This window comes from Ranitomeya imitator, chromosome 1 (genome assembly GCF_032444005.1).
Source record: "Ranitomeya imitator isolate aRanImi1 chromosome 1, aRanImi1.pri, whole genome shotgun sequence".
NCBI lineage: Eukaryota > Metazoa > Chordata > Amphibia > Anura > Dendrobatidae > Ranitomeya > Ranitomeya imitator.
Window position 1 is genome coordinate 1022566695 of NC_091282.1, and position 72089 is coordinate 1022638783.

The following is a 72089-nucleotide window of genomic DNA, read 5'->3' on the forward strand; positions in this document are numbered from 1 at the left end:
ATCGCATTTTAGATTTTCAAATACAATGAATATGGGCAGCCCCTTTAGGTGTGACTAGGTAGTGTATACTGCCAAGCTTTAGCACACACTTCTCACGCACTTGTACACGTACTGTATGCTGCGGAGATAGGGGTGCGCAAAATTCACAACATATGAATAGGCCCATATACGTTTTTTAGTAGATATATGTATTCCATTTTATTTTGCACTACTATGTCACGGAGAGATATTCATATTTTTTGTTTCGTCAGCAGATGTTTTAATAATAAAGACACAAATTTTAAAACAATTTTTATCCAATAAAAAAGTTTTTTATTAATATTTTTATTCATTTTTTGGTATTTTATACATTTTTCTGATCGTTTGTATTTTCAAATTTCTCTTAATATGCAGCTCACAGATGCCACTTATATTTGTGGGTCATGTGTCCTAATAATGAATAATATTTGACAGCTCAGGATAATGTGTTCAGTGGACCGAGGAATGGGCAGCATAATATACTAATGTGCTGCCATCACAGGTTACCGGTCATCCTATAGACTGGGGCGGGCAGTCTATTCCAGTGGGCGGGGTTATAGGGTCAGCAAATGTATATATCTAAGAGGAGTTCTCCTGCAGGGCCATAACCCTGATGAAGAAGGGTGTTTACCCTTTGAAACGCATCGGTTAGTCTTTTGGTCCTAAGGAGCCTCCGTAGGCCTGTGACGTCACACGCTGCTTGTCAGCGTCGGCCATCTTTGTTTCCCAATGCAACCAGGGACGCCTCCGGCCGGGACGTTCCCTGGCTCTGCACTTAGTAGCGGCGCCTTATACCGCCCTCGTCCGCTTATGCTCCTGTGTGTCCATCCTCCGGTTACCGCCAGCAGATCCGTTCTGCCCCCTGACCCACCTCGGCAATTGCGGATCATCACACATCCGTATTGACACCCACCAGGAGCAGCGGAGCGTACATACTATCACAGCACACGGTAAGAGATCCACTTTTCTCTTGTGGTTTCGGCCATTGTATTTGCTGCCACCTTTCCCACTTGGGCTCATAGTGTTAGCACATGTAGGGTGCATATTGGCAGTACTTAGAAGTAGTTCGCCTGAACAGCAGCGTGACTCCTAGCACATTGTTTGTACAGTGTCACACACACTTTTCTTACCAGCATACCCGGGGTGATTGCGCCCCTGTGGCCAGGCTCAGGTCACTTTAATAACCTAACCGCGGTGCCAGCTGTTAGTATATTGAGTTTATGTATTCTCCTTTTTCACTTTGATACAGGAAAGAAATATATCTTGGTACCGTGTTAGCCAGTAGATGGAAAAATATTTAGAATTGAGAGTCCTCAGTGGTTGATACCTTTTAATGGCTAACTGAAAAGATGGTAACAAATTGCAAGCTTTCGAGACTACACTTTTTCGCTTTAACACTTGTTCAACTGGTGACAAGGGAATTGCAGAGGTATGTTGGTTATAGTCTCTCTCTTGTTTTTGTCTTGCCTAAGACAAGCTTCTTTCTACACACTCTTGTACTTGGTGGTATTTCTCTTGTCGCTCGGTATCCGAATCTGTATCTGGTGAGGTTGTTTCTGGGGTTAGGGCTCCCATGTCTAGATCAACAGGTAATTTGTTTGATCTTCCTCTCATCAGGTATGCTGGAGTACAGTTGGTGGAATTCACTGGGATGTGATTGTACAAATCTACCAAATCAGGCAACTTCTCTGGCCACAAGTTTCTTTCATGTAAAGGCAAGGTCTTCAGTAAGTCAATCACTACTTGGTTCATCTTTTCACACATTCCGTTGGTTTGTGGGTGGTATGGTGTTGTTCTGATCTTTTTGCATCCGTACAGGTTGCAGAATTCTTGAAATACTTCCGCTTCAAAGGCTGGGCCTTGATCAGTGAGTACTTTCTCTGGGTATCCGTGTGGTCGGCAAAAGTGTTGCTGGAAGGCTTTGGCTGCTGTCCTCGCTGTCTGGTCCTTGACAGGTATGACTACCAGAAATCTGGAATAATGGTCCACAATGGTCAGGTACATAGTCAGAGACATAGACATAGCCTGACCGGCTTGAAGTTAGCTTCATGTGGTCTAAAGCTACCAGTTCAAGTGGCTGTTTGGTGACTATGGGCTGTAGGGGAGCCCTCTGACTGTCATGGTCCTTTCTGCGCAGGTTGCATGGGCCACACTCTCGGCACCACTTTTCAATGGCTTTCCTCATGCCAATCCAGTGAAACCTTCCACAAAGTAGGATCTCTAACTTCTTCCATCCAAAGTGTCCTGCTCCATCGTGGTACGCTTCCAGAACCATTGGTGCATCTTGTCTTGTGACCACTATCCGCCAGACCAGCTCGTGAGTGCGTGGGTCAATATTCCTGCTACACAGCTTACCGTCGTACATAAACAGTGTTAGGACTGGCGGAACGCACTGAGTAAAAAGTAAGATGTTATTAGGTGCGTTCGCAGTCCGGGGTCCACCGTGCAGGTGAGAACCTGCTGCTAGCAAATGGCAGCGCTATATAGCGGTAGAAGCGAACCCTGTTAAGTCACAGGGCCATGGTACTGCACAAAAGAGCGCAAGCAAGGAGTCACTGAACTCAGTCCCAAGACTCGGGATTTGAGTCCATCTAGACTACTTGTGCTCGGCACCGCTACTGGGTATAAGAGGTAAACTGAAGTAATAATTTTGAGCACGAGAGTGCGAGCTGTGCCGTACTGGCAGACACCACTAACCACCCAGACTTGGGCTAAAGAAGTGCTCTAATGGCGCGTGGTATCATACTGGTGGTCACATCAGTAGACGCTGTTTCGTGTCTTAACGCTGTGAGTTCAGCGGGGCGCTAGAAAGCAGCCATACACCTTACGTGAACAGTCATACACAAGGGATGGGTTTTTTAAGGAACGACTTGCACTCATCAACACACACACGATTACAAATGTACACTAGCGCATGGCCGTGCGGTCATGCGAACCTTTTATAGCTGCAGCATGTACAGGACCTTCCCAAAAGGACCAATGGGAGGCTGCCACAGAAGTTGAGCACCTTCAGGACCTTCCTGGAGGACCAATGGAATCTGCTGCAGTATCTGAGCATGTGACCCTCGATCACCAATGGGAGATCTTGCCCTGGGCATGCTCAGAAGAGGAAAAGCAGGACTTAGTCCTAAAGCATCTGCTTGCAGCTGCCCAGCATTGGCCTCTATGGCAGAAGCTGGAAAAGCAACAGTAACCCTTTGCACAGAGTGAGACTGAGCAAGATGCTGGGACCGTTGTCTCCGCTGAACAGGCTCCACTGTGGCAGAAGAAGAATGGAAGACCGCAGCGGAGATGGCCCGAGAATCCCCCTGTGCAGAGGCGGGAACTCGACCCCTAACATTACCCCCTTCCTTGGACCTCGCTACGCTCGAAGACAGTAATGAGCTGCCGAGCCCGAATGTGCTCAACAGGCTCCCAGGACCTGTCCTCAGGACCACAACCCTTCCAGTCCACCAAATAAAAATTTTTGCCACGTACCACCTTGCACCCCAAAATACCATTCACCTCGTAATCGTCCATAGATGAACCCAATGTCCCGGCAGATGACTTGGAAAACCGGGACATGTATACGGGCTTCAAGAGGGAAACATGAAAGGTGTCAGTGATACCCAGACATGACGGAAGGGCTAAACGGTAGACCACAGGGTTAACCTGTTTGAGGACCTTGAAAGGGCCCAAGTAGCGAGGTGCAAACTTAGAGGACTCAACTTGCAGCCTGATGTTATGGGTGGAGAGCCACACTAAATCGTCAGGAGCAAAGGTCGGAGCCGGGCACCGATGTGCATCGGCGGAGTACCTCATTCTCTCCTTGGAGGCCCGAAAGGCATCCTGAGTGCGGTCCCAAATGTCCCGTGCCTCCACAGCCCAGTCTGCCACCCTGGAATTGGCGGAAGACACGGGTATAGGCACAGGTACCCTCGGATGCTGACCATAGTTAAGGAGGAATGGAGTCTGTCCAGTGGAGTCAGCTACAGCGTTGTTCAGCGCACGATAGCAAAGATGCCCAGTCATCCTGCCTGACTGAGACGAAATGTCGCAGATATGTGACCAAGGTCTGGTTGGCCCTCTCTACCAATCCATTTGTCTCGGGAAGAGAGATTTAACTCAATGCTGAGAAGATGACAAAGCTCTCTCCAGAACCAAGGGGACCCCGGTCACTGACAATTTTTTCCGGCATACTGTGTAGTTGGAAGATGTGTTTAATAAACCACACTGCCAAGGCCCGTGCAGAAGGTAGCCATCTCACAGACTTGATACCATTCTAAAAGCTACATCCCTAAAGGTGCTCAAAACCACATTCAAGAAGTTTATTAACCCTTCACAGCAAATGAGACAATGTGGAAGGAAAAAATGAACATTTAACTTTTTTTTGCAAACATTTTACTTCAGAACCAATTTTTTTTATTTTCACAAGTGTAAAAAGAGAAAACGAACCACAAAATTTGTTGTGCAATTTCTCCTGAATATGCCGATACCCCATATGTGGAGATAAACTACTGTTTCGGCACACAGCAGGGCTTGGAAGAAAAGGAGCGCCGTTTGACTTTTTCAATGCAGAATTGGCTGGAATTGAGATCGGATGCCATGTCGGGTTTGGAGAGCATAAAATTTTATATAATTTTGAACAATTCCGGACTCTAGCCTCTGAGCTAGAATGGCCAGATAAAGTCCTTATTCCGGTGTTCTGGAGAGGACTGGCAGACCATGTGAAGGACGCCTTGGCCACCAGGGAGTTTCCCGCTACACTGGAGAAGCTCATTTCTATATCTTCCACCCAGTAGCGGTGCCGAGCACAATTAGTCTAGATGGACTCAAATCCCGAGTCTTGGGACTGAGTTCAGTGACTCCTTGCTTGCGCTCTTTTGTGCAGTACCATGGCCCTGTGACTTAACAGGGTTCGCTTCTACCGCTATATAGCGCTGCCATTTGCTAGCAGCAGGTTCTCACCTGCACGGTGGACCCCGGACTGCGAACGCACCTAATAACATCTTACTTTTTACTCAGTGCGTTCCGCCAGTCCTAACACTGTTTATGTACGACGGTAAGCTGTGTAGCAGGAATATTGACCCACGCACTCACGAGCTGGTCTGGCGGATAGTGGTCACAAGACAAGATGCACCAATGGTTCTGGAAGCGTACCACGATGGAGCAGGACACTTTGGATGGAAGAAGTTAGAGATCCTACTTTGTGGAAGGTTTCACTGGATTGGCATGAGGAAAGCCATTGAAAAGTGGTGCCGAGAGTGTGGCCCATGCAACCTGCGCAGAAAGGACCATGACAGTCAGAGGGCTCCCCTACAGCCAATAGTCACCAAACAGCCACTTGAACTGGTAGCTTTAGACCACATGAAGCTAACTTCAAGCCGGTCAGGCTATGTCTATGTCTCTGACTATGTACCTGACCATTGTGGACCATTATTCCAGATTTCTGGTAGTCATACCTGTCAAGGACCAGACAGCGAGGACAGCAGCCAAAGCCTTCCAGCAACACTTTTGCCGACCACACGGATACCCAGAGAAAGTACTCACTGATCAAGGCCCAGCCTTTGAAGCGGAAGTATTTCAAGAATTCTGCAACCTGTACGGATGCAAAAAGATCAGAACAACACCATACCACCCACAAACCAACGGAATGTGTGAAAAGATGAACCAAGTAGTGATTGACTTACTGAAGACCTTGCCTTTACATGAAAGAAACTTGTGGCCAGAGAAGTTGCCTGATTTGGTAGATTTGTACAATCACATCCCAGTGAATTCCACCAACTGTACTCCAGCATACCTGATGAGAGGAAGATCAAACAAATTACCTGTTGATCTAGACATGGGAGCCCTAACCCCAGAAACAACCTCACCAGATACAGATTCGGATACCGAGCGACAAGAGAAATACCACCAAGTACAAGAGTGTGTAGAAAGAAGCTTGTCTTAGGCAAGACAAAAACAAGAGAGAGACTATAACCAACATACCTCTGCAATTCCCTTGTCACCAGTTGAACAAGTGTTAAAGCGAAAAAGGAAGGTAAACTGAAGTAATAATTTTGAGCACGAGAGTGCGAGCTGTGCCGTACTGGCAGACACCACTAACCACCCAGACTTGGGCTAAAGAAGTGCTCTAATGGCGCGTGGTACCATACTGGTGGTCACATCAGTAGACGCTGTTTCGTGTCTTAACGCTGTGAGTTCAGCGGGGCGCTAGAAAGCAGCCATACACCTTACGTGAACAGTCATACACAAGGGATGGGTTTTTTAAGGAACAACTTGCACTCATCAACACACACACGATTACAAATGTACACTAGCGCATGGCCGTGCGGTCATGCGAACCTTTTATAGCTGCAGCATGTACAGGACCTTCCCAAAAGGACCAATGGGAGGCTGCCACAGAAGTTGAGCACCTTCAGGACCTTCCTGGAGGACCAATGGAATCTGCTGCAGTATCTGAGCATGTGACCCTCGATCACCAATGGGAGATCTTGCCCTGGGCATGCTCAGAAGAGGAAAAGCAGGACTTAGTCCTAAAGCATCTGCTTGCAGCTGCCCAGCATTGGTCTCTATGGCAGAAGCTGGAAAAGCAACAGTAACCCTTTGCACAGAGTGAGACTGAGCAAGATGCTGGGACCGATGTCTCCGCTGAACAGGCTCCACTGTGGCAGAAGAAGAATGGAAGACCGCAGCGGAGATGGCCCGAGAATACCCCTGTGCAGAGGCGGGAACTCGACCCCTAACATTACCCCCTTCCTTGGACCTCGCTACGCTCGAAGACAGCAATGAGCTGCCGAGCCCGAATGTGCTCAACAGGCTCCCAGGACCTGTCCTCAGGACCACAACCCTTCCAGTCCACCAAATAAAAATTTTTGCCACGTACCACCTTGCACCCCAAAATACCATTCACCTCGTAATCGTCCATAGATGAACCCAATGTCCCGGCAGATGACTTGGAAAACCGAGACATGTATACGGGCTTCAAGAGGGAAACATGAAAGGTGCCAGTGATACCCAGACATGACGGAAGGGCTAAACGGTAGACCAGAGGGTTAACCTGTTTGAGGACCTTGAAAGGGCCCAAGTAGCGAGGTGCAAACTTAGAGGACTCAACTTGCAGCCTGATGTTATGGGTGGAGAGCCACACTAAATCGTCAGGAGCAAAGGTCGGAGCCGGGCACCGATGTGCATCGGCGGAGTACCTCATTCTCTCCTTGGAGGCCCGAAAGGCATCCTGAGTGCGGTCCCAAATGTCCCGTGCCTCCACAGCCCAGTCTGCCACCCTGGAATTGGCGGAAGACTAAAAATTTGGAAAAAATTGGCCACAAAAATATTTGTTGAGCTCATTTCTTTTTTCGAGTAACAGCTAACTGGCAAAAAATGAGCAAGAAAGACCAGGGCAATGCAATGGAAGAAAAAACTTTTTTTTAATGCAGTTTGTGAAGCCACCCTTGCACTTGATTACTAGTGATGAGCGAATACATTCGGCACTATTCGTTACTCACATGAATAGTATCGTATTTAGGCTATTTGTTTATTGGCGAGTAATATGGTATTTGTCTCGGTATGTTCGAGTGACCAATCCAGCATGTTTGTCATTTTATTTGCAGCCAATTAACATGCTGGGCTGGTTTGCCAATCACAGTAATGCCGGTACCATTTTTTGTATGGCATTACTATGACAGGCTGGCCTTCCAGCATCATAAGGGATATTTAAGGGCTGCCGGTGCCATCTTGCACACATTGCAGACGGAAACAGCATAGGGAGAGCGTCGTTTGAGTGTAGGGAGAGTGAAAGGACTGAGAGAAAGTGATAGGAGATAATAGTGAGCATTATTCATTATAAAAAGGTCTTTTTGGAACTGAAGATTGTGAAGATTAGTTGTTTGTTAGGTGGGGATTTAGTAGGGAGAAATTTAATAGGAGGGAGAGTGAAAGACAGGCACCTGGGTGTTCTCATCCTTGTAAGTACATGCTGCAGATCTCTGCTATTTTCCACTGTGTTGTATAGTAGTTAGTATTAAGGACAGATTGTGGGATTAGGGTGAAGTAGGGAGGGTTTCATCTACCAAAATATAAAAATTAGATATTTGTAGAGAGAAATAATAATAATATGTTGTAACAGCATATACAAAACCATTTTTGGGGGAGTTACAAGATATTCCTGTGTAGCAGCCTATAAATTTTCTTTTTTTTCCGCAAAATAATATTCCTCAGCGCCAGCATATATAGTACAGACCAAAAGTTTGGACACACCTTCTCATTTAAAGATTTTTTGTATTTTCATTACCATGAAAATTGTAAATTCACACTGAATGCATCAAAACTATGAATTAACACATGGGGAATTATATACTTAACAAAAAAGTGTTAAACAACTGAAAATATGTCTTATAATCTAGGTTCTTCAAAGTAGCCACCTTTTGCTTTGATGGCTGCTTTGCACACTCTTGGCATTCTTTTGATGAGCTTCAAGAGGTAGTCACCGGAAATGGTTTTCCAACAGTCTTGAAGGAGTTCCCAGAGATGCTTACCACTTGTTGGCCCTTTTGCCTTCACTCTGCGGTCCAGCTCACCCCAAACCATCTCGATTGGGTTCAGGTCTGGTTAGTGTGGAGGTCAGGTCATCTGGCGCAGCACCCCACCACTCTCCTTCTTGGTCAAATAGCCCACACACAGCCTGGAGGTGTGTTTGGGGTCATTGTCCTGTTGAAAAATAAATGATGGTCCAACTAAACGCAAACCGGATGGAATAGCATGTCGCTGCTAGATGCTGTGGTAGCCATGCTGGTTCAGTATGCCTTCAATTTTGAATAAATCCCCAACAGTGTCACCAGCAAAGCACCCCCACACCATCACACCTCCTCCTCCATGCTTCACGGTGGGAACCGGGCATGTAGAGTCCATCCGTTCACCTTTTCTGCGTCGCACAAAGAAATGGTGGTTGGAACCAAATATCTCAAATTTGGACTCATCAGAACAAAAGCACAGATTTCCACTGGTCTAATGTCCATTCCTTGTGTTCTTTAGTCCAAACAAGTCTCTTCTGCTTATTTCCTGTCATTAGCACTGGTTTCCTAGCAGCTATTTTACCATGAAGGCCTGCTGCACAAAGTCTCCTCTTAACAGTTGTTGTAGAGATGTGTCTACTGCTAGAACTCTGTGTGGCATTGACCTGGGCTCTTATCTGAGCTGCTGTTAACCTGCGATTTCTGAGGCTGGTGACTCAGATAAATGTATCCTCAGAAACAGAGGTGACTCTTGGTCTTCCTTTCCTTGGGCAGTCCTCATGTGAGCCAGTTTCTTTCTAGCGCTTGTTTGTTTTTGCAACTGCACTTGGGGACACTTTCAAAGTTTTCCCAATTTTTCAGACTGACTGACCTTCATTTCTTAAAGTAATGATGGCCACTCGTTTTCTTTATTTAGCTGCTTTTTTCTTGCCATAATACAAATTCTAACAGTCTATTCAGTAGGACTATCAGCTGTGCATCCACCAGATGTCTGTTTAACACAACTGATGGTCCCAACCCCATTTATAAGGCAAGAAATCCCACTTATTAAATCTGACAGGGCACACCTGTGAAGTGAAAACCATTTCCGGTGACTACCTCTTAAAGCTCATCAAGAGAATGATCATAGTATACAAAGCAGTCATCAAAGCAAAAGGTGGCTGCTTTGAAGAACCTAGAATATAAGACATATTTTCAGTTGTTTCACACTTTTTTGTTAAGTATATAATTTCACATATGGTAATTCATAGTTTTGATGCCTTCAGTGTGAATTTACAATTTTTTGATAGTCATGAAAATACAGAAAAATCTTTTAATTAGGTGTGTCCAAACTTTTGGTCTGTACTGTAGTACCATCCATTTTAAAATCTAATTGCTAAATAATATTCCTCGCCTGTTGCTTAAATAACTAGTATTTGTGTAGCAGTTGGGCGACTGGCGCAAAACCTCTTGCATTATGGAAACGTCACTATTTACCATTCATTTCCCTGAGTCTGCTGTTGGCGTGTCTCATAAGGGCGTTTTAAAAAGTCCCCCCAAAATATATTTGCTTATAAAATAGTGTATCTTTATCTAGCAGATGTGCGACTGGCGCAATCCGGGTAGAGATATTATTACGTGACAATTCACTAGTTGCAATAATTTTCATGCTCACTGAGCCTTGCCAACATATGAACCACATGCTGCCTCAACACATTTATCTATTTATCCCTGTGTTGCCCATTCAACATTTTCTTAATTACTAGGATCATTGCATCATGTTTTCACATGATTAGTGTTGAGCATTCCGATACCGCAAGTATCGGGTATCGGCCGATATTTGCGGTATCGGAATTCCGATACCGAATTCCGATACTTCCCGCGTATCGGATACCGGAATCGGAAGTTCCCAGAATTCAAACTGAATGCAGCAGCCAATGAGGAATGAATGGAAGTGTGGGCACATCCTGTTTAGCATGGTGGGCATGTAAGTACTGGCAAGGCTGTGATTGCCTGCTGAAATGATGTCACTCTGCACTATAAAAAACGCTGCCGCCATTTTGCGCTCACTCTGCTGTGATTTTAGTTAGGGACAGGAGGCTGTGTTCTAACTGAGGGCCAGTTGAGATAGCTAATTGCTTTATTTTCCTTTCCCAAGGCTAATTTAGCAAAACGCTGTGTGTTCTTCACTGTTCACCTTGCTCTTGCCTTGCAGCGCTGTTTTAACAGCGTTCTGCAAGGTCTCTGTGTGTGTGTGTGTGTGCAGCTCACTCTGTAGTCTATGTGCAGCCATATACCCGGTTGTATTCAGCTCAGGGGGGGTTCACACTGCCTCACACAGTTGTCCTTTTTTGCTCATAGTGCAGCCTGCTGCACATTTTTTCTCAAATTTCCTATTAGTGTCTTTCCACCCGTCTCCAGCTAAATTGTGGAAAAACACTACATAGGATAACCTAGAGGGGGTTTTTGGGCCTTGCAGCGCCGTTTATGGCTGTCTGCACGGTCTCCGTGTGAGCCCAGCTCGCCCTGTAGTCTGTGTGCAGCCATAGCCGGTTGGATTCAGCTCAGGGTTCGTTACTGCCTCATACCTTGAAAAAAATTTCCCTTTTTTTCAAATAGTGCAGCCTGTTTAAAATTTAAAAAAAAAATTTCCTATTAGTGTTTTTCCACCCGTCTCCAGCTAAATTGTGGAAAAACACTACATAGGATAACCTAGAGGGGTTTTTTTGGGCCTTGCAGCGCCGTTTACGGCTGTCTGCATGGTCTCTGTGTGAGCGCAGCTCGCCCTGTAGTCTGTGTGCAGCCATAGCCGGTTGGATTCAGCTCAGGGTGCTTTACTGCTTCATACCTTGAAAAAAAATTTCCATTTTTTCAAATAGTGCAGCCTGTTTAAAATTTAAAAAAAAAAAAATTCCTATTAGTGTTTTTCCACCCGTCTCCAGCTAAATTGTGGAAAAACACTACATAGGATAACCTAGAGGGGTTTTTTTGGGCCTTGCAGCGCCGTTTACGGCTGTCTGCACGGTCTCTGTGTGAGCGCAGCTCGCCCTGTAGTCTGTGTGCAGCCATAGCCGGTTGGATTCAGCTCAGGGTGCGTTACTGCCTCATACCTTGAAAAACAATTTCCTTTTTTTCAAATAGTGCAGCCTGTTTAAAATTTTTTTAAAAAAATTCATATTAGTGTCTTTCCACCCGTCTCCAGCTAAATAGTGGAAAAACACTACATAGGATAACCTAGAGGAGGGTTTTTGGGCCTTGCAGCGCCGTTTACGGTTGTCTGCACGGTCCCCGTGTGAGTTAAACTTGCTCTGTAGTCCGATCTTCCGGAAAAAAAAAAAGGAAAGTTCACCAAACACAACTTAACACTTGTGTAGGCCACATTTGAAAAATAATAAAGTTTAGTCCACACTTTACAAAATTAGTGTTTCTTACACCTGTTAGGAGGAGCATTTCAGGAATAAGCACACTAAGGCCTTAGTACTTTTCTGCTTATCTTTATCTGTCAACCAAGATGAAGAGGGCAGGGAGTAAGGCACGTGGGCGTGGGCGCGGAGCAGGGAGAGGAGCAGGGAGAGGACGTGGTGATTCTGTGCCTGCTGCGGGCACCGGTGACTCGTCGTCACTCAGTTTCAGCAGGGAACAGTCCTTCATGCGCAGCTTTGTCGGAGAGCGCCGTGCATCGCTGCTGCGTGAAGACCAAATTGAAGCCGTTGTCGGGTGGATGGCAGCTAACGCCTCGGCATCGACTTCAGTTAGTGCCACATCCTCTCAGGCACAGAGCACTGGAGAGCAGCCATCTGTCTCTTCACCACCTGCCAAATTGGCCAGGCAGTCAGAGAGCCCAGGACAGGAGCCGTCTCTACTTCTGTTCTCTGAATCTCTTGGCTTGGAAACAGGGGGCCAGCCAAGCAGCATTGGAGAAATGGAAGAAGAGGCAGTGTGCAGTGATGCCCAACAGCTTTGTCTCTCTGACTCTGAAGAGGCGGGTGGGCCAGTGCCTCCGGTGACCACAGCGCAGTACGCATCTGATGATGAAACTCAGGTGCCGCTTTCTGGTGCGTACTGTGCTGCCGAGACTACCCAGGAGGAGCAGTTGGTGGCAGAGGGTAGTGGAGATGATGAGGTCGTTGACCCATCGTGGCGTGAGGAACAGGAAGGTGGTGGGAGCAGCTCTGAGGAAGAGATTCCCCTTACGGGCCAAAGAGGGAGAGGGAGGGGGAAGACTGCGGAGCCTGTAGCCTCCACTTTGGCACCCGTTAGGAGCCTGTCTCTTTCCAAAGCCAAAAAGGGCGCTCCCAAGACTTGCAGTGCCTGGTCCTTTTTTGACACAGTTGCAGATGACATTTGTTTTGTCAAATGCAAGCTGTGTCATCAGAAAGTAAAAAGAGGGAAAAATGTCAGCAACCTCAATACCACAAATATGTGGAAACGTGTGCGGACCAGGCACGCGGTGGAGTTACAGAAACAGACTGAAGATGTAGGCCAACCAACAGTGGCAGCTACCACCTCTTCAGCTCGTGTTGCCTCTTCCTCCAGCTCACGCACAGCTGGTTTGGCTTCCTCCCAGGATCGCCATGGAAGAACCTCTGGCACTGTTGTCCAGAGACCTTGTGTAATTCCACCCACAGCACCACCTTCCCAGTCATCCTCACACTCCCAGTCTACTCTACAGCCATCGGTAGTACAGGCATGGGAGAAAAGGCGGGCATTCTCGGCCAACCACCCCCGAGCACAGGCTCTGAATGCAGGCATTGCCAAACTGTTGTCCCTGGAAATGCTCTCATTCAAGCTGGTGGAGACTGACAGCTTCCGTGACTTGATGGCATTGGCAGTCCCACAGTACAAGGTGCCCAGCCGCTTTTACTTCAGCAGGCAAGCTGTCCCTGCCCTGCACAGGCATGTTGAGGGAAACATAAAACATGCGCTACTGAACGCCGTCATTAGCAAGGTCCACCTCACCACCGATGCGTGGACCAGTCAGCATGGACAGGGGCGATACGTTTCCCTCACTGCCCATTGGGTTAATGTTGTTGAGCCAGGTACAGATCGTGCGAGTGGCGCAGGACGTGTCCTGCCCACTCCAAGGATTGCAGGAATCCAGTCTGTACGCATTGACTCCTCCTCTTACACAAGTTCCTCAGAATCATCTCTGCAGGAGCCGTCACAGTCCACCTCCACATGGACCCGTGAACGTTTACCTATGACCGACATGAGCACAGCCGTGGCCAAACGTCAGCAGGCCGTCTTGAAACTAGTTTCATTGGGGAATCGAAGCCACACAGCGCAGGAGCTCTGGAATGCCATCAAGCAGGAGAGCGATGTGTGGTTACTGCCAGCGAATCTCCAGCCAGGCATGGTAGTGTGTGACAATGGCCGAAATCTGGTGGCAGCTTTGGCCCTTGGCAACCTCACTCACATCCCATGTCTGGCACATGTGCTCAATTTGGTTGTGCAGAGTTTTCTGAGGGACTATCCGGATCTTGATGCCCTGCTGCACAAGGTCCGCCTAGAGTGTGTTCACTTGCGGCGTTCCAGCTTGGCAAGATCCCGCATTGCTGCTCTGCAGCGCCGATTCCGCCTTCCGGAACACCGCATCATATGTGACCTACCTACCCGGTGGAATTCCACGCTACATATGTTGGAGCGGTTGTGTGAGCAGCAGCAAGCAGTTATGGAGTACCAGCTGCATCAGGCGCAACGAAGTCGCAGTCAGCGCCGATCAGACTTCACAACCACAGAGTGGGCCACTATGAAGGACGTCTGCCAGGTTTTGCGTCCTTTTGATTATTCCACGCGGATGGCAAGTGCAGATGATGCACTAGTCAGCATGACTGTCCCCCTTATCTGCCTGCTTCAGCAAACTTTGCAAGGGTTAAGGGATGATGTTGTGGAAGAGGTGGAGGATGAGGAGTCACCTTTTCCATCAGCTTCTGGAGAGTCAGCGCCACGTGGTTCCTCACAAAGGGGTACGCAGGGGCCACTTTGTGAGGAGGATGAGGAGGAGTCAATGGAGGAGGAAGAGCTCCGTCCAGAGGAGGGAGCGACACAATTGTCCAGTGGTCAGTGTGTACAGCGAGGGTGGGGTGATGACGAGTGGGCAGAGATCATGTCTCAAGCAGGGGACAGCGTTTCTGGGCCAGTTGGCAGTCTGCAGCACATGGTGGATTTCATGCTGCAGTGCCTGAGAAACGACCGCCGCATCGACCACATTCTCAACATGCCTGATTATTGGGTGTTCACCCTCCTCGATCCTCGCTACCGGGACAACGTCCAAAACCTCATCCCAGCGTTGACCCGGGAGCGTAAATTGCGGGAGTACCACGACACACTGGTGAATTCCATCATCTTCTCCAGTCCGACTGAGAGGAGTGCTGCTAGTGCTTTACAAAGCAGCTCAGTGCATCGAGGCAGTGGGGGAGGCTCTGCCCAAAGAGGGAGCAGAAGCAGTGCCTCTGCCCAAGGCAAGCCCAGTATGGCACAACTCTGGCACACTTTTGTGTGCCCGCCCCAAATGTCTACACCATCACCGGCGGCTCCAGTTAGCAGGAGGCAACGGTTCCGTCAGATGGTGACAGACTACATGGCTTGCCCTCTTACTGTACTCCCAGACGGCTCTTCCCCGTTCAAGTTTTGGGTCTCTAAGCTGGATACATGGCCAGAGCTAAGCCAGTATGCATTGGAGGTGCTGGCTTGCCCTGCGGCTAGTGTCTTATCGGAACGTGTCTTTAGTGCCGCAGGTGGTGTACTAACAGACCGTCGCATGCGACTATCCTCCGATAACGTTGACCGGCTTACTTTCCTGAAAATGAACCAGGCCTGGATCTCGCAGGAATTTGCCAATCCTCTGCCTGATTAAGTAATTGGGTGTCATCCAGGTCTCCTGATGTGTTCATCTTTCTACCACCTGAACTGCTATTCCTGGGCTCCAACACCGCCAGTTGCGGCTCAGAAGTGCAGGCTGCACAGTAAAAACATACGACCCAGTGTTATTGGGTTTCAGTAACGTTTGCTGATCCCCAGCTGTGTAGCCGGCAATGTGTCCTGCGACCGCCACGCTGGCACAACAACCTAAATGTAAGGGAACCTGTCCACCCCCCCCGGCGTTTGTTACTGAAAGAGCCATCTTGTGCAGCAGTAATGCTGCACAAGGAAAAGGTAGCTCTTTTATTTTAGCTCCTTGCACACGCAGAACTTAACACTTATAAAATGTGTTCACTGATACCGTTATACCGTCCCGGAGCTGGGACTTTCCTTCGTAATGTGACGCAGCACAGCCGTCATTCCTACCCCCTTGGTGCCATGTGCTGCCTCCTCAACGTTGTTTTAAGCTGTCACGGAGCCTGCGCTGTTCTGTTATCCCTTGGCCATGCCCTATTTGCGCTGCCTGTCTTCTGACATAATTTGGTGTCAGGCTGGCTGCGCCTGTGCGGCCGCGCTGCCCGAGATCCCGCCTCGCAGTGTCTTCTGATTGAATCACACTGCGGGCCTTGGATCCATGGGCATGCGCAGTGCATATCTTCCCCTCGGGCTCTCGCTCATCTCCCTCCGCCTTCTTTAGACTGTGCGCCATCAGCTGATCCCTAATAGCATGCCACGGCCGTGACACCGCACAGTCTGAAGAAGAGGAAAGGAGGGGAGTGAGAGTCGAGGATATGCACTGTGCATGCCCATGGTTCCAAGGCCCGCAGTGGGATTACGTTAGACGACACTGCGAGGTGGGATCTGGAGCAGCGTGGACGCACAGGCACTGACAGCCTGACACCAAATTATGTCAGAAGACAGGCAGCGCTAATTGGGCATGGCCAAGGGATAACAGAACAGCGCAGGCTCCGTGACAGCTTAAAACAACTCTGAGGAGGCAGCGCAGGGCACCAAGGGGATAGGAATGACAGCTGTGCTGTGTCCCATTACGAAGGAAATTCGCACCTCCGTGACGGTTTTACGGTATAAGGGGACACATTTTTAGTGTTTACTTCTGTGTTTGCAAGGAGCATAATTAAAAGAGCAACCTTTTCCTTTTGCATCCTTAGTGCTGCACAAGATGGCTCTTTCAGCTACAAACGTCTTGGGGGGGGGTTAAAGGTTCCCTTTCAACTTGCTCCAATCAGGCTTCGGCCTACACTCTGTTCCTCTGCTCCTCCTGCTGTCCCTGGGCTCTAACACCGCCAGTTGGTGCCTGGAAGTGCTGTCTGCACAGTCAACAGTCGCTCCTCTGTTATTGGGGTTCAGTAACGTCAGCTGATCCCCAGCTGTGTGTGCGGCAATACCTCCAATCTGCTCCTCCTGCTGTCCCTGGGCTCTAACACCGCCAGTTGGTGCCTGGAAGTGCTGTCTGCACAGTCAACAGTCGCTCCTCTGTTATTGGGGTTCAGTAACGTCAGCTGATCCCCAGCTGTGTGTGCGGCAATACCTCCAATCTGCTCCTCCTGCTGTCCCTGGGCTCTAACACCGCCAGTTCGTGCCTGGAAGTGCTGTCTGCACAGTCAACAGTCGCTCCTCTGTTATTGGGGTTCAGTAACATCAGCTGATCCCCAGCTGTGTGTGCGGCAAAACCTCCAATCTGCTCCTCCTGCTGTCCCTGGGCTCTAACACCGCCAGTTGGTGCCTGGAAGTGCTGTCTGCACAGTCAACAGTCGCTCCTCTGTTATTGGGGTTCAGTAACGTCAGCTGATCCCCAGCTGTGTGTGCAGCAATACCTCCAATCTGCTCCTCCTGCTGTCCCTGGGCTCTAACACCGCCAGTTGGTGCCTGGAAGTGCTGTCTGCACAGTCAACAGTCGCTCCTCTGTTATTGGGGTTCAGTAACGTCAGCTGATCCCCAGCTGTGTATCCGGCAACGTGTCATGCGACCGCCACGCTGGCACAACTAAAATGTAAGGGGACCTGTCCCCCCCCCCTCCTAGGCGTTTGTTACTGAAAGAGCCACCTTGTGCAGCACTAATACTGCACAAGGAAAAGGTCGCTCTTGAAATTATGCTCCTTGCAAACGCTGAACTACACACTCATGTAATGTGTCCCCTCACACCGTCAAACTGTCCCTGAGGTGGGACTTTCCTTTGTAATGTGACGCAGCACAGCCATCATTGCTACCCCCTTGGCACCGTGCGCTGCCTCCTTAGCGTTGTTTGATTCCATCCTAGACCCTGCGCTGTTATGTTATCCCTTGGCCATGCACAGTTTGCGCTGCCCATCCTCTGACATCATTTGTTGTCGTCCTGGCTGCGCCTGTGCGTCCACGCTGCCCGAAATCCCACCTCGCAGTGTCGTCTAATGTGATCCCACAGTGGGCCTGGTATCCATGGCCATGCGCAGTGCATATACTAGCCTCTCACTCCCCTTCTTCACGCTTCTTCAGACTAGGCGGCGTCAGCTGATCCCTAATAGCATGCCACGGCCGTGACGCCGCACAGTCTGAAGAAGCAGGAAGGAGGTGAGTGAGAGGCGATGATATGCACTGCGCATGCCCATGGATCCCTGGCCCGCAGTGGGATTACATTAGATGACACTGCGAGGTTGGATCTCGGGCAGCTTGGACGCACAGGCACTGCCAGCCTGACACCTAAATGATGTCAGAAGACGGGCACCGCTAACTGTGCATGGCCAAGGGATAACATTACAGCGCGGGCTCCATGACAGAACCAAACAACGTTGAGGAGGTGGCGCACGGCACCAAGGGGGTTGGAATGACGGCTGTGCTGTGTCACATTACAAAGGAAAGTCCCACTTCCGGGACGGTTTGACGGTGTGAGGGGACACATTATATGAGTGTGTACTTCAGCGTTTGCAAGGAGCATAATTTTCGGAGCCACCATTTTCCATGTGCAGTATTACTGCTGTACAAGATGACTCTTTCAGCAACAAATGCCTGGGGGGGGTGGGTTAAAGGTTCCCTTTCAACTTGCTCCACTGCAGGCTTCGGCCTACACTCTGCTCCTCTTTGATTCCCTGGGTTTCAACACTGTCAGTTGCCACCTGGAAGTGTTGTCTACACAGAAAAAACACTAGCTGATGTGTCAGTGGGGTTCAGCACCGCCAGCTGTTCCCCTGCTGTGTAGTCGGCAAAGTGTCCAGCACAAGCCACGCTGACACAACAGAACAAAAGCTGCCACCAGTGCAGGCTTCGGCCTACACTCTGCTCCTCTCCTCCTGCTGCCCCTGGGCTCAAACACCGCTAGTTTTTGCCCGGAAGTGCTAGCTGCACAGAGAAAAACACCAGCCAATGTGTTAGTGGGGTTCAGCACCGCCAGCTGTTCCCCTGCTGTGTAGCCGGCAACGTGACCTGCAAACGCCACGCAGGCACATGAACTGAAATTAAAGGGACCCTGCCACCCACCCCAAGGTGTTTCTATGTATAACAGCTACCTTGTACAGCAGTAATGCTGTATTTGTACAAGGTGGCTGACTTTTTCTCATTGCCAACGTGGAACTTAACACGTACAAAATGTGTCTCATTGAGACCATTCCACTGTCCCTGAGGTGTGACTTTCCTTTCTAATGGTACGCAGCACCACCCTTGGTAGCGCTGCCCATCTTCTGACATCATTGGTTGGCTGCCTGTGCCTGTGCGTCCGCCCTGCCCGACACAACCCCCCTCGTTGTCTCATATATTTTGGCTGCGAGGGTGTGATTGATGGGCATGTGCAATGCATATGTTCGCCTGTCTTAACTCATCTCCTTCCGCCTTCTTCAGACTGTGCGGCCTCATGGCCGTGGTAGGCGATAAGGGATCAGCTGAGGCCGCCCAGTCTGAAGCAGGTGTAAGGACATGTGTGAGTGGCAAACATATTTACTGCACAAGGGCACGAATCCCAGCCACGCAGTGTGGTTTTTTGAAAACACACTGCGGGTCTGGGATTCATGGCCATTGCTAACCGCACCGGCCAACATGAAATGAGGTGAGAAGACAGGCAGCGCTCACAGCGCATGGCCAAGGGATCACAATAGCGCAGACTCCTGTACAGCAAATAACAACACTCAGGAGGCTGCGCCCAGCACCAAGGCGTTATTTATGTGCACCTGTGCTGCGTCTCCTTAAAAAGACAAGTCACGCCTCCAATACAGTTCTACTGTTCAATGGGCTAAATTGTGTACGTCTTTCATTCTGCGTGTGCAATGAGCAAAACTTAAAGAGCAACCTTTAACTTGTGTAGTTTTACTGCTGCACAAGGTGTGGCTCTTCAACATTGTAACACCTGAGGGTGGGTTAAAGGTTACCTTTGAAATTGGTTCAATTAGGCTTCGGCCTACACTCTGCTCCTCCTGCAGATCCTGGGCTCTAACTACGCCAGTTGGGGCCCGGAAGTGCTGGCTGCACAGAGAAAAACACCCACCATTGTGTCAGTGGGGTTCAGCACCGCCAGCTGTTCCCCTGCTGTGTAGCCGGCATCGTGTCCAGCACAAGCCATGCTGGCACAACAGACCAAAAGCTGCCACCAGTGCAGGCTTCGGCCTACACTCTGCTCCTCTCCTCCTCCTGCTGACCCTGGGCTATAACACCGCCAGTTGTAGCCTGGAAGTGCTAGCTGCACAGAGAAAAACACCCGCCAATGTGTTAGTGGGGTTCAGCAACTCCAGCTGTTCCCCTGCTGTGTAGCCGGCATCGTGTCCAGCACAAGCCACGCTGGCACAACCGACCAAAAGCTGCCACCAGTGGAGGCTTCGGCCAACACTCTGCTCCTCTCCTCCTCCTGCTGACCCTGGGCTCAAACACCGCTATTTTTTGCCCGGAAGTGCTAGCTGCACAGAGAAAAACACCAGCCAATGTGTTAGTGGGGTTCAGCACCGCCAGCTGTTCCCCTGCTGTGTAGCCGGCAACGTGACCTGCAAACGCCACGCAGGCACATGAACTGAAATTAAAGGGAACCTGACCCCACCCCCCCAGGTGTTTCTATGTATAACAGCCACCTAGTACAGCAGTACTGCTGCATTTGTACAAGGTGGCTGATTTTTTCTCCTTGCCCACGTTGAATTAAACACGTAAAATATGTGTCTCATTACAGACCATTACAATGTCCCTGAGGTGTGACTTTCCTTTTTAATGACACGCACCACACCCCTTGGTAGCGCTGCCCGTCTTCTGACATCATTGGTTGGCTGCCTGTGCCTGTGCGTCCGCCCTGCCCGACACAACCCCCCTCGTTGTCTCATATATTTTGGCTGCGAGGGTGTGGTTTTTGGGCATGTGCAGTGCATATGTTCGCCTGTCTTAACTTATCTCCTTCTGCCTTCTTCAGACTTTGCGGCCTCATGGCCGTGGTAGGCGATAAGGGATCAGCTGAGGCCGCCCAGTCTGAAGCAGGTGTAAGGACATGTGTGAGCGGCAAACATATTTACTGCACAAGGCCACGAATCCCAGCCACGCAGTGTGATTTTTTGAAAACACACTGCGGGCCTGGGATTCATATCCATTGCTAACCGCACCGGCCAACATGAAATGAGGTGAGAAGACAGGCAGCGCTCACAGCGCATGGCCAAGGGATCACAATAGCGCAGACTCCTGTACAGCAAATAACAACGCTCAGGAATCTGCACCCAGCACCTAGTTGTAAATTTTGACACCTGTGCTGCGTCTCCTTAAAAAGACAAGTCATGCCTCCACTACTGTTTGACAGTATAATGGGCTAAATAGTGTATGTGTTTTATTCAGCGTGTGCAATGAGCAAAATTAAGAGAGCAACCTTTTACTTGTGCAGCATTAATGCTGCACAAGGTGTGGCTCTTGTACCTTGCAACACCTGAGGGGGGGGGGTTAAAGGTTACCTTTGAAATTGGTTCAACTAGGCTTCTGCCTACACTCTGCTCCTCTTCTCCTCCTACTGCTGACCCTGGGCTCTAACACCGCTAGTTTTTGCCCGGAAATGCGAGCTGCACAGAGAAAAACACCAGCCAATGTGTTAGTGGGGTTCAGCACCGCCAGCTGTTCCCCTGCTGTGTAGCCGGCATCGTGTCCAGCACAAGCCACGCTGGCACAAACGACCAAAAGCTGCCACCAGTGCAGGCTTCGGCCTACACTCTGCTCCTCTTCTCCTCCTACTGCTGCCCCTGGGCTCAAACACCGCTAGTTTTTGCCCGGAAGTGCTAGCTGCACAGAGAAAAACAACAGCCAATGTGTTAGTGGGGTTCAGCACCGCCAGCTGTTCCCCTGCTGTGTAGCCGGCATCGTGTCCAGCACAAGCCACGCTGGCACAACCGACCAAAAGCTGCCACCAGTGCAGGCTTCGGCCTACACTCTGCTCCTCTCCTCCTCCTGCTGACCCTGGGCTCTAACACCGCCAGTTTTTGCCCGGACATGCTAGCTGCACAGAGAAAAACACCAGTCAATGTGTCAGTGGGGTTCAGCACAGCCAGCTGTTCCCCTGCTGTGTAGCTGGCAATGTGTCCTGCAAACGCCATGCAGGCACCTGAACTGAAATTAAAGGGAACCAGCCCCCACCCCCCAGGTGTTTCTATGTATAACAGCCACCTTGTACAGCAGTACTGCTGCATTTGTACAAGGTGGCTGACTTTTTCTCCTTGCCCACGTTTAAATAAACACGTACTAAATGTGTCTCATTGAGACCATTCCACTGTCCCTGAGGTGTGACTTTCCTTTCTAATGATACGCAGCACCACCCTTGGTGTTGTGAGTTCTGTTTTTGGCTCCCTCTGGTGGTTACTGATGGTACTGGGTGACTTGTGTTCTCTGCGGTCTCTGGTGTCCACCTGTTCCATCAGGTTATGGGAGTTTCCTATTTAACCTGGCTTTTTTGTCATTTCCTCGCCGGCTATCAATGTAATCAGCGTGTCTTTTTACCTCTGCTCCCTGCGTCTGTTATCTTCAGGACAAGCTAAGTTTTGATTTTCCTGTTCCACGTTTTGCTTAATTTTTGTCTTAGTCCAGCTTGCAGAGATGTGATTCCTTGCTGCTGGTTGCTCTAGTGGGCTGAAATTACTCCTCATGTTCCATGAGTTGGCACATGAGTTCAAGTAATTTCAGGATGGTTTTTTGAAGGGTTTTTCGCTGACCGCGCAGTTCACTTTTGTATCCTCTGCTATCTAGCTTTAGCGGGCCTCATTTTTGCTGATTCTATTTTCATAACTACGTATGTGCTTTCCTCTCATTTCACCGTTATTACATGTGGGGGGCTGCTATTTCTGTGGGGTGTTTCTCTGGAGGCAAGTGAGGTCTGTGTTTCTTCTTATAGGGGAAGTTAATCCTTCGGCTGGCGCGAGACGTCTAGGAATCATCGTAGGCACGTTCCCCGGCTACTGCTAGTTGTGTGTTTAGGTTCAGGATCGCGGTCAGCTCAGGTTCCATCACCCTAGAGCTTGTTTTGTTTTTCTGCTTGTCCTTTTGTGATCCCCTGCCATTGGGATCATGACAGTATAGCCGGCCAGAAAAAATTGGTCATCGTTTTGGCTGAAGTAGGAGGAAAAGTAGTCTGAGGAAGTTTTGTTTTTTTTTTTTTTTCCTCAGTGTTTGCTGCCTAGCCTTAATTGGAGCTTGACTGCTTCTTTCCTCCTCTTAATCCTTGAATGGCTCTGACCTCAGCTGTTTATCATGGACGTCCAGAGTTTGGCTTCCAGCCTTAATAATCTTGCTGCTAAGGTTCAAAATATACAAGATTTTGTTGTACATACGCCTATGTCTGAACCTAGAATTCCTGTCCCAGAGTTTTTTTCTGGAGATAGATCTAGTTTTCTGAATTTTAGGAACAATTGCAAGTTGTTTCTTTCCTTGAAATCTCGCTCCTCTGGAGACCCTGCTCAGCAGGTCAAGATTGTTATATCTTTCCTGCGGGGTGACCCTCAGAATTGGGCATTTGCATTGGCACCAGGGGATCCTGCGTTGCTCAATGTGGATGCGTTTTTTCTGGCATTGGGTTTGCTCTATGAGGAACCTAACCTAGAGATTCAGGCTGAAAAAGCTTTATTGGCTCTCTCTCAGGGGCAAGATGAAGCAGAAATATATTGTCAGAAATTTCGGAAGTGGTCGGTGCTTACTCAGTGGAATGAGTGCGCTCTGGCTGCAAAATTCAGAGATGGCCTTTCTGAGGCCATTAAAGATGTTATGGTGGGGTTCCCGGCGCCTACAGGTCTGAATGAGTCCATGACTATGGCTATTCAGATTGATTGGCGTTTACGGGAGCGCAAACCTGTGCACCATTTGGCGGTGTCTTCTGAACAGGCACCTGAGATAATGCAATGTGATAGAATTCAGTCCAGAAGTGAACGGCAAAATTATAGGTGGAAAAATGGATTGTGTTTTTATTGTGGTGATTCAGCTCATGTTATATCAGCATGCTCTAAACGCACAAAAAAGGTTGATAAGTCTGTTGCCATTGATACTTTACAGTCTAAGTTCATTCTGTCTGTGACGCTGATTTGTTCATTATCATCCATTTCCGTCGATGCCTATGTAGATTCAGGCGCTGCCCTGAGTCTTATGGATTGGTCATTTGCCAATCGCTGTGGGTTTAGTCTGGAGCCTCTGGAAGTTCCTATTCCTTTGAAAGGAATTGACTCTACACCTTTGGCTATGAATAAACCTCAGTACTGGACACAAGTGACCATGCGTATGACTCCCGTTCATCAGGAGGTGATTCGCTTCCTGGTACTGTATAATTTACATGATGTCTTAGTGCTTGGTCTGCCATGGTTACAAACTCATAATCCAGTCCTGGACTGGAAAACAATGTCTGTGTTAAGCTGGGGATGTCAGGGGGTTCATGATGATGCATCTCCGATTTCTATCGCTTCATCTACTCCTTCTGAGGTTCCGGTATTTTTGTCTGATTATCGGGAGGTTTTTGAGGAGCCTAAGCTCAGTTCGCTTCCTCATCACAGGGATTGCGATTGTGCTATAGATTTGATTCCCGGCAGTAAATTCCCTAAAGGTCGTTTGTTCAATCTGTCAGTGCCAGAGCATACTGCTATGCGGAATTATGTTAAGGAGTCCTTGGAAAAGGGACACATCCGTCCATCTTCGTCCCCTTTGGGAGCAGGTTTTTTTTTTGTGGCCAAAAAAGATGGTTCCTTGAGGCCTTGCATAGATTATCGTCTTTTGAATAAGATTACAGTCAAATATCAGTATCCTTTGCCATTGTTGACTGATTTGTTCGCTCGCATTAAGGGGGCTAAATGGTTCACTAAGATTGATCTTCGGGGTGCGTATAATCTTGTGCGGATAAGGCAGGGTGATGAGTGGAAAACCGCATTTAATACGCCTGAGGGCCATTTCGAGTATTTGGTGATGCCTTTTGGACTTTCTAATGCTCCTTTAGTCTTTCAGTCTTTTATGCACGATATTTTCCGTGAATATCTGGATAAATTTATTATCGTGTATTTGGATGATGTTTTGGTTTTTTCTGATGACTGGGAGTCTCATGTTCAGCAGGTCAGGAAGGTGTTTCAGGTCCTGCGGGCCAATTCTTTGTTTGTAAAGGGTTCTAAATGTCTCTTTGGAGTCCAGAAGATTTCTTTTTTGGGGTATATTTTTTCCCCTTCTACTATTGAGATGGATCCCGTCAAGGTTCAGGCTATTTGTGACTGGACGCAGCCTACATCTCTTAAGAGTCTACAGAAGTTCTTGGGCTTTGCTAATTTTTATCGTCGCTTCATAACTAATTTTTCTAGTGTTGTTAAGCCTTTGACGGATTTGACTAAAAAGGGTGCTGATGTTACTGATTGGTCTCCTGCGGCTGTGGAGGCCTTTCAGGAACTTAAGCGCCGGTTTTCTTCTGCTCCTGTGTTGCGTCAGCCAGATACGTCGCTTCCTTTTCAGGTTGAGGTCGATGCTTCCAAGATCGGAGCGGGGGCGGTTTTGTCACAGAGAAGCTCCGATGGCTCAGTGATGAAGCCATGTGCGTTCTTTTCTAGAAAATTTTCGCCCGCTGAACGGAATTATGATGTTGGTAATCGGGAGCTTTTGGCCATGAAGTGGGCATTTGAGGAGTGGCGTCATTGGCTTGAGGGTGCTAGACATCGTGTGGTGGTCTTGACTGATCACAAAAATCTGATGTACCTTGAGTCTGCCAAGCGTCTGAATCCTAGACAGGCTCGTTGGTCACTGTTTTTCTCCCGTTTCAATTTTGTGGTTTCATACCTGCCGGGTTCAAAGAATGTGAAGGCGGATGCTCTTTCTAGGAGTTTTGTGCCTGACTCCCCTGGAAATTCTGAGCCCACTGGTATCCTTAGGGATGGGGTGATTTTGTCGGCTGTCTCCCCAGACTTGCGACGTGCTTTGCAGGAGTTTCAGGTGGATAGACCTGATCGTTGTCCGCCGGAAAGACTGTTTGTTCCGGATAATTGGACCAGTAGAGTCATCTCCGAGGTCCATTCTTCTGTGTTGGCAGGTCATCCTGGAATATTTGGTACTAGAGACTTGGTGGCCAGGTCTTTTTGGTGGCCTTCCTTGTCGAGGGATGTGCGTTCTTTTGTGCAGTCTTGTGGAGTTTGCGCTCGGGCTAAGCCTTGCTGTTCTCGGGCCAGTGGATTGTTGTTACCTTTGCCTATCCCGAAGAGGCCTTGGACGCACATTTCCATGGACTTTATTTCGGATCTCCCTGTCTCTCAAAAAATGTCCGTCATATGGGTTGTGTGTGACCGCTTTTCTAAGATGGTTCATCTGGTACCCTTGCCTAAGTTACCTTCCTCCTCTGAGTTGGTCCCTCTGTTTTTTCAAAACGTGGTCCGTCTGCATGGCATTCCGGAAAACATCGTTTCTGACAGGGGATCCCAGTTTGTGTCTAGATTTTGGCGGACGTTCTGTGCTAAGATGGGCATTGATTTGTCCTTTTCGTCTGCATTCCATCCTCAGACGAATGGCCAGACGGAACGAACTAATCAGACTTTAGAAACTTATTTAAGGTGTTTTGTTTCTGCTGATCAAGATGACTGGGTTTCCTTTTTGCCGCTTGCCGAGTTTGCCCTTAATAATCGGGCTAGTTCTGCTACCTTGGTGTCTCCTTTCTTTTGTAATTCGGGGTTTCATCCTCGTTTTTCCTCTGGTCAGGTGGAGCCTTCTGATTGTCCTGGAGTGGACATGGTGGTGGATAGGTTGCATCGGATTTGGAGTCATGTGGTGGACAATTTGAAGTTGTCCCAGGAGAGGGCTCAGCAGTTTGCTAATCGCCGTCGCCGCGTGGGTCCTCGACTTCTTGTTGGGGACTTGGTGTGGTTGTCTTCTCGTTTTGTTCCTATGAAGGTCTCTTCTCCTAAGTTCAAGCCTCGGTTCATCGGTCCCTATAGGATCTTGGAAATTCTTAACCCTGTGTCGTTTCGTTTGGATCTCCCGGCATCGTTTGCTATTCATAATGTGTTCCATCGGTCGTTGTTGCGGAAGTATGAGGTACCTGTCGTTCCTTCGCTTGAGCCTCCTGCTCCGGTGCTGGTGGAGGGTGAATTGGAGTATGTTGTGGAGAAGATCTTGGATTCTCGTGTTTCCAGACGGAAACTCCAGTATTTGGTCAAGTGGAAGGGTTATGGTCAGGAGGATAATTCTTGGGTGATTGCCTCTGATGTTCATGCTGCCGATTTGGTCCGTGCTTTTCATAGGGCTCATCCTGGTCGCCCTGGTGGTTCTCGTGAGGGTTCGGTGACCCCTCCTCAAGGGGGGGGTACTGTTGTGAGTTCTGTTTTTGGGCTCCCTCTGGTGGTTACTGATGGTACTGGGTGACTTGTGTTCTCTGCGGTCTCTGGTGTCCACCTGTTCCATCAGGTTATGGGAGTTTCCTATTTAACCTGGCTTTTTTGTCATTTCCTCGCCGGCTATCAATGTAATCAGCGTGTCTTTTTACCTCTGCTCCCTGCGTCTGTTATCTTCAGGACAAGCTAAGTTTTGATTTTCCTGTTCCACGTTTTGCTTAATTTTTGTCTTAGTCCAGCTTGCAGAGATGTGATTCCTTGCTGCTGGTTGCTCTAGTGGGCTGAAATTACTCCTCATGTTCCATGAGTTGGCACATGAGTTCAAGTAATTTCAGGATGGTTTTTTGAAGGGTTTTTCGCTGACCGCGCAGTTCACTTTTGTATCCTCTGCTATCTAGCTTTAGCGGGCCTCATTTTTGCTGATTCTATTTTCATAACTACGTATGTGCTTTCCTCTCATTTCACCGTTATTACATGTGGGGGGCTGCTATTTCTGTGAGGTGTTTCTCTGGAGGCAAGTGAGGTCTGTGTTTCTTCTTATAGGGGAAGTTAATCCTTCGGCTGGCGCGAGACGTCTAGGAATCATCGTAGGCACGTTCCCCGGCTACTGCTAGTTGTGTGTTTAGGTTCAGGATCGCGGTCAGCTCAGGTTCCATCACCCTAGAGCTTGTTTTGTTTTTCTGCTTGTCCTTTTGTGATCCCCTGCCATTGGGATCATGACACCTTGGTAGCGCTGCCCGTCTTTTGACATCATTGGTTAGCTGGCTGCGCCTGTGCATCTGCCCTGCTCGAAACAGCGCCCCTCGGTGTCTTATTTTTTAGGACAGCGAGGGTGTGATTGATGGGCATGTGCAGTGCATATGTTTGCCTGTGTTCACTCATCTCCTTCCGCCTTCTTCAGACTGGGTGGCCTCATGGCCGCGGCATGCGATAAGGGATCAGATGAGGCCGCCCAGTCTGAAGCAGGTGTAAGGACATGTGTGAGCGGCAAACATATTTACTGCACAAGGCCACGAATCCCAGCCACACAGTGTGATTTTTTGAAAACACACTGTGGGTCTGGGATTCATGTCCATCGCTAACCGCAACGGCCGACATGAAATGAGGTCAGAAGACAGGAAGCGCTCACAGCGCATAGCCAAGGGATAACAAGAGCGCAGACTCCTGTACAGCACTACTGTGTCTCATTGCGACCATTCCACTGTCCCTGAGGTGTGACTTTCCTTTCTAATGATACGCAGCACCCCCCTTGGTAGCGCTTCCCGTCTTCTGACATCATTGGTTGGCTTGTTGCGCCTGTGCGTCCGCCCTGCCTGAAACAATGCTCCTCGTTGTCTTACTTATTTTGACTGCGAGGGTGTGATTGATGGGCACGAGCAGTGCATATCTTCGCCTGTCTTAACTCATCTCCTTCCGCCTTCTTCAGACTGTCCGGCCTCATGACCGCGGCAAGCGATAAGGGATCAGCTGAGGCCGCCCAGTCTGATGCAGGTGTAAGGACATGAGTGACAGGCGAAAAAATTTACTGCGCAAGGTCACGAATCCCAGCCCCGTAGTGTGACTTAAAGAAAAGACACTGCGGGTCTGGGTTTCATGGCCATCGCTAACCGCACCGGCCAACATGAAATGAGGTCAGAAGACAGGCAGCGCTCACAGCGCATGGCCAAGGGATAACAAGAGCGCAGACTCCTGTACAGCAAATAACAACGCTCAGGAAGCTGCGCCCATGCACCAAGGTGTTATTTTGGACACCTGTGCTGCGTCTCCTTAAAAAGACAAGTCACACCTCCACTAATGTTTGACAGTATAATGGGCTAAATAGTGTATGTGTTTTATTCAGCGTGTGCAAGGAGCAAAATAAATAGAGCAACCTTTTACTTGTGCAGCATTAATGCTGCACAAGGTGTGGCTCTTGTACCTTGCAACACCTGAGGGGGGGTTAAAGGTTACCTTTGAAATTGGTTCAACTAGGCTTCGGCCTACACTCTGCTCCTCTCCTCCTCCTGCTGACCCTGGGCTCTAACACCGCTAGTTTTTGCCCGGAAATGCGCGCTGCACAGAGAAAAACACCCGCCAATGTGTTAGTGGGGTTCAGAACCGCCAGCTGTTCCCCTGCTGTGTATCCGGCATCGTGTCCAGCACAAGCCACGCTGGCACAACCGACCAAAAGCTGCCACCAGTGCAGGCTTCGGCCTACACTCTGCTCCTCTCCTCCTCCTGCTGCCCCTGGGCTCAAACACCGCTAGTTTTTGCCCGGAAATGCGCGCTGCACAAAGAAAAACACCAGAAAAAGTGTTAGAGGGGTTCAGCACCGCCAGCTGTTCCCCTGCTGTGTAGCCGGCATCGTGTCCAGCACAAGCCACGCTGACACAACCGGCCAAAAGCTGCCACCAGTGCAGGCTTCGGCCTACACTTTGCTCCTCTCCTCCTCCTGCTGACCCTGGGCTCAAACACCGCTAGTTTTTGCCCGGAAGTGCTAGCTGCACAGAGAAAAACACCAGAAAAAGTGTTAGTGGGGTTCAGCACCGCCAGCTGTTCCCCTGCTGTGTAGCCGGCAACGTGTCCTGCAAACGCCACGCAGGCACATGAACTGAAATTGAAGGGAGCCTGCCCCCCACCCCCAGGTGTTTCTATGTATAACAGCCACCTTGTACAGCAGTACTGCTGCATTTGTACAAGGTGGCTGACTTTTTCTCCTTGCCCACGTGGAACTCAACACGTACAAAATGTGTCTCATTAGAGACCATTACAATGTCCCTGAGGTGTGACTTTCCTTTTTAATGACACACAGCCCCCCCATTGTTAGCGCTGGCCGTCTTCTGACACCATTGGTTGGCTGGCTGTGCCTGTGCGTCCGCCCTGCCCGACACAACGCCCCTCGTTGTCTCATATATTTTGACTGCGAGGGTGTGATTGATGGGCACGAGCAGTGCATATGTTCGCCTGTCTTCACTCCCCTCCTTCCGCCTTCTTCAGACTGTGCGGCCTCATGGCCGTGGCAGGCGATAAGGGATCAGCTGAGGCCGCCCAGTCTGAAGCAGGTGTAAGGACATGTGTGAGCGGCGAACATATTTACTGCACAAGGCCACGAATCCCAGCACCGCAGTGTGACTTTATGAAAAGGCACTGTGTGTCTGGGATTTATGGCCATCGTTAACCGCACCGGCCAACATGAAATGAGGTCATAAGACGGCCTGCACTAACAGGGTATTGCCAAGGGATAACACAAGAGCGCAGTGTCCTGTACTGCAAATAACAACGGTAAGGAATCTGCGCTCAGCACCTAGGTGTAAATTTTGACACCTGTGCTGCGTCTTCTTCAAAAGAAAAGTCACGCCTCCACTACTGTTTGACAGTATAATGGGCTAAATAATGTACGTGTTTTATTCTGCGTGTGCAAGGAGCAAAATTAAGAGAGCAACTTTTGACTTGTGCAGCATATATGCTGCACAAGGTGTGGCTCTTGTACCTTGCAACACCTGAGGGGGGGTTAAAGGTTACCTTTGAAATTGGTTCAACTAGGCTTCGGCCTGCACTCTGCTCCTCTCCTCCTCCTGCTGACCCTGGGCTCTAACACCGCTAGTTTTTGCCCTGAAGTGCTAGCTGCACAGAGAAATACACCAGCCAATGTGTTAGTGGGGTTCAGCACCGCCAGCTGTTCCCCTGCTGTGTAGCCGGCATCGTGTCCAGCACAAGCCACACTGGCACAACCGACCAAAAGCTGCCACCAGTGCAGGCTTCGGCCTACACTCTGCTCCTCTCCTCCTGCTGCTGCCCCTGGGCTCAAACACCGCTAGTTTTGGCCCGGAAGTGCTAGCTGCACAGAGAAAAACACCAGCCAATGTGTTAGTGGGGTTCAGCAACGCCAGCTGTTCCCCTGCTGTGTAGCCGGCAACGTGACCTGCAAACGCCACGCAGGCACATTAACTGAAATTGAAGGAAGCCTGCCCCTCACCCCCAGGTGTTTCTATGTATAACAGCCACCTTGTACAGCAGTACTGCTGCATTTGTACAAGGTGGCTGACTTTTTCTACTTGCCCACGTGGAACTCAACACGTACAAAATGTGTCTCATTGAGACCATTCCACTGTCCCTGAGGTGTGACTTTCCTTTCTAATGATACGCAGCACCACCCTTGGTAGCGCTTCCCGTCTTTTGACATCATTGGTCAGCTGGCTGCCCCTGTGCGTCCGCCCTGCTCCAAACAACGCCCCTCGGTTTGTTATTTTTTTTGTCAGCGAGGGTGTGGTTTATGGGCACGAGCAGTGCATATGTTCGCCTGTCGTCACTCATCTCCTTCCGCCTTCTTCAGACTGTGCAGCCTCATGGCCGCGGCATGCGAGAAGGGATCAGCAGAGGCCGCCCAGTCTGAAGCAGGTGTAAGGACGTGTGTGAGCGGCCAAAATATTTACTGCTCAAGGCCACGAATCCCAGCACCGCAGTGTGACTTTATTAAAAGGCACTGTGGGTCTGGGATTTATGGCCATCGTTAACCGCATCGGCCAACATGAAATGAGGTCATAAGACGGGCAGCGCTAACAGGGCATTGCCAAGGGATAACACAAGAGCGCAGACTCCTGTACAGCAAATAACAATGCTCAGGAAGCTGCACCAAGCACCAAGGCGTTATTTGGGACACCTGTGCTGCGTCTCCTTAAAAAGCCAAGTCACGCATCCACTACAGTATGACTGTAGAATGGGCTAAATTGTGTACGTCTTTCATTCAGCGTGTGCAAGTAGACAAATTAATAGAGCAACCTTTCACTTGTGCAGCATTAATACTGCACAAGGTGTGTCTCTTGTACTTTGTAACACCTGAGGGGGGTTAAAGGTTTCCTTTGAAATTGGTTCAACTAGGCTTCGGCCTACACTCTGCTCCTCTCCTCCTGCTTCACCACGGGCTCTAACATCGCTAGTTTTTGCCCGCAAGTGCTAGCTGCACAGAGAAAAACACCCGCCATTGTGTTAGTGGGGTTCAGCAACGCCAGCTGTTCCCCCACTGTGTAGCCGGCAAAGTGTCCTGCAAATGCAACGCAGACACAAAGCTGCCTCCAGTGCAGGCTTCGGCCTACACTCTGCTCCCCCTGCTTACCCTTTGCTCCAGCACTGCTAGTTGGGGCTCTAGGAAGACAATCTTTCATAGGCAACGCATCTGGGTTCCAGCACCGCCAGCTGGTTCTCGGCAGTGTTTTTGTCACGGGTACTCCCTCGTGCCCAGCCTGGTTCCAGCACTGTCAGCTGTTTCCGGGTTGTGTCAAACTCGCTGAGACGCCTATGCTTGCCCGGTCGTGTTGCGGTCGGGTTAGCCAACTCCAGGGTGCCTCCAGTTTAGGAGCTTCCTATGTGGGCTGCATGAATTGGTAGTCAAGGCTGGTTCTGTAGTGCCAGTAGGCCCAGCTCCCCCTGTAGGACTGTTGGGGTTCGGTAACTGCGGCTGCCTCGCGGCCTAGCTGTTCTCTCCTCTCCTGTGGGCCTTCGGGTCCACCTCCTGGTTCCAGCACCGTCAGCTGGTTCCGGGCCGAGCCTTTGGCTTAGGTGCCTCCTCCTGGGTATCCCAGTTCCGCCAACGCCAGGCGGTCCTAGGTAGTGCTTTTAAGCGCGGGCACCTACAGCTTAGTAACCGGGTTCCAGCACCGTCAGCTGGTCCTCGGTCGTGCCATTGGCTCTTGCACACTGGGGCAACGCATCTGGGTTCCAGCACCGCCAGCTGGTTCTCGGCAGTGTTTTTGTCACAGGTACTCCCTCGTGCCAAACCTGGTTTCAGCACCGTCAGCTGTTTCCGGGTTGTGACAAACTCGCTGAGACGCCTATGCTTGCCCCGTCGTGTTGCGGTCGGGTTAGCCAACTCCAGGGTGCCTCCAGTTTAGGAGCTTCCTATGTGGGCTGCATGAATTGGTAGTCAAGGCTGGTTCTGTAGTGCCAGTAGGCCCAGCTCCCCCTGTAGGACTGTTGGGGTTCGGTAACTGCGGCTGCCTCGCGGCCTAGCTGTTCTCTCCTCTCCTGTGGGCCTTCGGGTCCACCTCCTGGTTCCAGCACCGTCAGCTGGTTCCGGGCCGAGCCTTTGGCTTAGGTGCCTCCTCCTGGGTATCCGAGTTCCGCCAACGCCTGGCGGTCCTCGGTAGTGCTTTTAAGCGCGGGCACCTACAGCTTAGTAACCGGGTTCCAGCACCGTCAGCTGGTCCTCGGTCGTGCCATTGGCTCTTGCACACTGGGGCAACGCATCCGGGTTCCAGCACTGCCAGCTAGTTCTCGGCAGTGTTTTTGTCACAGGTACTCCCTCATGCCAAACCTGGTTTCAGCACCGTCAGCTGTTTCCGGGTTGTGTCAAACTCGCTGAGACGCCTATGCTTGCCCCGTCGTGTTGCGGTCGGGTTAGCCAACTTCAGGGTGCTTCCAGTTTAGGAGCTTCCTATGTGGGCTGCATGAATTGGTAGTCAAGGCTGGTTCTGTAGTGCCAGTAGGCCCAGCTCCCCCTGTAGGACTGTTGGGGTTCGGTAACTGCGGCTGCCTCGCGGCCTAGCTGTTCTCTCCTCTCCTGTGGGCCTTCGGGTCCACCACCTGGTTCCAGCACCATCAGCTGGTTCTCGGCAGTGTCTTTTGCTCTTGTACCTTCTGCTCCCCATCCTGGTTCCAGTACCGTCAGCTGGTTCCGGGCAGAGCCTTTGGCTTAGGTGCCTCCTTCTGGGTATCCAAGTTCCACCAACGTCAGGTGGTCCTTGGTAGTGCTTTCAGGCACGGGTACCTCCTGCTTAGTAACCGGTTTCCAGTAACGTCAGCTGGTCCTCGGTAGTTCCATTTCCTCTTGGACCTTCGGCTACCCATCCGGGTTCCAGTACCATCAGCTGGTTCTCGGCAGTGTCTTTTGCTCTTGTACCTTTTGCTCCCCATCCTGGTTCCAGTACCGTCAGCTGGTTCCGGGCAGAGCCTTTGGCTTAGGTGCCTCCTTCTGGGTATACGAGTTCCGCCAACGTCAGGCGGTCCTTGGTAGTGCTTTTTAGCACGGGTACCTCCTGCTTAGTAACCGGGTTCCAGTAACGTCAGCTGGTCCTCGGTAGTTCCATAGGCTCTTAAACCTTCGGGTAGCCATCCGAGTTCCAGTTCCATCAGCTGGTTCTTGGCATTTTCTCAGCCTTCCTGTACCTTCTGCTACATTTCCAAGTTGAAGACCCTAACGTCGACGACCAGAAAGACCACCCCGATGACGACGACGACGACGGCGGAGACGGCGACGGCGGAGACGACGACGGCGGAGACGACGACACTGGAGACGACGACCCTGGAGACGACGAGATGGAAGACCGAGAAGCAGAAGAACAAGAGGCTGCAGAACAAAGAGCAGAAGAACATTAAGCATAACACTTAATATCAGAGCAAAAGATATTATCTAAATTATATGCAGAAGAAGACTAAGCAGTGTATGGGGGTGAGTCCGTTCCTCCTCGTGGTGCTCCTGGATAAAGCCTGATGCTGCAGGCCAAACTGAACGCGGACAAATGTAACTTTTGTGACTGGCAGAACGGAAGGTGTAATCTTCCAACTTTTATAGATAACAACTACGGGAATGCCTGTCACAAATGAGAATATGATAAAGAAGTAGAATAGGAAGAATAATAACAGTTGAATAAAATGAATATGTAGAATAGGAAGAATAATAATAGTTGAATAAAATGAATATGAAGAATGTAATAAAAAAAAAAAAGGTAAAGGATGAAGAAGAAGATGAATAAGGTGAAGAAGAAGTTGATGTCAAAGATACTGATGATGATGAAGATGAAAGTGTGGGAAAAGTAAAAAAGAAAGAAGGGGAAGGGCGTGGAATAGTGAAACATCAATATCTGACAAAATAAAAAAAAAATTTACATAGTCAATATCTTTGTCACTCCGAACGTCTTTCAAAAAAAAAAAAAAATGCTATTCTATTTGATTGGGCTAAACCTCTATGACTTTAATGTCTCCGCCACCTCCCCAAATACATCCTGCATTATTCTTAGTTGTTTTCCTTCAAGTAGAATGAACCTACAAGGAAAGAAAGGGTTTATTTTAATTCCGATATTTTGGTCCCATTGACTTGCATTGGGATCGGGTATCGGTATCGGCGATATCCGATATTTTTTGAATATCGGCCGATCCTATCCGATACCGATACTTTCCGATATCGGAAGGTATCGCTCAACACTACACATGATTAATGATTTTAATAGTGTCTGTACGTTTACATATACTGGTTGGTAACCAGTTCATGCAGCATTACATGAACACCCAATTTATTACATTATGGCTGGATAGAACAAGGAAAGCAAGTGTTGCCATCCACCTTTGTGTCTTCCCTATTTCCTCATAGATTGTAAGCAAGACCCTCATTCTTCTCGGTATCTGTTGTTTATGTGATTATTGTTATTCTGTAATGTCTTTAATTGTCTGTACAAGTCCCCTCTAGAATGTAAAGTGATGCAGAATATGTTGGTGCTATAGAAATAAGATTATTATTATTATTTATTATTATTATGAAAGGTCAAATTTCAGCATGTGGGCAGGTCACAAATCAGTCGGTGAAAAGGCAAATTAAAGCACTACTGCAGCTAAGCTAGTGTGGTGAAAGCCTGAGATGACTTTCGGAAATGTGCGCTGACACAGCGTACCTTGGCAAGTAGGTCTGACAAGTCGGGGTATATTTTTAAAAACGCTGTACAACTAAGTTCAGTATGTGGGCCATGCATGGAATGCATATATCAGCTTGCCAAGCTTTAAAGCCACGACAAGGTTACACCCATTATCTCTCATTTCCAAACCTGGTTGGAGGTTCAGCAGGGAAAGCCACTGATCAGTTTGTTATTTTGTCCCCTTCAACAGCTTGGTTGTATAGTGAGCTTTCTTTACCTAAACAGATGAGCTTCAGTAGTGCATGCTGCTCTTTTGCCAAGGCAGTGCTGCAGACCTCCCAGCTGGGGAGTGATAAGGCTAGTTTCGGTGATGAGGAAGAGAGACAGGAATTGTAATGCGATGAGACTGAAACCCTGATTTAAGTTGCCACCGCTATTCTTGATGTCAGTAAGAACTGTGATGTCCCAGTCCTCTGACTCTGTCCCAGACTCCATCAGGTGGTTCAGCCAGTGTGCCATAAGAGAAATGTAATGTCCCTGTCCAGAACTTGTCCAGGTGTCTGTGGTAAAGTAGACCTTCCCTGAGACTGTGTTGGCCAGAGAACGGCTGATGTTGTGTAACACGTGTTTATCTAACGTGTTGATAACAAACCAGTAAAAATAGAGTCGGATTAGAATCAAGTACCCTGGGACTGCCTCCGCCAATAGGTCACAAAAAGTCTCAGTTCCCACAAGTCGAAAATGGCAACCTTTCCAGGGCTAAAAATCTGTTAATGTAGGTATTTAGCATTTTTGCCTGTGGGTGGATATTTCTGTTTCTGTTAAATATCTGGGGCAGGGTCAAGTGAACGCTGTGCTGGGAAAACGAACTGGACATGGTTGCTGACTGTTGTGTCTCTGTAACTGCAGGTTGTGGGCAGGAGGCATCAGCGACTGCTTCATGGACAGCAAATTGGGAAGGCCATAACAAAGGGAAAAGGGCAGTGGTTTCACCATCAGAAAAAGAGTTTGTACCCAGGCATTCGGCCCTCCTACTGGGATGCCTGGTTGCCTTGTGCTTTTGCAAGCTGGTGGTGCTAAGATTGGCAGTGTTCTTGCCTATTTCTAGTTTGGATTGGCAGTGTTAGAAGTCAAGTTCCCACCGCTGCACATGGGGAATCTCGAACCATGTCTGCTGCGGTCTCCCATTCTGCATCAGCCGCAGTGGAGCCTGCTCAGCAGAGACGTCGGTACCAGCGTCTCACTGAATCTGATACTGTGCAAAGGGTTACTGTTGCCTCTCCAGGCTTTACTATTGTACCCTGCACTGGTCTGCGGCGAGCAGGCTTTTCTGGGACTAAGTCCTGCTTTGCAGACATTGAGCATGCCCAGGGCAAGATCTCTCAGTGGAGATCAAGGGTCACATGCTCAGGTACTGCAGCAACTTCCATTGGTTCTCCAGGAAGGCCCTGTACCTGATCAAGTTCTGTGGCAGCCTTCCATTGGTTCTTCTTGGAAGGTCCTGTAGATGCTACAACTATAAAGGGTTATCATGACCGCATGGCCATGCGCTAGTGTCAATTTATATATGAGCTCAGGGCCAGTGTGGTCATGTTTTGTATGCAGTCAGGGACCCGGCTGAAATAAGCCCCTAGAATGCTGGCACCTCCGGCGAGGAGTTTTGTGTGTGTGTGTATTCAGGGACCCGACTGAAATTAGCCCCTAGAATGCTGGCACCTCCAGTGAGGAGTTTCATGTTTGTATTTGACTGCATGACCACCATCTGCTCTGCTAAGTAGCTGTGTGCCTCTGTGAGCCAAACAGGGCACAGCATTATATTTGCTAACAGACTCTGTGAAGTAACAGAGTCTGTTTATACCACTGTATAGTACCGCCATATCTAGCTGCAGGTGCTTTCCTGCACGGTGGATCCCGGGTTGCGAATGCCCCAACTTCCTCTAATAAATATATATTCGGTGCGTTCTGCCAACCCTAACAAGCAGATGATGCAAATTACAGTTGTTTTGTCTGAAGGTATTTCAGAAAAAAACTGCAATACATGAGGAACGCACCCTCGGCCTGTTATCCAGCCGAGTTTGGGGGATCTGTGGAACAGTTGATCAAGTTCTCCCCCTGGTTAAACAAAAACTACTGTGCTCACTAGGCATGCCACCTTGCCAGGTTGGATCAGTGGCCTCATCATTGACCACATCATCTTTCAATTTCTCAATCTGATACTTCTCCTCCTTCTAAGTTGCGATTTTATGGCAACTGTGCATCATGATTATCCTCCACCTCTTCAGGCATGAATTGACCTTCTTCATGTGGCTTTCTCCTGCCCGTGGGTGCTTAAATGTTTGAGCATCACTAAACTCCACCTCCTTATGACCCAGTTTTATGGTGCACGTTGAGAGGCCTGAATAATTACAAGGGAACGTAAACAGTTCCAGCGTTTGGGTCATATGTTTCCTTTGACTCTTGATAGTGGGAGGAAGGAGGACCAGGTTGATGCTACTGAAACTCAACCGTGTGGAAGACTTTGTGGTGCTGCTTGCTAACACACTGGAGCCTTTGTTTGTCATCCAACCCACAATATCCTCACTCTTGTCTGGGTTCGTCTGTTGTGTAGCGCGCTGATCACATTTTGACAGGAATCTAGAACGAGATCCATTCACCTTCTGATCTGTGACACAGCCTTGGTGGGCACCCCCACATCCACGTCCCTTAACATCACCCTTTCTAATATTGAATGCTTTATGCCTATAAAAAAAATCCTGGCTTTATTTTGATAAGTACTCTCACAGAGGTGTTATGTAAAATTCAATATTTAGCAATGTGTGGCAATTTCTGTTAAAGATATCAGCTTTATTATATGTGGCAACAGCGGACTCACGAAAATTAGAGGTAAATAGTCACGTATACGAATGCCTGCAGGCTTTGCACCAGTCCCAAAACTGCTAGATGTAGATACGCTATTTATTAAATCAACAGGAAATTATGATTTTTTTTATATACCTCTTGTAATAATTGCAAAGTGTACTGTGATGTCCCCATCATGGCGTCTTTCAGCCTGTAAGATACAGACCCCTTGAGTTAATTTTTGGAAACCTTTGTACATTGTGCAAAAGTCAAATTTCTTCTCTCAATCTCTATCTATTGTATTATTATAATTTGTTTATTGTGTTGCCCTTTTATCCGGTAGCCTAATGTTGATTTTTGGACATTTTGGTACATGAATGCATTAATATGCGCCACACAATTCTTCAAGTTTCAGCCTTACACAGAATAATAATATGAGTAATGAAACCTGCTCTCTATATATTCTGCTAGTTGGAAAACCTCACCCACACTTCCCTTTATAAATGGAAATTCGATGTAATACCTCTGTTAGCATACGCCATATACTGCTCATATACACAACACCACAGTAGGTGGGCGGAATGCCTTGGTACAAAATCTGTGTCTGATGGTGAAACTACTGACCCTTCCCCTGTGTTACATCATTCCCACTCTCCTGTCTAGGAAGGAGGTGCTGAGGTCTTGAGTCCACAACCTGCAGTTGCACAGACACAACAGTCAGCAACACGTCCAATTTGTTGTCCCAGCACAGCGTTCCGTTGTCCCTTGTCATCATACAGTATATGTCTGTTCACAAATTGTTAGATAGGGCATACATATTCATTAGCACTTTACTTTGTGCGGTGTTGGACTTTTCCAGGCTCCTAAATGAGACGTCTGTCTCTTTATTAAACTGCCACTTCTCTTACATTTTCTAAATTTGGGTCCTTAGAAAAAAATAGTGGTAGGGTATTGGACTGTTTCTATACATTTTAAGCACTTCTAAGAGACTGGTTTAATTCACTCCCCAGACCTAATCAGGCCGCAGCTTTACACATATTGGAACATGGTAATTTGGCATGCTAAGGCCTTTTCCTGAGCTCTCTAGCACTGTCTGTAACCTTAGTAATACACTCAGCAGACACTCTCTGGGACATATCCTGTATTTACTCCATTGTCGCTCAAAGCCATGTAAAATATATATTCTGCCTGTCTCTTTCCCTTGAGGAGGCTGCTTCCAAGTAAAATGAGGTTTGTACATCTTCCTGACATGGGTTTCAGGCCTGATAGATTGAGCACAATACAGGCCTTCACTTGCATATAGTGTATTCAGAATTTAATTCTAATGCTTTTAATGTCTGGTAGAATCCAAATAACTGACATTGATCACACAGCTCCCCCAACTACTGTATTATATTCACCTTACAACGGCTTCACCCACTATGACAGTTGTTCCATTGGGATCCGATGGCAAAAATGAACTGTGGAGCTTACAAAATGCAGGTTTCACAGCACCTGATGGCCCTCTGAAAATTTGAAGCAAGGGCCGTATAATGACATGGCTGTGGACACGATGGTTGTGGCGGGAGAAGCCAAAAATTCAAATGGGCATTTTTAAAATGGCATTGTAAAGGGATGGAGAATATGTATTCCACTATCTTGCTAACTATTTGGCATGAGGGAAGGACCTCCCAAATGTAGGAGTGAGAGCCCTCACAAATGTTAATGGAAAAATACTAAAGCCAAAATGCTCCTTATGAACATTTGCTAAAGGGGAGGGCTTTTTTGCGTTATATACATGTAATTATGAATGATAAATATTTCTTATAATTTTTCCCTTTAAAAAAAATTTTGGTTTGGTAGGTCTTTTTAAAAATCCGTAAAACCGTTGCAATAGTCTGACAACATTATTCCCAGGTACCATATGTGAGTCTGAAAGGCATGCAGGCATCTTCTCCATGCTGTTTCCATTTTGTTTTAGCTCTTTCCCATCCATTTCTGCTTTTTTCCCATGCCCCCAGACCTGTTTGTTGGGTCCATCTGAAAAATATTCGGCTTTCCCATTGACTTGCATTGGATTCATTATTCGGTGCGAAAACACAGATATTAGATATTATTTATGCCCGTTTTCCATAATCCAAATATTTCACTGTTCACTCATCACTATTGATTACCTATAGTTGAACTTAGAGTATGGACACTTATGGTGAAATAGGTAGCATGCTGCCGAAACTCTTCCCACTATGATAGCAAATTGCCACATGATTTTGCTTCACAATCGTGCTGTCATTAGCCTGCTACAGGTAGTCGAGCTTTAGTTGCAATGACACCACAATGTTGTACAGTCTAACTGTACTCGAAACCGTCATATAATAGGAGATTAGGAGATATAGACATCACTTGTTCATAGTCAAGATGTTTCAAATGAAAATTTACATCTCTATGATAAATTTGCATGCAGCAGATATGTTGTTGAAATTTCTGTAACTGAAAATCAGAGTAATTCAGCTGCATAGATTTCTTTCTGTAGCAAGCATTTCATTTTTTGAGGCATTTTTCCCCATCTCCACATACCCTTAAATGGCATCTTTCAATGTATAACAGATGAAATGTTGGCACTCTGTCTTCCTAGGATCAATACTTTATTAGAAATCCATGTGCATGAATGACAATACTATGATCACACAATCTGACATATTTCAGAACAGAATTCCGTAGTGATAGATGTCATGAAACATCTATGACTAAGGAATTGTAATCCAAAACACGTCAGATTATTTGATGATTTTACCACTATTTTTACATGGATTTCTAATAAATAGTGATGAGCGAGCACTAAAATGCTCTGTTGCTCGTTACTCAAGACGAGCAAATGGTAATGCTCGAATGCTCAACCTGAGTAACTAGTATCTGAGTACTAGTAACTTCCATTAGTCAGAGGTAAATTCAAACATTATTCAGGCAGCCCCCCCGGAGGCCTGGAGGGGTCTAACATTTGCTCAAATTGATGGAAACAGTGCTAAAATAGCATGTGAACATCATGGGGAAGACCCCCTAGAAGCATCTCTGAATCCCAGGTCGCTGCTGGGAACAATGTTGTCAGAGTATTATGCCACTTTTACGGACTGAAAATAAAACATACAAAACAAAAGATAAAAAGGATTTTATTGGAAAAAAATGGTAAGAAACATTCTTTCCAGGATAATGAATTGCACATAAGACAAAAAAATAAGAGAAAAAACATGCTCCTCCATACTTTGGGCTATATTCACATGTAGTGTTTTTGCTGCATTTTTGCACGTTTACATTGCTTTCAATTGTGAAAAAAAAATTCACTGTAAAATGTCATTTTAACATTTTACTACCTTATCAGGACATGTAGTGTGTGTGAAACATTATCAGACACATTCTGTTTAATTTATGAAGGAGAAACTCTGAAAGTAACAAAGTTTCTTTTTGGGGGGCCATCAGGATGTTCTCTTTATTTTTAGAGGGCCATCAGGCATCTTGTGGACAGATATGACCAAGATAGAGCTTTTTGGTAAAACACATCATTCTACTGTTTATTATAATGTGGACAAATCTGAACTCATTATCTTTCCTCCATCACGCATATCTTCCCTACCTGATCTATCTATCAAAATAAATGAAATCACACTTCCCCCTGTCCCCAAAATCCGCTGCCTCGGAGTAACCCTTGACTCTGCCCTGTCCTTCAAACTGCACATTCAAGCTCTCGCTACCTCTTGTCACCTCCAGCTCAAAAATATTTCCAGAATCCGTCCTTTCCTCAACCCACACTCAACCAAAATACTCGTGCATGTCCTAATCATCTCCCGCCTAGACTATTGCATCATCCTCCTCTGTGGCCTACCTTCTAACACTCTCACACCACTTCAGTCCGTCCTTAACTCTGCTGCCCAACTAATTAATCTCTCTCTTCGCTACACTCCTGCTTCCCCTCTTTGCAAATCCCTTCACTGGCTCCCAATTTCCCAGCGCATCCAGTTTAAATTACTAACACTGACCTACAAAGCCATCCATAACCTTTTACCTCCGTATATTTCCATATTAATCTCTCAATATCTTCCCTCACGTAATCTCGGGTCCTCCCAAGACCTCCTTCTCTCCTCCACGCTTATTCGCTCCTCACCCAATAACCTCCAAGACTTTTCTTGAATATCACCCATCCTCTGGAATTCTGTGCCCCAACACGTCCGGTTATACACTACTTTTGAATCCTGAAAACCCACCTCTTCAAAGGAGCTTACAGCCTGTAAAGATCACACGGCCACCTCAACACCATTGGAGCTTCTGCAACCCTTGACCGACTGTCTCCTTCCCCATAATCCTGCAGAATGTAAGCCCGCAAGGGTCCTCTTCCCTCTGTACCAGTCTGTCATTGCTAGTTTTGTTTACTGTAAGTGATATTTGTATTTTAACTCTTTCTCATGTACAGCACCATGGAATTAATGGTGCAATATAAATAATAATAAATAAATAAAATGAGGCCTACAAATAAAAGAACACTAGTTACAGTCAAATATGGTGGAGCTTCAAAGATATTTTGGGGTTGTTTTGCTGCCTCTGGCACTGGGTACCTTGACTGTATGCAAGGCATCATGAAATTTGAAGATTTCCAAAGAATTTTGGTTTGAAATGTAGTGACCAGTGTCAATGTAGTGACCAGCAGGACAATGACCCCAAACATACTTCAAGTAATTCCAGCTCCAGTAGCTCAAAGTCTCCCACCACTACCTCTTACATAAAGATTCTACAGAGAAGCTGCAAATGGACACATTAAATCAGTTAATTTTGCCTGCTTTAATTAAGTAAAAGATCACCCTAAAATCACAAATCTGTCAATGAGTATATGGAAAAAAGCAATCAAGTTATGCACTCTGGAAGAGATGTTTGTGACAGAATGAACACTCCTTTACAGCAGATGATGCCTAGTACCTATCTCTTCACTAAATGCAGCTAGCAGCAGTATTAATAGGGAATAAAATAGATGTTATCTTGATTTTTTTTTTGTAAAGGTTGCGGCAGCAATTACTATAAGGTAATAATCCCTGACTTAATGCCTGAAATAACGCTATCCCTACACCAAAGCTCACTCAACATGAACTGCAGATACAATCAGTATTATTAAAGAATAGAATATATTTCAATTGGCCCTGAAAAAAGCTATTAGTTTAATGTATCAGCATCAAGGACTGTTATTTCATCAACCTTGCTGGAGAATATAGTGGAGCATTTCGCATCTAATCTGCCTGACATGAAGGAGACCACGATCTTCTGTACTTACTGTACAATAATAATATAATAATAATCTTTATATAGTGCCAACATATTCCCCGTTGCTTTACAGTTTAACAGTTTCAAACACAAAAGTCTTAAGTAACAACATTAACAATACAATAATTAAAGCAAAATAAGACGACCCTGCTCGTGAGAGCTTACAATCTACAATGAGGTGGGGGAGATACAAAGCACAGGTGTGTATTTACAATGAATTTATCTCCGTTTCATGAATTGCACTAATTGCTAGTATTTTCTAATTGCTATATCTTGGTCACTTGAATCTTTATTCTGAATTTATGAATTTTTAAGTTCTACATTATATAGTTCAAGCACTATATGTAGGGCATTGTGCTACTAACGTGTGGTCCATATTGAGTATTAAAGATTTTTTGAGCACCTATATGTGACAGGACGCTATCAATTTGATCATCATTGAGTACTGTGCAGTATTACTGCCCTTTATGGATCTAGGGCAGCCGTGTGTTTTGTTTTCTTGGCTTGGGTGTACTACTTTATTTATTAATGTAAATTATCCCTTATTGTTTTACTCAGCCTTGAAGCTATGCATTGAGTTGTATTAATGTTCTATATTTAATTGATATTTTGAGAGGGCTGACTAATTTTTATGACTGCATATAATTTTTTGAATTGGTACTAATTATTGGATGGAGTGCAATGCACTGTTAGCAGCTTTTTTGTAATGTATCCCTTCTTATTTTTTGTATTGTACATATATGTTTAATAAAAATACATTTTAACCCCTTTCTGACCTCGGACGGGATAGTACGTCCGAGGTCAGATCCCCTGCTTTGATGCAGGGCTCCGCGGTGAGCCCGCATCAAAGCCGGGACATGTCAGCTGTTTTGAACAGCTGACATGTGCCCGTAATAGGTGCGGGCAGAATCGCGATCTGCCTGCACCTATTAACTAGTTAAATGCCGCTGTCAATCGCAGACAGCGGCATTTAACTACCATTTCCGGCCGGGCAGCCGGAAATGACGTCATCGCCGACCCCCGTCACATGATCGGAGGTCGGCGATGCTTCAGAATAGTAACCATATTGGTCCTTGAGACCTCTATGGTTACTGATCCTCGGCAGCTGTGAACGCCACCCTGTGGTCGGCACTCACAGCACACCTGCAATTCTGCTACATAGCAGCGATCTGATGATCGCTGCTATGTAGCAGAGCCGATTGTGCTGTGCCTGCTTCTAGCCTCCCATGGAGGCTATTGAAGCATGGCAAAAGTAAAAAAAAAAAGTTAAAAAAATGTGAAAAAAATAAAAAAAATATAAAAGTTTAAATCACCCCCCTTTCGCCCCAATCAAAATAAATGAATAAAAAAAAAATCAAATCTACACATATTTGGTATCGCCGCGCTCAGAATCGCCCGATCTATCAATTAAAAAAAAGCATTAACCTGATCACTAAACGGCGTAGCGAGAAAAAAATGCGAAACGCCAGAATTACGCTTTTTTGGTCGCCGCGACATTGCATTAAAATGCAATAACGAGCGATCAAAAGAACGTATCAGCACCAAAATGCTATCATTAAAAACGTCATCTCAGCACGCAAAAAACAAGCCCTCAACCGACCCCAGATCATGAAAAATGGAGACGCTACGGGTATCGGAAAATGGCGCAATTTTTTTTTTTTTTAGCAAAGTTTGGAATTTTTTTTCACCACTTAGGTAAAAAATAATCTAGTCATGTTAGGTGTCTATGAACTCGTAATGACCTGGAGAATCATAATGGCAGGTGAGTTTTAGCATTTAGTGAACCTAGCAAAAAAGCCAAACAAAAAACAAGTGTGGGATTGCACTTTTTTTTGCAATTTCACCGCACTTGGATTTTTTTTCCCGTTTTGTAGTACACGACATGCTAAAACCAATGATGTCGTTCAAAAGTACAACTCGTCCCGCAAAAAATAAGCCTGCACATGGCCAAATTGACGGAAAAATAAAAAAGTTATGGCTCTGGAAAAGAGAGGAGTGAAAAACGAACACGGAAAAACGAAAAATCCCAAGGTCATGAAGGGGTTAATTTTCTACTATGGCATTTACTTCCATTGTGTTTGTAGGAGTAATATGCCTCCTTCTGAGGTGCAGGATCCAGTAGCCGGAACACCGAGGGAGCAACAGTTCTTTATGCCTTGCTCCAGAGACCGGCAGGACAGCTAATTTCAAGCTACTGATCCTCCCTATACCCAGGAGGCATGGTGGCAACTTGTGCGGGCTGGGGTGTGCTAGAGTCCCCATAAAAAGCCTCAGGCCACCAGTCATATGGGTTTGTCCTATCCATTATGAGGACAGAGAGAGACATAATATCTAGAACATCTACAACAGTTGTGAGGACCTTATGAGAGTCTCAGCAATAAGGTACAACAACACCTAGGCACTAGAGGAAGGCTACTGATTTCCACCTGGATATGGGGACTCTGGATTTGCCTCCAAACCAGCCGGACTCTGCCTGCCCTGTGATCTGGTGCTCTGGACTGTGGATGCTGAAGCCTTCAGTAAAAAGGTAAAGAGACTGCAACCTTGTGTCCTCGTTCTTCACTGCGCCTCGCACCATCCACCATCTACACTCTGGGAAGCCCTGGGGACACACTTCACCTGTGGGAAGGTATACCATCTAGCTGCCATACCATCACCCCAGCGGACCCCTAAGCAGCGTCGGTCACCCTAACCAAATACCACAGGTGGCATCACGAACATTTCCACTTTAAAGACCTTTCCCCCTTTTACAACAGACCGCCCGAGGGCCACGGACCAGGTCAGCCACCATGACATCCCCCTTGAGAACCAAAGCGCCCGGTACTGAGTACCCCACTACTCTACGGGGGGGCTCCACTAGCATGATCACCCTGTCGATATGGTGGTTGAGGAAGAAGAGAAAGAGGAAGACAACACTCATGCACTTGGGTAGAAGTAATAAGATGTATAATTATGTGCTTAATTCTAAAACTCTGGGCAAAACCGTCAATGAAAAAGACCTGGGTGTATGGGTGGATGACAAACTTAAATTCAGTGGCCAGTGTCAGGCAGCGGCTGCAAAGGCAAATAAAATAATGGGATGCATTAAAAGAGGCATAGATGCTCATGAGGAGAACATAATTTTACCTCTATACAAGTCACTAGTTCGACCACACTTAGAATACTGTGCACAGTTCTGGTCTCCGGTGTTTAAGAAAGACATAGCTGAACTGGAGCGGGTGCAGAGAAGAGCGACCAAGGTTATTAGAGGACTGGGGGGTCTGCAATACCAAGATAGGTTATTACACTTGGGGCTATTTAGTTTGGAAAAGCGAAGACTAAGGGGTGATCTTATTTTAATGTATAAATATATGAGGGGACAGTACAAAGACCTTTCTGATGATCTTTTTAATCATAGACCTGAAACAGGGACAAGGGGGCATCCTCTGCGGTTGGAGGAAAAAAGGTTTAAGCATAATAACAGACGCGGATTCTTTACTGTAAGAGCAGTGAGACTATGGAACTCTCTGCCGTATGATGTTGTAATGAGTGATTCATTACTTAAATTTAAGAGGGGACTGGATACCTTTCTGGAAAAGTATAATGTTACAGGGTATATACACCAGATTCCTTGATAGGGCGTTGATCCAGGGAACTAGTCTGATTGCCGTATGTGGAGTCGGGAAGGAATTTTTTTCCCCAATGTGGAGCTTACTCTTTGCCACATGGGTTTTTTTTGCCTTCTTCTGGATCAACATGTTAGGGCATGTTAGGTTAGGCTATGGGTTGAACTAGATGGACATATAGTCTTCCTTCAACCTTAATAACTATGTAACTATGTAACACAAAAAAGACAAAATACTAAAGCGTATACCCATGTTTCAGTGGAAAGGGGTGCATGGGAATAGTCCAGGAAAATTAAAAAAAACACTGGATTTGAGCTTGTGTTCCCCTGCTGTCATCCAGTGGTGTTGAGAAGTCTGGGCCAATCCAGCCTTTGTTCATTTTAATTAAAGTCAACCTGTCAGCATTTTCAGTTGATAGGTTGATGCGCTTATCAGTTATAATACCCCCAGCGACCCTAAAAACTCGCTCTGACAAAACACTACCAGCAGGGCAGGCCAGGACCTCCATTGCCTAGAGAGACAGTTCATGCCACGTGTCTTGCTTGAATACCCAATAGTTGTAAGGCACAAAGGAATCAAGAAAAAGGCTGGTATGGTCAGCAAGGTACTCCTTCAGAATCTTCCAAAACTTTTCCCTCCTTGTCAAAGTACCCCGCACATAAGGGCCTGGGTGTTAGGAGGGTCTGAGAAAACTGTCCCAGACCTTTTACAGTGTTCTTCTGCCTCTGCTGCATCTGGTGTGTGCCTCCCTCATATCTACTGCTTGGTTGTCCAAGGAACTCTGACCTCTGCTGCCATCATTGTCAGATGGGAATCTTTTAAAAATTATTCAACTAGGGCCTTCCGGTACTGCAACATTTTATTAGACCTCTCCGCCACAGGAAGGAGAGATGCAAATTTCTCATTATAGTGTGGGTCTAGCAGAGTAACCAACCAGTAATTAGTGTTGGCCAAGATGCCTACAACTTGACGGTCATGAGAAAGATAGCGGAACATAAACTCAGCCATATGTGCCAGACTGCAGACAGCTAAGACCTACCTGTACCCACCATTCTCATCCACATCCTCATCCTCCCTCTTCCCCTCTCCTACTGGTCTTCAGACCATCCATGCTGAACAGATGAGATGAAGTTTTGTGGGTAGTATTGCCTGTAGCGCAAGGAACCAGCTCCTGTTCTTCCTCATCCGCATTATCACCCAATCCGCATTGAGAAGTTGAGATGAGGCTGGCCTGTATAGCAAAAGAATACTGGTCAATATGAATATATGGTTTTATGTATACCTGATGAAGAGAGTGGTTTTCTCTAGAAATGCAATGCTTTAACAAAAACATTGTTTTTAATAATTAATTGGCATGACACCTCCATTGGATCGTCATTCTTTATTAAAATTTTTCATTTGGATTTGTATCTTCACCCTCAGCTGTGAGCTGACGATGAGGGCTGCAGTCTGCTAAAATCAGAGTGGTGCCTGAAATTGCACAACAATTCCAAGTGAGCCTTTTTGGGGTTGATGTCAGCTGTGTAATGTCAGCTGGCATAAAGCCTATGGGTTAGTAGACACCCCATTACTATCCTCACATTTCTCCTCAGAACAACGCTCCATAAGTTGCAAGGGAGTGTAGCGGGATGTCATGGGAACCACAATAGATTACGCTGGAGTTGCGAGGATAATGAGGCATCTATCAGACACCCCATTACTATCCTCATTTTTAACCTCAGAACAACGCTCCATAAGTTGCAAGTTTTTTGTAAAAAATGGGTAAACCAGGGAATGTGTGGGGGAATCTAAATTCAAATAAACTTCTGTTTCCTGTTTGAATCTTTTTATTTTTAAATATGGGGTTAGTAATGGGAGTGTCTGAAAGATGCCTCTACATTACTAACCCCTGGGCTTGATGTCAGCTGATATTACACAGCAGATATTAACCTCAAAAACTATTACCCAGTTTGCCACTACACTTGGGCAATAGGGAAAAGCAGAGGCTAAATGACAGAATTGACGCATCTTATGGATGCACAATTTCTTAGGCAGCTGAGGGCTGGTGTAGAAAGGGGCCAATATCTATGAACATTCCCAGAATATTAATATCAGCCTCCTGCTATCTGCTTTGCCTTAGCTGGTTATTAAACATAGGAGGGACACCAGATCATTTTTTAAAGGTCAGCCCATTTTAATAACCAGCAAAGGCAAAGAAAACAGCTTGGGACTGATATTAATCGGCTGGGAAGATCCATGGCAGCTTATTAAAAATAAGGGGACCACGTGTCCTTTTTAAAATGATTTATTTATTTATTTTATATTGTCCCTACGCTGGTCAGAGAACAATAGCGGTGTCACCTGTGATCCGGAGTTTGTACACATTGGGTCACATGTTGCACCAGCCAATCACAGACCTCAGCCATGCCAATACTTGCCATGGTTGTGATTGCTCCGAAAGTGCCGACAGCCTAAAAGCTTGTTGATTGGCTGCACTGCAGCCTTTCAACAAACTTTATTTGGCACCAAGTAAAACAAGTAAAATAGACTTCTTGGAAAAAGTCCGAGTTCAGGTTCGCTCATCCCTAATCATTGGTTTTTAAAAAAATGTTTGTATACTTTTATAGAAGAAAGTAACATAACTACTTATGCACATTTGTTAAATTTTTGTTCTGAATCTCAATTGGCACTTTGTATCAAAAGGGAATAACCTTCTCTTTAGAGCAGACTGGATCATGCACTATGTATGTACCTATACCCTATTCCCTTTATCTTTTCCCATCCCCCAGTTGAACTTGATGATGTGTCTTTTTTCAGCCATATTATGTAGCTATGAACAGAACCTTAGATTTTAAGATATCAAGATCAAACAGAAGCTGTGTAGAGATGCGTGCTCACACTGCTCAATACTCAATAGAGTAGTGGTGTGCTCAGGTTTACTCCTTTATGTTTTTAAGGTATACTTTTATGAATTACTTTGGATTCTTCGGATTACTTCAGATCTGCATGCAATTTTTTACTTTTTTTATAAAGTGGTAAATGAGGGATAATGTGATGGAGCTTTTGTTCAAATAAAGTGTTTCTTTTATTTTTTATTACCGGGCTAGTAGTGTCAATTTTCTGTTACTAACCCCAGGGGTTATTAACCACAACTGTCATAAACCACAACTACCATTAGCCTGATTGCAATCACTCCAGGGCAATCGGAAAAAGCCAGGCAAAGTGCCAGAATTGGCGCATCTAATGTGATGCAGCAATTCTGGGCTGGCTGCAGTCTTGTATTTTTAGGCTGGGAAGGGCCCAATAATGGATCTCCTCAGCCTGATAATATAAGTCACAACTGTCTGTTTTACCTTGGCTGGTTATCAAAAAATAGGGGAACCCCATTTAATTTTTTAAATTACCGTATATACTCGAGTATAAGCCGACCCGAGTATAAGCCGACCCCCCTAATTTTGCCACAAAAAACTGGGAAAACTTATTGACTCGAGTATAAGCCTAGGGTAGAAAATGCAGCATTTACCGGTGAATTTCAAAAATAAAAATAGATGCTCCATACCGTTCATTATTGCCCCATAGATGCTCCATATACAACTGTGCTATATAGAATGCTCTGCACCTTTGATTATGGCCCCATAGATGCTCCTTATAATGCTGTGCCATATATGCTCTGCACCTTTGATTATGGCCCCATAGATGCTCCTTATAATGCTGTGCCCCATATATGCTCTGCACCTTTATGGCCCCATAGGTGCTCCTTATAATGCTGTGCCCCATATATGCTCTGCACCTTTATGGCCCCATAGGTGCTCCTTATAATGCTGTGCCCCATATATGCTCTGCACCTTTATGGCCCCATAGATGCTCCTTATAATGCTGTGCCCCTTATATGCTCTGCACCTTTATGGCCCCATAGGTGCTCCTTATAATGCTGTGCCCCATATATGCTCTGCACCTTTATGGCCCCATAGGTGCTCCTTATAATGCTGTGCCCCATATATGCTCTGCACCTTTATGGCCCCATAGGTGCTCCTTATAATGCTGTGCCCCTTATATGCTCTGCACCTTTATGGCCCCATAGATGCTCCTTATAATGCTGTGCCCCTTATATGCTCTGCACCTTTATGGCCCCATAGGTGCTCCTTATAATGCTGTGCCCCATATATGCTCTGCACCTTTATGGCCCCATAGGTGCTCCTTATAATGCTGTGCCCCATATATGCTCTGCACCTTTATGGCCCCATAGGTGCTCCTTATAATGCTGTGCCCCATATATGCTCTGCACCTTTATGGCCCCATAGATGCTCCTTATAATGCTGTGCCCCTTATATGCTCTGCACCTTTATGGCCCCATAGGTGCTCCTTATAATGCTGTGCCCCATATATGCTCTGCACCTTTATGGCCCCATAGGTGCTCCTTATAATGCTGTGCCCCATTTATGCTCTGCACCTTTATGGCCCCATAGGTGCTCCTTATAATGCTGTGTCCCATATATGCTCTGCACCTTTATGGCCCCATAGGTGCTCCTTATAATGCTGTGCCCCATATATGCTCTGCACCTTTATGGCCCCATAGGTGCTCCTTATAATGCTGTGCCCCATATATGCTCTGCACCTTTATGGCCCCATAGGTGCTCCTTATAATGCTGTGCCCCTTATATGCTCTGCACCTTTATGGCCCCATAGGTGCTCCTTATAATGCTGTGCCCCTTATATGCTCTGCACCTTTATGGCCCCATAGGTGCTCCTTATAATGCTGTGCCCCTTATATGCTCTGCACCTTTATGGCCCCATAGGTGCTCCTTATAATGCTGTGCCCCTTATATGCTCTGCACCTTTATGGCCCCATAGGTGCTCCTTATAATGCTGTGCCCCATATATGCTCTGCACCTTTATGGCCCCATAGATGCTCCTTATAATGCTGTGCCCCATATATGCTCTGCACCTTTATGGCCCCATAGATGCTCCTTATAATGCTGTGCCCCTTATATGCTCTGCACCTTTATGGCCCCATAGGTGCTCCTTATAATGCTGTGCCCCATATATGCTCTGCACCTTTATGGCCCCATAGGTGCTCCTTATAATGCTGTGCCCCATATATGCTCTGCACCTTTATGGCCCCATAGGTGCTCCTTATAATGCTGTGCCCCTTATATGCTCTGCACCTTTATGGCCCCATAGATGCTCCTTATAATGCTGTGCCCCTTATATGCTCTGCACCTTTATGGCCCCATAGGTGCTCCTTATAATGCTGTGCCCCATATATGCTCTGCACCTTTATGGCCCCATAGGTGCTCCTTATAATGCTGTGCCCCATATATGCTCTGCACCTTTATGGCCCCATAGGTGCTCCTTATAATGCTGTGCCCCATATATGCTCTGCACCTTTATGGCCCCATAGATGCTCCTTATAATGCTGTGCCCCTTATATGCTCTGCACCTTTATGGCCCCATAGGTGCTCCTTATAATGCTGTGCCCCATATATGCTCTGCACCTTTATGGCCCCATAGGTGCTCCTTATAATGCTGTGCCCCATTTATGCTCTGCACCTTTATGGCCCCATAGGTGCTCCTTATAATGCTGTGCCCCATATATGCTCTGCACCTTTATGGCCCCATAGGTGCTCCTTATAATGCTGTGCCCCATATATGCTCTGCACCTTTATGGCCCCATAGGTGCTCCTTATAATGCTGTGCCCCATATATGCTCTGCACCTTTATGGCCCCATAGGTGCTCCTTATAATGCTGTGCCCCTTATATGCTCTGCACCTTTATGGCCCCATAGGTGCTCCTTATAATGCTGTGCCCCTTATATGCTCTGCACCTTTATGGCCCCATAGGTGCTCCTTATAATGCTGTGCCCCTTATATGCTCTGCACCTTTATGGCCCCATAGGTGCTCCTTATAATGCTGTGCCCCTTATATGCTCTGCACCTTTATGGACCCATAGGTGCTCCTTATAATGCTGTGCCCCATATATGCTCTGCACCTTTATGGCCCCATAGGTGCTCCTTATAATGCTGTGCCCCATATATGCTCTGCACCTTTATGGCCCCATAGGTGCTCCTTATAATGCTGTGCCCCTTATATGCTCTGCACCTTTATGGCCCCATAGGTGCTCCTTATAATGCTGTGCCCCTTATATGCTCTGCACCTTTATGGCCCCATAGGTGCTCCTTATAATGCTGTGCCCCATATATGCTCTGCACCTTTATGGCCCCATAGGTGCTCCTTATAATGCTGTGCCCCATTTATGCTCTGCACCTTTATGGCCCCATAGGTGCTCCTTATAATGCTGTGCCCCATATATGCTCTGCACCTTTATGGCCCCATAGGTGCTCCTTATAATGCTGTGCCCCATATATGCTCTGCACCTTTATGGCCCCATAGGTGCTCCTTATAATGCTGTGCCCCATATATGCTCTGCACCTTTATGGCCCCATAGGTGCTCCTTATAATGCTGTGCCCCTTATATGCTCTGCACCTTTATGGCCCCATAGGTGCTCCTTATAATGCTGTGCCCCTTATATGCTCTGCACCTTTATGGCCCCATAGATGCTCCTTATAATGCTGTGCCCCTTATATGCTCTGCACCTTTATGGCCCCATAGGTGCTCCTTATAATGCTGTGCCCCTTATATGCTCTGCACCTTTATGGCCCCATAGGTGCTCCTTATAATGCTGTGCCCCATATATGCTCTGCACCTTTATGGCCCCATAGGTGCTCCTTATAATGCTGTGCCCCATATATGCTCTGCACCTTTATGGCCCCATAGGTGCTCCTTATAATGCTGTGCCCCATATATGCTCTGCACCTTTATGGCCCCATAGGTGCTCCTTATAATGCTGTGCCCCTTATATGCTCTGCACCTTTATGGCCCCATAGGTGCTCCTTATAATGCTGTGCCCCATATATGCTCTGCACCTTTATGGCCCCATAGGTGCTCCTTATAATGCTGTGCCCCATATATGCTCTGCACCTTTATGGCCCCATAGGTGCTCCTTATAATGCTGTGCCCCATATATGCTCTGCACCTTTATGGCCCCATAGGTGCTCCTTATAATGCTGTGCCCCTTATATGCTCTGCACCTTTATGGCCCCATAGGTGCTCCTTATAATGCTGTGCCCCTTATATGCTCTGCACCTTTATGGCCCCATAGGTGCTCCTTAGAATGCTGCTGGTGCTGCCATAAAAAAAAAAAAAAAATCACATACTCACCTCTCTTCTCAGGACGCCGGCGCTTTCAATAATTACCTGCTCCTCTGCGGCTCGGTCTCCAGCACTGACGCTCAGCAGAGGGCGCGCACTGACTACGTCACAGCGCCCTCTAACCTGAGCGTCACTGCTAGAGGACGCTGCAGATGGAGCCGGAGCGAGGAGCAGGTAATTATAGCGCTGCGCTCCCCTTACCTGCTGCGGCGCGGTCCCTGCAGTCCCTGGCTTCTCCGGCGCTGCAGCTTCTTCCTGTAATTGAGCGGTCACATGGCACCGATCATTTACAGCAATGAATATGCGGCTCCTCCCCTATGGGGGTGGAGCTGCCTATTCATTTCTGTAATGAGCGGTGCCATGTGACCGCTCAGTGCAGGAAGAATCTGCAGCGCCGGAGAAGCCAGGGACTGCAGGGACCGCGCTGGGAGCAGGTAAGTATAACTACACAGCCCCCGCTCTCCCTCCCCTGCCGACACCCGGGTATATGACTCGAGTATAAGCCGAGAGGGGGACTTTCAGCCCAAAAAAATGGGCTGAAAATCTCGGCTTATACTCGAGTATATACGGTATTTATTTATTAAAACCAGGCTAAAAACACCTCAATCTTTACTAGAGCTGTGCAGAAGGTCTTGCCATGGCTACTAAACAGTTTCTCAAAATGTGCTTTTTTGCTCCATACAAAGATTACAGCTAATAGATAAGTGTGTAAGATGCACAAAGGATAGGTCATCAATATTAAATTAGTGGACAACCCCTGTAATATAAGTAGTCAAGGAGGGGTTGTGACTTTAGTAATGAGCTATCAATACTCATGGATAAATGGTGTCTGTGATACCTGTAGTTTTGGAATTCCAATCTTTAATACTATAAAATATTTGCCAAAATATTACTGACATACATTGCCTGGTAACAAAAAAATCAAGACTTTTGTGTTATTGTCACGATGGTACTTTATTAGAGAGCAACAATTGATTCAAGGCAAATCAGATTCACTTCAAAATTTGGATTTGCCAGAACCCGACTTTTTTTCCAATTAAATTCACTTAAATCAAGTAAAATTGTGACTGGTTCTCCAAGTCGTATGTTTGCTCACATCTTCCCTTCACCTACAGTTTAGCCTTCTGTCTTCACTCATTGTTGCCTCTGATGCTTATTAAATCTCAAAGTGATGTACCCAACGCACTGAAGAGCAAGCACAACTTAGAAGATAGAAAAGATGACTAGAGCCACAGGAGGAAGCAATCTACCATCAGTAGAGTAATACAACTACCAAGTCAGATGGCTGTTACAAATGGTACCTCTAGAAACTACAAACTGTCATGCAAAAAATAAGAACCGCCCCCCCATTGTTACCCTGACACAAAAGTTAAAAAGCTATTATTTCCTGAATACCATAACATAAATTCCTAACAGGAATAAAGCGGTTATATGGAATAAGCGAAACGTACATCGGGGGTCTTTTTATCCTGGTTCCGGTCCGGTGTGCGGTGTAGCCCTTCTTATCTGCGGTAAGCCCCAATATTTCACTATTAGTGACGATTTGTCACTTTATTATATGTACTACTGGCTTCCTGCAGCGCTGTGTAGTTTCAGTCTGTTGTATCAGACTGTTTTGGATTTTTTTTTTTTGTGCTCCCGCACACTGGGTGGAAACTGGTTTCCCGTGTTTCCATCCTTTCTTGCACTTTATATTATGTTCTCTGCTTGTATACTATCATCTTACGTCACTTACTGTATGTATATTTATACCCTGTATTTGTAATAAATTTACAGTTAGGGCCAGAAATATTTGGACAGTGACACAATTTTCGCGAGTTGGGCTCTGCATGCCACCACATTGGATTTGAAATTAAACCTCTACAACAGAATTCAAGTGCAGATTGTAACGTTTAATTTGAAGGGTTGAACAAAAATATCTGATAGAAAATGTAGGAATTGTACACATTTCTTTACAAACACTCCACATTTTAGGAGGTCAAAAGTAATTGGACAAATAAACATAACCCAAACAAAATATTTTTATTTTCAATATTTTGTTGCAAATCCTTTGGAGGCAATCACTGCCTTAAGTCTGGAACCCATGGACATCACCAAACGCTGGGTTTCCTCCTTCTTAATGCTTTGCCAGGCCTTTACAGCCGCAGCCTTCAGGTCTTGCTTGTTTGTGGGTCTTTCCGTCTTAAGTCTGGATTTCAGCAAGTGAAATGCATGCTCAATTGGGTTTAGATCTGGAGATTGACTTGGCCATTGCAGAATGTTCCACTTTTTGGCACTCATGAACTCCTGGGTAGCTTTGGCTGTATGCTTGGGGTCATTGTCCATCTGTACTATGAAGTGCCGTCCAATCAACTTTGAATCTGGGCTGAAAGTATATCCCGGTACACTTCAGAATTCATCCGGCTACTCTTGTCTGCTCTTATGTCATCAATAAACACAAGTGACCCAGTGCCATTGAAAGCCATGCATGCCCATGCCATCACGTTGCCTCCACCATGTTTTACAGAGGATGTGGTGTGCCTTGGATCATGTGCCGTTCCCTTTCTTCTCCAAACTTTTTTCTTCCCATCATTCTGGTACAGGTTGATCTTTGTCTCATCTGTCCATAGAATACTTTTCCAGAACTGAGCTGGCTAATTGAGGTGTTTTTCTGCAAATTTAACTCTGGCCTGTCTATTTTTGGTATTGATGAATGGTTTGCATCTAGATGTGAACCCTTTGTATTTACTGTCATGGAGTCTTCTCTTTACTGTTGACTTAGAGACAGATACACCTACTTCACTGAGAGTGTTCTGGACTTCAGTTGATGTTGTGAACGGGTTCTTCTTCACCAAATTAAGTATGCGCGATCATCCACCACTGTTGTCATCCGTGGACGCCCAGGCCTTTTTGAGTTCCCAAGCTCACCAGTCAATTCCTTTTTTCTCAGAATGTACCCAACTGTTGATTTTGCTACTCCAAGCATGTCTGCTATCTCTCTGATGGATTTTTTCTTTCTTTTCAGCCTCAGGATGTTCTGCTTCACCTCAATTGAGAGTTCCTTTGACCGCATGTTGTCTGCTCACAGCAACAGCTTCCAAATGCAAAACCACACACCTGGAATCCACCCCTAACCTTTTAACTACTTCATTGATTACAGGTTAACGAGGGAGACGCCTTCAGAGTTAATTGCAGCCCTTAGAGTCCATTGTCCAATTACTTTTGGTCCCTTGAAAACGAGGACGCTATGCATTACAGAGCTATGATTCCTAAACCCTTTCTCCGATTTGGATGTGGAAACTATCAAATTGCAGCTGGGAGTGTGCACTTTCAGCCCATATTATATATATAATTGTATTTCTGAACATGTTTTTGTAAACAGCTAAAATAACAAAACTTGTGTCACTGTCCAAATATTTCTGGCCCTAACTGTATATACCTATTATACTCCTGGTTCTCCTGTTTATAGTGTTAATATGGAGTGGGTTGCCTCTTGTGTAGGCGTTGTGGTTTTTTTCTACTATTTAGTGTAAAATTGCCCTTTTTTCTTTGTTTAAATATGTGCTCTGGAGTCGTTATAATAACTGACTGTCATTGGATTTAGAAAAATGTAAGACAGGAGGTTAATGTTCAGTGACGATTCAAGCAGTTCAAGCAGTTCACTATAAAATCAGCCATGCCTTTGAATGTCAATCAATATGTAAACAAGTTGTGTATGTTGAATCATTTACATATTTATTGGGAATCTTTACTCTGAGTTCGGTTATACATTATGTATTTGAACATGTAGTTAAATTGTTTGCTGCAACTTTAGTTAGGGCATATGGACTGACATTTGTATTGTGAGTGTTATGGTTTCATCAAGCCCCTGGCAAAATACACCTGAGATGTATCTCCAGCTGTTCCCTACATGCTGATGCTAAGTATCACTTGGCGTGAAATGTTAAAAAATTTAACTTCCTCAACAGAAAAGGATCAGATGTCAGGCCAAATTTCTGATTTTCCTATCAGCTCGTAATGGGTGTTAAGTAAGTGGAAAAAAGAAGAGAAAACAATAGAATTAATATATCGTCAGCCGCTTTAAGATTTTGTTCACATATGTGTTGACAACTTTTTTTGCATAATTTGTCATAATTAAGGAAAAAAATAGCATAGTGTCCAGACACCCTTACGGTAGGCCTTAGGACTATTTGGTTATCCACATTTAAAAAAAATGTACAATTTTATATTTATTTGTATTTTTTATTATGTAAATAAATACCACCAATAGAACTGACCAAATAAACAATTTGAAAAGCTTTATTGAAACAGTAATAATATGTATAAACACATTTAAAAATGAGTCAAAAAACAGTGATGTTGAAGGTGGAGACACCTGAGCATCATAACATGTACCCCCCACACACACCCAATAAATATGTAATATATGATGTGTAAGGAATTAAAGACCATAAAGCTAGATCATATGATTAGCAGGAGTAATAACATAATTAATGCCACAGTGGAAATAATGACATAATCATATCCATATCCAAACAGCAAAGAAAAAATATGATTACAAAATGAAAAATAGTTTAAAGACAAAGATATACAGTGGGGAAAAAGTATTTAGTCAGCCACCAATTGTGCAACTTCTCCCAATCTAAAAGATGAGAGAGGCCTGTAATTGACATCATAGGTTGATCACATCTATGAAAATCAAACAGAGAAAACAAATCCAGAAAATCACCTTGTCTGATTTGGCAAGATTTTTTTTAGAAAATTATGGTGGAAAGTAAGTATTTGGTCACGTAAAAACATGCAAGATGTTTGAACTTGTTATCAGTATAAAAGTCACCTGTCCACAACCTCAAACAGTCACACTCCAAACTCCACTATGGTGAAGACCAAAAAGCTGTCGAAGGACACCAGAAACAAAATTGTAGCCCTGCACCAGGCTGGTAAGACTGAATCTGCAATAGGCAAGCAACTTGGTGTGATGAAATCAACTGTGGGAGCAATAATAAGAAAATGGAAGACATACAAGACCACTGATAATTTCCCTCGATCTGGGGCTCCACGCAAGATCTTACCCCGTGGAGTCAAAATGATCACAATGGTGAGCAACAATCCCAGAACCACATGGGGGGACCTAGTGAATGACCTGCATAGAGCTGGGACCACCGTAACACACTATGCCGACAGGGACTCAGATCCTGCATTGCCAGATGTGTCCCCCTGCTTAAGCCAGTACATGTCCGAGCCTGTCTGAAGTTTGCTAGTGAGCATTTGGATTTTTCAGAAGAGTATTGGGAGAATGTCATATGGTCTGATGAAACCAAAGTAGAACTGTTTGGTAGAAACAAAACTCATCGTGTTTGGAGGAGACAGAATGCTGAATTGCATCCAAAGAACACCATACCTACTTTGAAGCATGGGGGTGGCAACATCATGCTTTGGGGCTGTTTCTCTGTAAAGGGACCAGGACAACTGATCCATGTACATGAAAAAAAGAATGGGGCCATGTATCGTGAGATTTTGAGTACAAACCTCCTTCTATCAGCAAGGGCATTGAAAATGAAACGTGGATCGGTCTTTCAACATGATAATGATCCCAAGCACTCCACCAGGGCAATGAAGGAGTGGCTTTGTAAGAAGCATATGGAGGTCCTGGAGTGGCCTAGCCAGTCTCCAGAGCTCAACCCCATAGAAAAATATTTGGAGGGAAAGTATTAGGTGTCGAGTTCCCGCCTCTGCACGGGGGGAATCTCGAACTATCTCTGCTGCGGTCTTCCATTCTTCTCCAGCTGCATTGGAGCTTGCTCAGTGGAGACATCGGTCCCAGCGTCTAGCTCAGGCTGATACTGGATGACTGGTTACTACTGCCCTTCCAGGCTCTGTCTTTGTGGCCAGCAATGATCAGCGGCAAGAAGGTCTTCTGGGACTAAGTCCTGCTTTTCCCATATTGAGCATGCCCACGGGATGACCTTCCATTGGAGGTCGAGGGTCACATGCTCAGGTCCTGTTGTGGCTCCTATTTTTCCATCTGGAAGGTTTTGTAGCACTGCCACTATAAAAGGTTTGCATGGCCGCTCGGACATGTGCTAGTGTATTCTTGAAATCGTGTGTGTGTGTTGATGAGTGAAAGTTGTTCATTAATTATCCCCTCCCTCGTGTTTGACTGCTCGCGAAAGGTGGATGTCTGCTATCTAGCGCTCGGCTGAGCTATCAGCAATAAACACATGAAACAGCGTCTAATTGCTGTGACCGCCAGTGCGGCACCGTGCGCTATTAGAGCGCTTTCCTATCATAGTTACATAGTTACATAGTTATTAAGGTTGAAGGAAGACTATAAGTCCATCTAGTTCAACCCATAGCCTAACCTAACATGCCCTAACATGTTGATCCAGAGGAAGGCAAAAAAAAACCCATGTGGCAAAGAGTAAGCTCCACATTGGGGAAAAAAATTCCTTCCCGACTACACATACGGCAATCAGACTAGTTCCCTGGATCAACGCCCTATCAAGGAATCTAGTGTATATACCCTGTAACATTATACTTTTCCAGAAAGGTATCCAGTCCCCTCTTAAATTTAAGTAATGCATCACTCATTACAACATCATACGGCAGAGAGTTCCATAGTCTCACTGCTCTTACAGTAAAGAATCTGCGCCTGTTATTATGCTTAAACCTTTTTTCCTCCAAACGCAGAGGATGCCCCCTTGTCCCTGTTTCAGGTCTATGATTAAAAAGATCATCAGAAAGGTCTTTGTACTGTCCCCTCATATATTTATACATTAAAATAAGATCACTCCTTAGTCTTTGTTTTTCCAAACTAAATAGCCCCAAGTGTAATAACCTATCTTGGTATTGCAGACCCCCCAGTCCTTTAATAACCTTGGTCGCTCTTCTCTGCACCCACTCTAGTTCAGCTATGTCTCTCTTATACACCGGAGACCAGAACTGTGCACAGTATTCTAAGTGTGGTCGAACTAGTGACTTGTATAGTGGTAAAATTATGTTCTCCTCATAAGCATCTATGCCTCTTTTAATGCATATCCCATTATTTTATTTGCCTTCGTAACAGCTGCCTGACACTGGCCACTGAATATGAGTTTGTCATCCACCCATACACCCAGGTCTTTTTCATTGACGGTTTTGCCCAGAGTTTTAGAATTAAGCATATAGTTATACATCTTATTACTTCTACCCAAGTGCATGACCTTACATTTATCCCCATTAAAGCTCATTTGCCATTTATCAGCCCAAGCTTCTAGTTTACATAAATTATCCTGTAATATAAAATTGTCCTCCTCTGTATTGATTATCCTGCAGAGTTTAGTGTCATCTGCAAATATTGAAATTCTACTCTGAATGCCCCCTACAAGGTCATTAATAAATATGTTAAAAAGAAGAGAGCCCAATACTGACCCCTGTGGTACCCCACTGCTAACCGCTACCCAGTCCGAGTGTGCTCCATTAATAACCACCCTGTTTCCTATCCCTGAGCCAGCTCTCAACCCACTTACACATATTTTCCCCTATCCCCATTATTCTCATTTTATGTATCAACCTTTTGTGTGGCACCGTATCAAAAGCTTTTGAAAAGTCCATATACAGTACAACCACGCGGTTCCCTTGGTCCAATCCGGAACTTACCTCTTCATAGAAACTGATCAAATTAGTCTGACATGAACGATCCTTAGTAAACCCATGCTGATACTGGGTCATGAGGTTATTCCTCTTCAGATACTCCAGTATAGCATCCTTTAGAATGCCCTCCAGGATTTTACCCACAGTAGAGGTTAAGCTTACTGGCCTATAATTTCCGAGTTCAGTTTTTGTCCCCTTTTTGAATATTGGCACCACATTTGCTATACGCCAGTCCTGTGGTACAGACCCTGTTATTATGGAGTCTTTAAAGATTAAAAATAATGGTCTATCAATGACTGTACTTAATTCCTGCAGTACTCGAGGGTGTATCCCATAAGGGCCCGGAGATTTGTCAATTTTAGTGATTTTTAGACGCCGCTGCACTTCCTGCTGGTTTAAGCAGGTGACATTTAATTGGGAATTTTTATCACTAGTCATTTTGTCTGCCATGGGATTTTCTTGTGTAAATACTGATGAAAAAAAGTCATTTAGCATATTGGCTTTTTCCTCATCCTCATCCACCATTTCACCCAGACTATTTTTAAGGGGGCCAACACTATCATTTTTTAGTTTCTTACTATTTATGTAGTTAAAGAATATTTTAGGATTATTTTTACTCTCTCTGGCAATGAGTCTCTCTGTCTCAATCTTTGCTGCCTTGATTTGCTTTTTACAGAATTTATTTAATTTTTTGTATTTATTTAATGCTTCCTCACTACCTATTTCCTTTAATTCTCTAAATGCTTTCTTTTTGTCACTTATTGCGCACCTTACAGCTCTATTTAGCCATAATGGTTTCCTCCTATTTCTAGTATGTTTATTCCCATACGGTATATACTGTGCACAGGTCTTATCCAGAATGCTAATAAATGTCTCCCATTTTCTTTGTGTATTTGTGTGTCTCAGGATATCGTCCCAGTTAATTGCACTCATCCGTTGGAAATTTGCCCTCCTGAAGTTTAGTGTCCTTGTAACCCCTCTATTACACATCAGGATACATGAAAACTTATTATTTTGTGATCGCTATTTCCCAAGTTACCCCCAACCCTTATATTTGTTATGCGGTCTGGCCTGTTGGTTAATATTAGGTCTAGCAGTGCCCCCCTTCTTGTTGGGTCCTGAACCAGTTGTGAAAGGTAGTTGTCTCTCATAGTTGTCAAAAACCGATCACCTTTGCTGGAACTGCAGGTTTCTGTTCCCCAATCTATTTCAGGGTAGTTGAAGTCCCCTATAATAATGACTTCTCCTTGAGTCGCAGCTTCATCTATTTGCTTTACGAGGATATTCTCCATTGCTTCCATTATTTTTGGAGATTTATAACAAACCCTTATCAGTAATTTATTATTTTTTCCCCCTCCCCTTATCTCCACCCACAGGATGGTCTACATTTTCATTAAATTCACCTATATTATCACGCAGGATGGGTTTTAAGGACGATTTTACATATAGACACACCCCACCCCCTTGCTTATCTGTACAGTCATTTCTGAACAGGCTATAGTCCTGCAAGTTAACAGTCCAGTCATGGCTCTCATCCAGCCATGTTTCAGATATCCCCACCATGTCATAATTATGCTCCAACAACATTCGTCCATTTTGTTGGCGAGGCTTCTGGCATTAGTATACATGCACTTGATGTTCCTCGTCTGGGTGGTTAGTGGCGTCTGCCAGAGCAGCACTGCATGCACTTTTGTGCATTTAAGTTATTTTGCAGGGACTCTGACACCCCATTTGCGGTGTTGAGCGCAAGTGGTCTGTATGTACTCTAATACTGTGTCTTGGGATAGAGTGTTGAAACCCTTTGCTTGTGCTCTTGGTGCAACAGGCCCTGTGACGCAACAGGGTTTGCTTCCTTCACACAGGGTGAAGTTAACCCATGTGTGTATCCACATTGTACTGCCATATAGTCCATCATTACTCAGCAACAGGTTCCATCTCTGCACAGTGAACCCCAGGCTGCGACGCACCCTATACCATCTCTAATTATTTGGTGCATTCCGCTAGCCCTAACAGAAAGTCTGTGTTGCTCAGTGACAGGCCCAAAATATCGCTGATATAGTGGAGATCTGTATAGAGGAATGGGCCAAAATATCATCAACAGTGTGTGCCAACCTTGTGAAGACTTACAGAAAATGTTTGACCTCTGTCATTGCCAAAAAAGTATGTATAACAAAATATTGAGATGAACTTTTGTTAATCACTAGTGGTGAGTTTTCCATGAGGTGAGTTTTGCACTTGTGGCGAGTTTTGCGTGAGCCTAGTTTTTGCATGTGGCGAGTTTTGCGCGTGGTGAGTTTTGAGCGGCGACTTTTGTGTTTTGACTTTTATGTGGCGAGGTTGGTGTATGTGTGGTGAAATGTGTGCTGAGGGTGGTATATGTGTTCAAGCACATGGTAGTGTGTGGCGCATTTTGTGTGTGTGTTCATATCCCCATGTGTGGTGAGTATCCCATGTCGGGGCCCCACCTTAGCAACTGTAAGGTATATACTCTTTGGCGCCATCGCTCTCATTCTTTAAGTCCCCCTTGTTCACATCTGGCAGCTGTCAATTTGCCTCCAACACTTTTCCTTTCACTTTTCCCCATTATGTAGATAGGGGCAAAATTGTTTGGTGAATTGGAAAGCGCGGGGTTAAATTTCCACCTCACAACATAGCCTATGATGCTCTCAGGGTCCAGACGTGTGACTGTGCAAAATTTTGTGGCTGTAGCTGCGACGCCTCCAACACATTTCCTTTCACTTTTTCCCCATTATGTAGATAGGGGCAAAATTGTTTGGTGAATTGGAACGCGCAGGGTTAAAATTTCGCCTCACAACATAGCCTATGACGCTCTCGGGGTCCAGACGTGTGACTGTACAAAATTTTGTGGCTGTAGCTGCGACGGTGCAAATGCCAATCCCGGACATACATACACACACACACACACACACACACACACACACACACACACACACACACACATTGAGCTTTATATATTATATATATATATATATATATATATATATACCTATTCTATCCCTTGTAGATTGTGAGCCCTCGCGGGCAGGGTCCTCATTCCTCCTGTACCAGTTATGACTTGTATTGTTTAAGATTATTGTACTTGTTTTCATTATGTATACCCCTCCTCACATGTAAAGCGCCATGGAATAAATGGCGCTATAACAATAAATAATAATAATAATAATAATATTGTGTAAACAGTTATTCTATCTATTCTATTCTAACCTGTCAGTGGGATTTTGCTGTACACCGCACTGAATTACCCGCTTTTCTATGGTCCGTATTTTTCTTGCCTCCCTAGACTTTCACTGGTGGATTTTTTGGTCAATACGCTGGCAAATGCATCATGCTGCGATTTTCTCAGCCTGCAAAATATGGCCGAGAAATATACGGCTGATGGAAGCTGCCCCATAGAGAAACATTGGTCTGTGTGCAATGCGTTGTTTCATCGCCTCTCCCTCATCCGTATTCCTCTCTAGAGTGACCATGGCCTTAAATGAAAGGTTCGTTACCATCAGTACACACACAGAGTAATTTGTGGCAACAGCCAGCAGTATTGTTGTCCATATAAAAAGAAGAAAGTATGACGGCACCAAGATAGGTGGTTTTAGATGGCCTTCAAGTGAGCAATATACTGCAACAATCAAAGTCTTTCATGGCAATCGGACCAACGGTGGAATACAATCGTGCTGTGGTGCTCTACCAAACAGTAATTCATATTGAACATCCATAGAAAAAAGAAAAGGTGGCACTCACCAAGCGATGTATTAAAAATCCTTTATTCTTCCATATATCGGAGTAAGGACATGCCTTTCGGGCTGCAGGTAAAACGAGACCAACGGGAGATCAACGGTTCCAGGTAACCAGGTACCTGGACCCGTTGAAGCGCATCGTCGTCCGCTTCACTCCCTGCACCCTCTCGTTTTACCTGTAGCCTGAAAGGCATGTCCGTACTCCGATATATGGAAGAATAAAGGATTTTTAATGCATCGCTTGGTGAGTGCCACCTTTTCTTTTTTCTTTGGATGTTCAAGCAGTATTGTTGTGTTGCCTATCATTGTTAACATTGCAACATTTTTGTGTGCTTTATTTTTTAGAATGTTAACATTTAGATTTAATGTTTCATTAATATTTAACTAAATATTGAATATCACCCCACTTCAACCAAAAAGAAATTTAATTTAAGGAAATCAAAAATGCTAAGTTGTGAAGTTGCTACATATAGGTTCATGAACGTAAATGGGCATATAACAATAGTGTCCAGCATGGCCAGGAGAAGTGTAAAATATCTGAAGTAGCAAATTGAAAAAAAATCACTTCAAATAGCGTTATTGTGCTATAACAAATGTTTACTTTATGCAATTTATTTTAGTACAATTTCAATAACAGTTTCATATTTTGTATATTTCCATATACAAAAGAAATGTCCTTAATCCTTTTTAGGCAACTGTAAACATTTTCTTTAGGCACAAATACCTCCAATATGAAATCCAGACTCCAAGATATGTAGCAGAAACAGAATCAGTCCTTCATGTGTTGAAGTTTTAATCTCACATTGGAGGCATTTGTGCCAAAAAAAAGTGTTTCAATTACCTAACAAAAATTAAGGACATTTCATATGTATATGGTAATATATACGAACTATGAAATTGTTACTGAAATTGTACTAAAAGAAACTGCAGGCAGTATTTTTTCACAGCATATTAAGGCTGCTTGGAGTGAATTTTTTTTTAGTTTACTCTGTTTTATGGATAGGAAGAGTCCATGGGTGAACTCATATCATTGACAATATATCACCTTTCAAAAAATTGGTTTTGAACATTATCTGAAGTAGACATTTAACCTCTTTATGACATTGGGTGCAATAATATGTCCCTGTACTCTGTGCCTTATTGACCAGGGACAGATTATTACATCCAGGAGATTGTGCGCTCACACAGGTGGTGCGCCCGATCGCCGCCAGGTTTCAGCTGATTCTGACAGCTGACACACGGCACTAAGCAGTCATGCGCCGCTCCCGACATTTTAATCTAAATGCTGCTATCGAACGCGATTGCAGTATTTAGTGAGCCGGAAGAGGGATGACAGCCCCTTTGCCCTTTGATCGGAGACCCTGCGGTTTGACACGGGGTCCTGATCATTTCCACAGTGACCCAATGTCGTCATGACAATATCCAGATCACCAAAGCTAGAAAAGTTGCTTGAACATGCACAGTGCATGACCAGCAACTTTCTCTGTGAGTGCAGAGCTGACAGTTTACATAGCATGCGGATGCTGCTGCATCACGATGCTATGCAAGCGATCAACCTGCAAAAAATAATAATTCCATAGTGGGACAAAGTAAAAAAGTAAAAAAAATATATACTTTCAAATATTTGTAAAAATATCTTAAAAAATGCAAAAATAATAATAAAAAAATTTAGAAAATATATTTTACCCATAAATAAATAATGGTATGAAAAAAAATACACATATTTCATATCACCGCATCCAAAATGACCCAACCTATAAAACGGTCCCACTAGTTAACCCTTTTTGTGAATATCATAAAAAAATAAAAATACAAGACTGAGAACAATGCTTTATCATCATACCGCCAAACAAAACTTGGAATAAAACGCAGTCTAAGGCCGGCCTCACACTCAGCGTATAAAAATACGGTCCGTAATTTACGGTCGTAATATGCCTCAAGATTCGAAATACGGTGATCCGTAAGTACTCCGTAGGCAAGGTGTGGTCGCGTATTTTGCGCATGTAATGTTGCGTATGTAATCCGTATGCCCACCGTAATGCGTATTTTTCACGCAACCTGACAAAATGGACATTTAACGGTTTTGGAGGCTGAAATTGATTTAAATTACCCTCATCAACCCTATTTAAGGCCTCTACAACAGATGGCTCACTCCCATATGGTCATTTTGTGGTTTGACATCTGTTGTAGTGTTGTGGTAACATTTGTACCATGTCTGACCACCTGCAGTTCACCCCAACGCAGCGGGTTTTGTTTAACTGGCTATTGTCACGTCGGTTTGGGCACCCATACCCTGTGATTGTGGATCCACGAAGGAGGAGCAGAAGAATTTGGGTGCATCCTCTTTTCACTAAACGCCTCACTAAAGGCCATTTTCATCGGCTATATACAGCTCTGCGGGAACATCCAGAAAAGTTTTATCTCTACTGTCGCATGACAATCCAAACATTTGACAGATTGCTGGAGATATTACGCCCAGGAATCACATTTCAGGACACAAGGATGCGCAAAGCCATCTCCGCCGAGGAACGTCTTCTCCTTACCTTACGGTATGTATTCTACATCCTCACATACTGTATGTTGATGATCTTTTTTATTCTATGTGTTTGTTTCAATCTTTTTTTTTTGGGAATATGTGTACATTAGGTCACAAGCAGATGTGACAAAGTTTGGGAAATGTTATAGTTAAGCACCCTAAGGACATTTTCCCTTTCCAGCGTTAATCTTGTTTCAGAAAAAAGCAAATATGATTGTGCTTATTCATGTTTTGTGTGCACTCTTGAAACATACCTAATTTTTTTGTTTGTTTCACTTTCAGATTCCTGTCCACTGGATTGTCCTTTGCGGGACTCCACCTGGAGTTTTTGATTGGCCGATCCACAATTTCTGGCATTGTGCGGTTAACCTGTCGGCAAATATGGGATAGACTCAAGGACCTTGTGATGCCTGAGCCAAAACCGGCGGATTGGCTCAAAATAGCCCGTGGGTTCCAGGTCAATTGTGACTTCCCAAACTGCATTGGAGCGGTGGATGGGAAACATATCAGGGTACGTAAGCCACTGAACTCTGGCTCCCAATTCTACAACTATAAGCAGTTTTTCTCTGTAGTTCTGTTAGCTGTAGTTGACAGTAACTACAGGTTTATAATTGTAGACATTGGGGCCTATGGCCAAACTGGAGACTCTAGGGTCTTCAATTCGTCTATAATTTGGGTCAGCGGCTACGTGACAACCAGTTACATCTCCCACCACCACAACAACTCCCAGGCTCCACTGCAGAAGCACTGCCATTTTTTTTGTTGGAGATGAGGCGTTCCAACTCACCAGACACGTCATGATGCCTTATCCCCGGCGCAACCTGGACCACCATCGGAGGATATTTAATTTGCGCCTTTCTAGGGCACGGAGACTGGTGGAGTGCGCTGTTGGTATTCTGGTGGCCAAATGGCGTGTCCTACAGGCTGCCATACAGCTCAGTGAGGCTACAGTAAATGAAGTTATCAAAGCATCAGTAATTTTGCACAACTATACCCGCATACATGATTGCTTCTCAGATGGTAATGATGAACACATGTTGCGTAGTGTAATTAGGCCAACACCACATGGCCCTCCTCCGCGCCGTCCCCTTTCTGGCCTAAAAGTTAGGGATGTTTTGACCAATTTTTTTGTTTCTCCTCAGGGTTCTACTCCCTGGCAAGATTATGCTGTTTCTCAGTTGTGATTTCATTATTTTCTAGATATCTTTGAGAAATATACTATTTTCATCCACTGAAACAGTACTGTGTGTGTTATGCTTCCTTAATGACCATATGTTTATGTTTTCTGAATATGTGTGTGATGCAAAAATGATTTATCCACAAACATCAATTGGCTTTTGTGAAATTTTTTTAGTAACATACCAAGCCTTTTTTGGTAACTTTAAACCATATTTTGGTCATATGGTTTTTTTAAACCTTTTTTTTTGTTTTTGAAACAAGTAACCACAACAAAGTGGAAATGGTGCCCAAACAAATAACGAACATGGTAGGCAGCTCACAAAAAACAAGATAATGCAGCAAAACAAAAAACACATTATAGATCCCTGTAAGTTGGCGGGGGAGATGGTGGCAGCTCAGGGTCCTGGTCAGGGGGCCTTTGTTGGGCCAATGGGACTTCATCCTGTGAGGATGCAGTGGCTTGTGGCCCAGATTACAGGCCTTGTCCATATTGGCCAGTTGTGTGGTGACCATTAGCCAATTGTCTCTGTGCCTCATGCTGATGGATATATTGGCTTGGATCATACCCAACCCCAAAATGGCCATGTTGTCCAAACCCAGGTTGGGACCAGCCTACATCACTGGGTCTGGAAAAGTGGCCATATTGGGATTGGGGGTTGTAGCCTGCCATTTGGTAGACTGATGGCCTTTGTAGATTTTGTGGTGGGAGGGGTTGAGGTGTAGGCATACGTGGAGTAGGTGCTGCAAATCCTGATTGATCCTGTTCCTGTTGAGGGAATTGAAGGCGCAAGAGGTTGGTTTGGGAAAGCTGCCTTCTCTCTAGATTTTCAAACACCTCATAGGGGTTATTTGGAGGAGTGCTTAAATCTATCAGGATTTGCATACACCCTCTCACACGTAGCCTCACCTCACGGGGAAGGGGTCTAAGGTAACGGGCAAGGCTGTGGGCAAAGGCCTCCTCTCCATCATCCGTGGCTGCCCAGGCCAAATAATTGAGGACCCCAGCATCAACATCAGTTCTTGTGGCATGCAGCTCTCTCCTTCGGCGGGATCTCCGTAAAGGCCCAGCTGCCTGTGGGGATGACACCAGTGGGCCTGTAGGGCTGCTGCTCTGGCCATGTTCCTCATGCCTTTCTGCATCATGTGCTGCTGAGGGTGGTGGTGCTGCATCTTCCTCACTTGCTGCTGCCTGCAGTGATGATTATGCTGATGGGTCCTCAAGGATGGATGCTGAAGATTCCAAAGATGGGCCTGCCACCTCTTCATCCACACTTACAGGATCTATCACAGCCTCCGATTCCGACCCTGTCTCCCTCTCTGTGAGGTTAGACTGTGTTCTGTTAATAATAACAAATAAAAAGGTAATTTATTTGTGGCCATTGTTTAATTACACATCTGTAAGCTATATTCACAAAAAAAACATACAGACAATCTCAGATCAGCACAACATCTCCTTCTCTACTCCCCTCTTATCTCATATTCCCACAAGAATATACAAGAATTGTCTTGGGGATCACCACAAATGTTACAAACACTATCACAACACATCATAATGTCGCATACCATTTCAAGCTACACAAAAACCATGAAGACCCACCTCTTCAAACGATCAGATAACCTGCAGGAACAACCCATCCAACAAACCACTGCATGAACATCCCTAAACTCGCATACTACATTCTCACCCATCCCTTGTTGTAGCTTGGGATGCTTTGCGGGCAGGGTCCTCTCTCCTCCAGGACCCTTTTTGAATTTTATGCTTGTTTCCATTTTTGTTTGCGCTATATTGACACATCCTTACATGTAAGTCGCAATGTAATAACCCTAAACCAAAAAATTGACTAAGATTTAGTTTCCTTACAAATGTGTTGAGAGGTTATTACTTACTGCCTAAGATCCATACTGACATCCAAAAATGAAAGACGGTCATAGTATATATATTTCCGCTTCTTGAATGGGGCTGCTGACCCACTTCTTGCCCGCTGCTGTCTTTCCCGCCGGTATTGGTCCTGGATGCTTCGCTATCGTGTCATAACATCATCCACTGCAATTACACGGTCAGAAATATTGTTCACTATCATTCTGAACATAGCTTATTACAGTTGTCAGTGATATATTATTCTTATTTTTTTTCTTGCACCATTATTTCCATGGTGCTGCAGGTGATAAAGGGGTTACATGCAGAGGTCTATATATCGGTCACAGTTAAAAACTTTACAGTCACAGACTGGTAGAGAGGGGAGAGAACCCTGTTCTTGCAAACATACATTAGGTAAGATTTTGGATAGGAAAAGAAAATGCCTTGTGCAATAATTAACCTAATGTGCGAAATTATGACAAAAAAAGACAAGGGTCAACACCACTCTGGACGAGGTATGAGGCCAAATAA